Here is a 72,089-nt window from a genome sequence, read left to right on the forward strand (position 1 = left end):
ATGAATATCTGAGTTGCTCTGATTAAATGCTGATTTCAGCTCACCATTTTCTTTCACCAAGTTTATCGTGGGCCAGTCTATAAAATTTAGAGAATATTCCTCAAAGCATTCAGGGGAATATAAGACTATTTCTAGTCTACCATTTGTAACTTTGTCAGCTGTTCTTCGTGTCTCGCTGATTCTATGGATGGTCTTATGGCTTCATGTTATTGGCATTAAAACACATGGGCAACTGAGTCTCTCAGGGATTCACTTTGTTCATGCTCAACAGAATCACCATCCAACAGTGGCTACCAAATTAATCCAAAATAGAATTTATGTATTTGGAAGGAAGGGCCTAACTAATCTTGTGTTGAGCTTTTTCAATTTGAGTGTTGAATGCTCAATTTCTAGTAATTTCCTTTTAAAATTCATTTTCAAAATATTTTCTCATGTTATAAGATTTTTGGGGAGTTGAACTTTTCTATTAGATAAGGGGAACACCACTAGTTGCTCCCAGTTTCCCCAAACATATCTAACTGACATACTGATGACTATTTTTTTATAATTCTATTGTTTCCCTTACAGAGTATAGTTGTTTTGTTTTTCTAGTTTCGTTTGATGCTTTTATTAAAAGCAAAGTCAGTCTGAAACAAGGAGTCAGTGAAAAATTAATTTAATCTGAACAGTCTGAAAGAAGCTCATTTCTAACAGTTGTGGAAAGCACATTTAAAACATACTAGAATTTTTAGAAAGCTTATGTGTATTTTAATGAAAAAAGAAAACTCAAATCCAGACTTTCATTTATATGTATAATCCACTTGAGATAGAAGGAAAAATGTCAAGCAGACAAATTATACATTCCACAAGTAGGAGTAGAAATAGAAAACATTAGCACGGTCTTGATAGACAATGTAGTAAAAAATTGATGTATGTAGTATGAGGGATAAAGTGAAGGGTGCCGGAGGGGAACACAAGCAAAGAAAATAAAACACTATTGATGCAGAGGAACAACAGCACATTCACACACACAAAACAGGTAAAAACACAGGTCCAGGAGAAAAGGAAAAATAAGCTTATTGATAAGAATTCTATAAGAGACCCAAAATACAGTCAACCTGCAAATAAATAAGACAATTTAATTAAACTCAAGTTTGAGAGTGGACATTTAATTTCAGTTCATTTTTTTAATTTGTTGCTAATCAAGTCCAAGGACTTTTCCTATTTGGGAGACTCAAGAAAAAGAAAATCCTTGATTGAAACTGAACAAGTAGGAAAAGAGGATTAGATATTAAAAATAAATACCTAAAGGTGAAAAGAGAAGAATCTAAACAATAAAGAAGGCTGCAGCATAACCAAACATATCAATCAGCAGTATTTGTGATTAAGGAAAGATCAAAACTGTTTCTCCAAACCTTCCCTTAAGTTGTCCTTACTATCAACTATTATGGGTAATAATCAAAATAGACTCTTAAATAAAGAAATATTCTTCTATCTACTTTGTATGTCTGCTTATTGTTGAAATTTGCATAAGAACGTAAACCTCATATGCTCAGAATAGATAATTAATGACATATTTTTTGGCAGACATATTCAAATGCATTTAAAAATCTTGGAAAAGGCTGAAGATCTCAGCCAAGTTTAATCAACTCTGGTTGATTTAAAAGAGATGTACCTAAGTTTATCTCAGATTATCAGAGTCTAAAATATAAATTCAATAAATATAGAGTCTAGGTTAAACAGTTAACAAAAACAGAAAGAGATAAAGGAGGTGCTGCATGGACAAACCACTTACGGCACACTGAGAGACAGCTGAGGTTATGCCACCATTGTAAGAAAACATGCTGGGCAGAAAAGGAAAGATCTCAAGGGTGATGATAGAATAAGGTGATGGATGGAAAGGCTAACACCTGGTCTTTTGGACTGAATGATGTAAATACTAGGTAGTTCCTAATTAATTCATGAAATGAATATATAATTGATATGGCTATGGAATTATCATACTCAGCATCCAAAAGATTCGATGTAATGTCTATACTGATGGAAAAACCGAGACATGGCCAGAAAAAGTTTGCAAAAAGTGCATTGGGTTGGTGATCCCTTAAAGAAACAAACTCTGGCAACACGGAGAACTTCAGCTTGGAGAACTCTTCACCACATCCTTGACAATGTGCCATTTCCTTTAGGTCTCTGGAGCTGGGTCCACATTCTATCCCGTGAGAAGTACATTGAGGCATCTGCTTCAAAATATATTAAGTCTCTAAACTGAAGATATTAGAACGATTTTCACTTCCCTCCACCACTCTTTTGCCCTCCCACTTGGGGAAGACTATAATTTTATAAGCATTATTTTTTATTTTTATGTGCGTTTCTTAAGTGCCATCTTTTATTATTAATCTTATCTCCTATTGAAAACATTAACTCTGAATTGGAAAGTCCAGAGAAGAAATGCTCTAGCAGCAATTTAGTTCTGCCTCTTAATACTTATTCTTCATTGATTTATTATTAATAATATTTATTTAATGCTTTTAGTTAAATGACCAACTAAGACAAATAAAAATTTGTATTCCAAAACACCTTAAGCATGGCTATTCTGGGGCCATTGAACCTGAGATGAAGAAGAAAGAAAAGTTAACTCAGGAAATAATAAAAATGATAATTTTGCTATCTTCAGTTTCAATTTTGGGATCCACAAATGCATGATAGAGCTGTTCTTGTTTTTTTCCCCCAAACTATAGTAGCTCCCTAAATCCCACTGGAAGTGGAGACCATGAATACCAAGAAATATCAAGTGGACCATTTCCAAACCCAGTGTTGTTATTATTCAAAGAGGTAGCACTTCAGTTACCAATCCAGCAAGAAATGAATTGTCAATTAAGCTTCGAAATAAAGAGGCAGAGGAAGCAGGAATAAACCGCAACTAGGACAGCACTTAATTGCCCACCAGATCTAGGGAGAGAACACCATACCGCAGGTCTAGCTTACATGCACAAACCAAAGGTTTCTTCAAAGAGAAATTTCCCCACAACTAGAAATGTCCCTGGCGCTCCCTATCCCCAGACACGAAGTTTCTGCCTCCATCGCTCTTCTCTGGCAAGGAGCGGCTACACAGCCTTTTCACTTGCCCTGTTGATTTGCAGCTTGCCAGTCAGCATGACCCCAAGGTAAGCATCAACTACATGTTATTCTAACAGAGACCATGCCAAAGTGCATGGAAAGAAACAGAGCCAAAAATTCACATATAAAAAAAGCAAGCATTAAAACAAGAAAAACTTCCATGGTTCAGAAGAGCACGTCTTTGGGGAATACTTCCTAGAAATGGCATGCCTTCAAACTGCATTATGTAGAATCAGAGATTCGTGGAAGACCGTTTTTATCATCATCCATTTACCATTCTCAATGGCATTTACAAACTAGGCGCCCAGGAAGAAAACATATGTATGCAGTAGAGCTACTCTATGAGACATTCACATTTCACTTTTCCTTCTTCAGTATTAAGAAGGATATTATTTTTCTGGCTGATGGATTTAAAGAAATGTTTTCTCTAGGCAAATCTTCTCTCACCTATTAAATCCCAGTGGCACTTTGCATGTGAGAGCACATCTGATCAGCTTACAGATTCCTCCCTCCCTGGTAAATACAGACAAAAAATAAGAACAAAGAAAAGCAAGAACGAAATTGTAACTAAAAACATTTGAAATAATCCCCAAAATACTACAAGTTGCCAGCAAGTAATGGCTGGTGTATTAACTAACAGCTTGAAATAAACAGGGGACAGTTAATGCTGTAACGAACCGATGCGGTTTATTACACCAATAATTCTGCAAAACTACTAAGTTTCAAGAACCTATTGCTGAAATAAACCATCTTCTTTAGCACATACCAGCAGTGGCATTTATATACATACATATATATTTCCCTCCCTAAATAAATTGCTTGTGTGGGAAATTGATCATTTATATTTGCCCAGTCAGAAAACACAGCACGTAAAGGTTTATCACTTGATGATGTGATCATGCAAACTTTACAAGTCCTTTTTTTGTTTTTCTTTAATCTTTTCACCTCCCTCTCAGGAACAAGTGCCAGAACTGAGATGCAAAACAGCTCAGCACAGTACTGGAAAAGATAGTGCTAATCAAAGAGCACTGACTTGAACCAGGCCTTAGAAGGAGAAGGTATTAAGGACTAATGAATTAATCTGTTAAGCCTCTGTGTCAGCTAGCAGGAAAAAAAAAAAAAGAAAGAAAAGAAAAGTATTCTTTAGTAGAGTGCCCTTAATAGGATATACAGGGAACTGAACCTGGGAGGCAGTGCGGATGAAGAACCTCTTCTGAAGTGGTAGAGAACAGGAAAATGTAATCAGAACTGCAGTAGCCTTCACCATGGTATGGAATCCAGGCTTTTTGCATATTCAAAGAAGAGATATATAGTAACTGATCATTTTTGCTACATGTACGGAGAACCCTGGAAAGCATTGTAAAGTGCAAAAATAATGCCTAATTTTGAGTTACTCCTAAGTAGTAAAAGCCAACTCTCCTTGCCTCTCAGGCTTCTGTATCTCTTCTCTCCCTAAGGTCTGAGCAACGAAGTGTTTTGTGTAGGCTCAGATGTACCTGTGTTAAAGTGATGACTGCCGCTGTCTCCGTTTCAACCATTTACCAGGCACTGTCTAGGCTCCTGTCTCTATTCTTCACTCTAGCTCTGAAAGGTAAGGATCTTCATGTCCTCCCACCTGTTTCACAAGTTAACTTGAATCTATCACACAGCTAGTAGAGTATAGAGATTGGCTTTAAAACTAAGTAAGTGCAGGGGCACCTGGATGGCTCATTTGGCTAAGCAGCTGACTCTTAATTTTGGCTCAGGTCAGGATCTCACAGTTACTGAGACGTAGCCTCCTGTTGGGCTCTGTGCTCTCAGCATGGAGCCTGCTTGGGATTCTCTCTCTCCCTTTCTCTCTGCCCCTTCCCCATGCATGGTCTCTCTCTCTCTCTCTCTCTCTCTCCCTCTCTCTCTCTCTCTCTCTAAAAATAAATAAACATAAATAATGGAGGAGGGCACTTGTTGGGATGAGCACAGGGTGTTATATGAAAACCAACTTGACAATAAACTATATTAAAAAACTCTTTTAAACATAAATTAATTAATGATCTAATGAAACCTAAGTCCAAACCATAAGTGCTTTTCATGACGGCTCACTGGCACTCAATTCTTCCCTAAAGAAGGATGTGTCAATGTCCCCAAACACATTGCCATGTACCAGCAACAAATTACACTAGCTGCTACCTTGCCCTTGGTTGGATGCCTGTGTAGAATAACTGAATTTCTGCCTACAATTCTGTGTTTTAGTTCTATCAGTTATGGAAAATTGGGCCTCTGCCTTGGTCATTATTCCTATAGCCACCAGAGTATCCAAGACAGATTTTCTCTATACCACTGCCTTCCATTTGTACCTACCCAAGGACTACAACTATTATGAAAGAGAGTACTGATTATTGTCTATTCAACTTGCACAAGGGACTCTGCTGAGTCTCTTAAAGACATTATCTCATTAGCTTTTCACAATCACCTTATAAGGTATGGACACATGTATGTATTATAATCATTTCAGGAAGCAGGAAATAGAGGCTCCAACAGATCAAATAATTGGCCCAAAGCCAAATAGTTGATGTAGCAATAAAGTGAGGGTATAAATTTAGGTCCACCTGACTCCAAATTCCAAGCTTCCAGTTACCATGCTACATTGCCTTCTTGTGTCTCCTCTTAGGGACTAGAAATTCTAAATTGTAACGTAGTAACTAGGGGTCCTTTTGCCTAGCCACCTGAGTATTACAAATTGTTGTGTTTCAATCACTTTCTGAAATTTGAGGTCACCTTCTAGAACCTAGAGCTCTGTGGTCAAGTGTGTGCCAGGATTTTAGTTCACTGACAGCCCACTCATGGCGCAGTAGGCTTCTCTACAGCAAACTAAGGGATCTTCAGGTGAAACTGAGCCCCAGGGTGCTGTCCCAGCAAACACAAACCATGGTGCCTCCCACGACATGCAGTTTTGTCCGCATGTACCCAGGTCATTCCTAATATATAGGACTTCTCGACCCTCACATCCCTCATTCTCACTTGCAAAAGAGCAGGGAAGGACAGAGCTAATAGAAGTGGTGAGCTGGCTCTGCCCCCCCGCAGTTCACAGAGGAATGGATCTGTCCATCTCCCTCCTCAGTCCAGGCTCTCCTCCTGCCCACATCCAAAGCACAGAGCCCTTCCTCCTGGAGCACCTGCACATATACATTTGACCCTTGAACAACACGTGGATTAAGGGTACCCACTTACCCACAGTTGAAAGTTCACATATAACTTTTGACTCACCAAAAACTTAACTACTATAGCCTATTGTCGACCAGAAGTCTTATTCATAACATGAACAATTAACACATATTTTGCATGTTAGATGTATGATATATTAGAGAAAAGAAAATGTTAAGAAAATCATACAGAAGACAAAATACACTTATGGTACTGTATTTATCACAAAAAATCCACATGTAAGTGGACCCTCACAGTTCAAGTCCAGGTTGTTCAAGGGTCAACTGTATGTTTTTAGACAGTAAACTTCCTTAGGACCAGGCCAAAGACCTTCCCATTCACATCTTGCACTTCTAGCTCTCCATCTCAGATTTGGGGTTCAACAAATTCCTATGAGAGACAGAAAATAAGGAATAAGGACAATATAAAATAGGGGCAAAAAAAACCCAGCAGGCACAAGGGCTATGATGTCTGTAGTTTTACAAACAGCTTCTTGTAGCAGCTATGTAAATCATGCCCTTCCAAAACCCAGCACGGACCTAACTCCAAGTATTGAGAGAGCATGGGAAAGAGAAAGGAAATTGGCAAAGAATGAGATTTTGGTTACTGTTAATCAATAAGGTCTATTATGCAACCTCTCCTTTCATAAACTTGCAAAGACTTCAGGATTAAAGTATACTCCTCAGCCAGGCCTTGCCCAATGCACTTAACATGACTTACAGTCTTTCTCCAACCATCCTCTTGCTTCTGTGTATTCCTTTCCATGTCTCTTTTGACTTCTCTCCATGTAGCATCTGGATTAGTGCCACAGGCAGCTTTTCTTACACAGTAGATACAATACCTGAAAAGATCACTAGACATCAGAGCTCCACCAATTGAACCATTTGTTGACTTATCATTTTAGAAAGTCTAATTTTCAAGTTTGGCTTTCTCCAGCCAGCATCATTTCTTATCATTTAAGTTGAAAGGTTCTCTGCTCCAGAGCATCCACATTTAATAAATAATGATCTGTAAACAACACTTGAAAGCAAGTATTGGAGTTCTCTACATAAGCAACTACAAGAGGAAACTACATATAAGGTTAAAAATAGAAAATTATCATCCTTCCCATCCTGAATGTTATGAGCAGAACTCAGAGGGACTTGACAGTTGGTGAAGAGGAACTGTGGGAAACAAAGTAGATGATTCTAAGGAAGGGCAGTTTGGTTTCAATAACTGATAAGTGTGAATTGGTGAGAAGAATTACCTAGAAAATTCTTTAGGGATGTAGATATCCAGGCACTTCCACCATGAGATTCTGACTTAGTAAACCTACGGCTTGGCCCTGAAACCTGCCTTTAGAAAACATTTCCAAGCAACTCTAATTATGAACAGAGCCAGAGGACCATCCTGTGAGAATCACTAGAGTAGGGTGTTCTAATGCAGTGTTTTTCAGCTTTAATCTTTCTAAGAATCCCTCCAGAGAGCTTGCTAAAACACAGATTCCAAGAGAATCTGATTCCACAAATCTGGACATATAAGAACTTGCTTTTCCAACAAGATCCACAGACCACACTTTTTAGAATATCACAAATATAGCGCACTGTTTTTCAAATTTGGCTGTAAAATGGAATCACCAAGAACATTAAAAAAAAGAAAAAGAGTGATGCCTGAATACTACCCAAAGGTTACTGTGATTAAATTGGTCTGTAACCTGGGCACTCAGGATCAAAAACAAAAAAACAAAAAACCAAAAAAAACTTCCCAAGAGATGTTAACGTGAAACACATGAATCTCTCTCACATAGCAAGTATTTATTCAGTATCTTCTGTATTGGTCATACAGGTTAGCTACTATGACAAACAACTCAAAATTTTAGTGTCCTAACACAATAAAAAGTTATTTTTTGCTTATACAAAGTCCAACGTGGATGTCCCTACTGAGATGGCTTTCCTGGAGCCCTTCCTCAAGCAGTGACTCAGAGGGACTCAGGCATCTTCCATCTTGTGACTCTGCTATCTTGTGGTTCTGGGTCATTCTGGCATCATCAGGCTAGCAACCAGGGAGAATAAAGAATGGGAAAGATATTTCATATTCTAAATTATCCCAGTTATGCCATTGGCCTGAATAGTCAGAAGTTGATCTAACTGCAAAGAAAAATGAAGAAAGTGAAGTAGCACTGGATACTAGTGAGAAGGAAAAGCTTCCATCTAGCTGGCCATGTATCAGATATTATGCTAAAAATGGGAGAGGGGTTTCAGAAAGAATGTAAGCCCTGGTATTGACATTTAAGGGTTTTTACAGGAGTGAGGCTTGCTGATCAATGTAGTAAGTAGTGAATGAAACTCATATCAGCTTTGCTTCTAGAAACTGAGAGGTTATCATTCTTACCTTCATTTGACCCAAAATATCCCAGCTAAAGAATCGTGTGGAAAGAGTCCATTTATACAGAGTAACTAGGGTGGCTGACATATGACACTATTAGATCTACTTCCTTTTGGCCCATGTTATATGATCTTGAGCTAGAGCCTTAATTTCCAGATCAGTAAAACAGAAATAATGATATTCTTATATATTATGTTCTTACATATTCTTATAGTATTACTGATAAACTCATATAAATGCTTTGTGGGTTTCCTCTAATAAGACTTCCAGTCCTCGAGAGTATAGACCATAGCTCACAATTTGTTGATATGATCCTGAGTACCTGGCAAGTGATGGATGCAAAAAAGTTCCTTGATAAGTATTTGTTGAACTGAGGTTCACTAGAGGTGAGTCTAGGAGTCTGAAGCAGGCAGCTGTCTCAAAATTTTCTGGGAGAATTGTTCCTAACATTGGCACATCGATGACAAGAAACACTATAAACATCCCCAAGAAACTAATATGATAAACTGAAACTTCTGCCAAATGAGAGCAGTTAAATTTCATGAAAATGTCTTCACTTAATCATCTTCAAAACGGTCTAGGATTCATACCTCCCCATCGGTTCTAATCAGCCCTCCCTCTCAACACAGAAAATTACTCAACAGAAAGGAATCTACAATTGCAGAATCAAATATCACCAGAGTCTGTTCTACAGATGAAGATCTACACTCTAAAAAGATAAGTAACTTGCCCAGGTTTAGGTGTCTGGATGTGACAGAATCAAGATTCAAATCCAGTTTCCCTGCTTCCAAATCTCAGACTGGAGATACAGCTAACCACTAACAGTGAACAATAACCACCAGAAGTATGCCAGGATAAAAGTGACACAGGTCAGTTAAAGCATTTAGACACTTTTGTATATAAAGAAACACAAATATACAATGATTTGAAATGCAAATTTTCCATAATATATGACCACAAAGATTTTTTTTAGTTTGTGGCGATCGGCTTCAGATTTTGCCACTAGGCCCTGGGGGGCCACTCATGTTTGCTTCTCAGGAAACATGCAAGAAGCACTGCCCTTCTCATGCCATTAAAGGGCCATTGAAATGCCAAATAGAGCCCATTATTTGAGCCCATTACTGGAAATCTGTCTGCAAAACTCTGTTCAGATGCAATAATGATTTAGGCAGGTCAGACTTCCCAGAAATGAAGAAAAGTGCTGAAAATAAATAGGAGACAATAAATCTCTTAATGGTGCAAAGGGGAAAAATAAAGCAAATTATGTTTTATCTGGCAAACATATCATGGCCATTTTTTTTGTAATCCTCATTTTTCCTTTCTGTAAAAACCAGTTAGTTCAAAATTGAAGAAAATTTAGATTACAATTTATAACACAGTGTCCCAATTGAGCTTAACTCAGGATGCAGAGCTTAACCCCATTTGCAGAAAACAGTGGGCCAGTGACCACTCTGGGAATTTATTTGTGAGTTCACAGATGTAAACTGTGTGAATTATTGATGGTATACAGGAATCTTGAGTTACACCTCCTCTCTGAGAGCTCTGGAGGAAATACCCACAAAAGCAATAGCAAAGAGCAAAAATGTTTCATTTTTTTGTATCTAATTTTAACTTTAGTCCAACATCCAATGCAGAGTTCCAGAAAGGCTGGGTTGAGATGGAGAGCTTGCCCTAACAGCTAATGAGGGTCTCTACCACCCCTTACTCATTCCAAATTTTGCAATCTGACCATTCTTGGGTTGTCTCCATAATACTGGAGACAAAAGAAAAAAATAATACACATGCTTAAAATAATATCTAAAAGAAGAAAAATGAAAAAGAAGGACCTCACATATGATATTTTTTAATAAACAATAACCCTATCTACTCTTAAGTGACCCTATCCTGAAAAGGGATGAGTCCAATAGCCAAGTCCTCTCCTAGATGGTGTGAGGAGTGAGGTGAGGTAAAGCAGTGGAGAAAGAAAACCTCATTAAAGAAGGGATTCAGGGCAGAGATCTGGATCCTATGAGGAGAGATGGGCAATATTTGTTTAGGGGCATTTGCATCCCATTTCCCACTTTTGTTCTGTCCTCTGGTATGAGTCAGACAAAATAAGGAATTGGACAAGAAAGTAAAGAAGGTGTTCATCGAAGTGTATGTGAAACTCTGAGCACAATCAGGATTGCTTTGAGGTCCCAGACCATGAGTTAACATAGAATTAATGAGAAGCAAAAGGAACATCCTCTCCCTGACTCCACCCTCAAACCGTCAAAATCCACAGCTCAGCTTTGAGACATTCAGGGTCTAGAACAGAGATCTGCAGAGAGTGGCTATGCCTGAAGGAGCAGCGCGTTTCCAGAGAAGACAGCTACAATGCAATGACTAGACCCTTTGGCAAGCAGGCCTACAGTGGAGACTTTGTGGACTGGTTTCTGAACACAACTGAAAAGTCTTCAAAGATCAGGAAAAACCATTGAGGGAACCTTTGAGATTTGGTGATAATAATGAGCATGTGTGTATTATTTTGTAGTTTACAAATTATTTCCACATATCTCATTTGTTTCTAACATTGACCCTAATAGGTAGAGATGACAAGCATTATTAGTATCTTTGTTTTGCAGATGAGAAAGCTGAATCTCAGAGTTTAAGCCACCTGCCCAAGGTCATTCATCTGTTAAGTATCAAGGTTAGGAATTCAAAAACAGGACTTCTGGCTCTAAATCTTGTGCTTTTTCCACTGAAACATATTACTACCAGTTGGGAGTTGTGACAGTTCAGTTAACCAGTCCTTAAGAAAAAACATTTAATAAAGATGACTTAACATGAAGGAGCTGAGAGGAATTCAGTACTGGGTCTATGGGGAAATGAAGTTGCAAAAATCACAGGACTGACGAGGACTTGAATCCAGACAAGGAGAAAGATGCTGTCTCAGGACTCCTATGGCCTGCTCAATGAGCGTCCAGGACGCACTGCCAAGACTAGGTGACTCAGTGAGGGGTGGGTGGCAGGAGGCTGAACCACCTGCTGAGCAGAGCAAAAGGAAGGAGCATGTTGCTGAAGCAAATAGAAAATCTCCTAATTCAGAATGCAGGATATCTTTGTGCTTTAAGGTTGTTTTCCCTTTGGACAATGAAGTTCCTGGGTACAAAGAATGTACAGGGTGAGATTACATTCTCTTCCTGAATAAGGACATTAACGAATCATCTTGGCAAAGTGCCTGACCTTGACCACCGTAACCATTACATCTTTGGCTTATACTCACGGATGCTATAAAAATGAGGGGTGGGATTTAAAAATATGCCTAGAGTAAATATAAAGCTAATAACTTAAGAAATGATAATTTGGAGCAGGGGATGGCAAACATTTTCTAGAAAGGGCCAGACAGTAAATACTTTCAGCTTTGCAAGCCATATGGTCTTTATCACAACTACTCAACTCTGCAACTGGTAGTAGGAAAGCAGCCACAGACAAATGAGTGTGGCTGTGTTCCAATAAAACTTTATTTGTAAAAACAGGTGGCAAGGGTGGATTGGACCCAAGAGCCTTAATGTGCCAACTACAAAGTTAGAGAAAAATCTACCTAAAGATCTCTCTATTCTCATTTCCATTTCTGAATGAAGCTGGACCATGGAAAGGGGTAGAATACATCACATTAGCTAGTTGCTATCAATTCTCTATAAAATTAGCATTTTATTCACTGCCACCATAAGAAATGAATTTCTGTACTTGTTAATAAATTATTATTGAGGACACTCTTTTTCACTATTCCTTATGAAATGCTTTTTGCAAGACTTTCTGACAGTGTTTTGTATTAGAATAAATTTTTTTCCACCATATGTGTGTGTGTTTCCTTCTATCAGAGGAGTCAAATATTTATCACACATCCCTCTTCATCCTCACTGGAAAGGTTTGAATATAGTTTTATGTTGAATCCAATAATTTATTACTTTTACAGTTGGTACACTCTTCTTGTTTCTACCCTCAAACATACACACACACACACACAATTATTTCTGTTGCACTGTAGTCTTTTTAAAAAAAAATCTATGCCAAATTTTTGTAAAAGAGAAATCAAGTTCAAATAAGCACACCTTTTTACAGAGAAATACTTCAGTGCCAAATAAAGAGGTAGAACTGACTGGAAAACATAAACCAAATTTTTCACCCAACTTGAGAAATTGAGCCCTGTCATAAGAAAAAAAAGAGATGAGTTTATTTTAAAGAAGAGGAATACAGTGGGAAAAACTCTCATATTTTCTAAACATTTCAAATTTCAAGTATTGGCTCTGCAATAGACAGAAGATTAATAGAATGCACAAAGGAGTTTAGGAACAAATGCAAAAAATGAATAGAAACTTGATTATGACAGAGAAAGTGACTGACTTCCCATGTGGGGATAAATTAACTTCCTACCTTATTCACTACATATAATTCACTTCAAATAAATTAAAAACTACATGTGAAAAGTGAAAAGTTTATAAAAAAATCTTTATAACATCAGAGTAGGAAATATATTATAAAAACACAAATCACAAAGGAAAATACTGACATTGACCCCATTAATATTTCAAACTTTTCTCCATCAAAAATGTTGTAAATGAAGGAGCGAAATCACAGAATAGAAGATTAAGGGAAGAGATTTGCAGCTCATTATCAAATAAAGGATTAGTACCCAGAAAATATGAAGAATTTCTACAAAGCAATAAATAAAGAAATAAACAAATCAGTCAACCTAAAGGGAGGGGGAGAAGGGAAAGGCAAAGGATATAGAATTCATAGAAAAGAAAAAGCAATGGACATTAAATGTAAGAAATTAAGCTCAATCTCACTATTAATCAGCAAAACATAAATAAAACAGAGATATCATTTGTATTAACAACAAATTTAAAGACTTATAACACCAAGTTTTGTCAAGATAATGAGGAGTAAGGATGCACAGATTGATAATGGAGGTATGTATTGATGCAAATACTGTATGTTTAGAAATCTCTAGCAGCTTGGAAATCTCAATGGTCAAAAATCTCACCTACAAGTCAACCCTAGAGCAGTGGTTCTCAAAGTTTGGGCCCAACACCAGCACCAATATTACTTGGAAATTTGTTAAAAATTCAAATTCTTGGGTTCACCTACACCTTTTGAATCAGGAACTCTGGGGGAAAAGACCGGACATCTGTGTTGTCACCACCATCTTAGCTAGTTCTAATGCACACTAGTGTATCAAAGTCACTGTGCTAGAAAAATCCCCACATCTGTACTCCTGAAGACTGTGCAAGAAGGTCCATTAAAGCATTGCATGTAATCAGAAAAATGTATACTTTACCCAATGGTCCACTGAGAGAAATAAATATGTAAACTCTGATTTATTCTTTCTATAAATGTTTTATAATCATTAAGACGAATTGGGGCGCCTGGATGACTCAGTCAGTTGAGCGGCCGGCTTCGGTCCAGGTCATAATCTCACAGTTTGTGGGTTCGAGCCCCATGTCAGACTCTGTGCTGACTGCTAGCCAGAGTCTGGAGGCTGTCTTCAGATTCTGTGTCTCCCTCTCTCTCTGACCCTCCCCTGCTCATGCTGTCTCTCTCTCTATCTCTCTCTCTCTCTCAAAAATAAATAAAACATTTAAAACTTGTTTTAAAAAGATGAATGAAGTAGTTCTGTATATCGCTATGAATAAAACTCAAAAACAAAGTTGAATGAAAAAATCAAGTCACAAAAGATTTCATACTATGATTGTATTCATGTAAATTTTTAAAACTCCAAAAAAGACAGATATATTATTTACGTCTTTAATCATTTATTGTGAAGTAACAAAACAGGTAAGAATGTCACACCAGCAGCAGGAGGACAGTTGTTTCTGGAAGGGAAATGGGAGAGATAGATGAGGCCAGGAGACTAACAATATCTAAAATATTTCTATTTCTTATGAAAATTCTGAAGAGAAAATGGTAAAATGATAATATAATTTAAAATTGGGTAAGGGTTGCCTACGTGTCTCCTGTATTATATAGTGTACCATTTGTGTTTTTAAAATATTTTCTAATTTTTACAAATATTTTTTAAAAAATAATAGGCCGGTGTGTTGGAGGGAGGATTCCTGTGACATAGGCAAGTGTTTTCTTAGGTCGTGCCAGTGCCTTGTTTTATGCATCTCATGGATCTTTAATATCAACAGAGAAAATTCTCTCAACCCCTAATTCCACAGCTCACAGAAATTGTAAATAAAAAGATAGATTCAGAGTTTATTCCATTTTCATTTCTTTCTCTTCTTGTTTCTTCATGAAAAATCTCAATCACATATAAATTCAGATATGTGTCTCAAGATTCAAGTTAGATGAGCTTCTAAATGGCTTACTTTAGAAAATTTAAATGTACCAACTATGGACTCAGATGCAACAGATACAATGAAAAGTGATAATTAAAATAAGTAAAAGAATCTGAAACTCTCTATGTGGAGTAGAAGGACCACTCATGTGCAGAATACCAGTCAATTGTCTTGTTGTTCTAAAGACATTCAATAGAAGTGAAGACCTCCACATACTGCTACTTGTAGGATATTCCCAATGAAATAGATGGTTTTCCATATGGGAAGCTCAATTCAAAGACTCCAAATCAACCAACCTCCTCAAAAATGAATCACAAATTTCCTTTTTGTCAAATCAGTTTTATTGTGATAGCATATAGTAAAATTCACCAACTTTATGTGTAAAATTTTATGAGTTTTGACTGCTCTGTATGGTAATACAACCACTACCACAATAAAAAATATAGAGCATTTCCATCACCCCCAAATTTCCTTCAAATTCCTTTGCAGTCAAATTTCTTCTCCAGTCTCTGGATCCTGGCAGCTGTTAACTGCTTTTGTCACTAGAGTTTTGCCTTTGCAAAAATTTCCTGTCAATGGAATTTCATGGTCTCACTTCTTTCACTTAACATAGTGCTCTTAAGAGTCATCACTGTTATTCTTTTTATTTCTGAGGGTTATTCCACTGTATGGATACACAATTCAACCACAATTTACAAGGCTTTAGTCTTAACATATGAAGGGATCAGATAACACTTAAGAAAAGACTCCCACACTAAATAAGGAACCATGGTGAATAGGTGAATAGAAGGGGGTGGGGCATAGAGGAAATAACTCAGGAGACAAAAAAAAACACTGCAAAAGGATTTTAATTAACATTATCAGAGATAGAAGGTTTTTTCTAACACAATAAGAGACTAGTATGAGAAACGAACAATTTAGAAAGAAACAGTTCTTAAAATGAAAAATACCATTAAAAATTGAAAAGCCAAAAGTAGATCAAGTGAAAAAATTTTCCAAAAGTTCAGATAAAATGAAAATCTAGGGGAAAATGAGTTTAAGGATTAATGGAAGGGATCTAATATCCAATTAATATGAATTCCAAGATAATGTGAAAAAAACAAAGAGGAAAATTATCACAGGAAAATTATATGGAAATGTCACAAAACTGAGGAATGCAAATGTCTAGACGAAAAAAAGATTTATGTGGATGCCCAGCACAATGAATGAAAAACATCTCTACCATTGCACATCACTATGAAATTTCAGCACACTGAGGCTTAAAAAGCATACCTTACAAGTTTCCAAAAAAGAAAGATTCAGATTTAATACAAAGGGTCAATAATAAGAAGGCCAACAGACTTTTCATCAGTAATGTTGCCTTCAAAATTCAAAGAGAAACAGAAACTATTAACCAAGCCGTTTAAGCCAATCAAGCCATCGGCCAATTGCAGATTAGAATTAATAAATGCAAGTAAACAGAAAATTATTCAAACATGTTCTCTTTTTTGGTAAGCTTATGAAGGAATGTACTTTAACAATGGAGTAAAGGGAAAGAAGGAGGTATGAATCCACAAAAGAGAAAGCAAAAATCCATTGCAGAAGAATCAGAACCGAATTCTCAGGGTAAAGCCATAAAACAGAAATAGCCCAAACTGAAGCAGAAAGACTAAGGAATCTGGGAGAGAAGACCCTAATAAAAGGGGAAATTTGATAGAACAATTGATATGATGAACATCTGAAAACGTGTGTCTGGCAAAATATGCAAGTAAAAAAAACTTGACCCAATTAGAAACTCCAAGAAAAACAAATGTCTTATAAGAAAAAGATGAAATCCTGATACACTATTTGGATCAGCAGTCAACAATATTTACAAATCCTGATGGATACTATCACCAATTGTGATTTAACTAAAAACAGATATATAATCACATTAGGGGGTACAAAACTAAAATGTCATCTATCTCAGGGTATCAATAACTACTGTGCGACATAGACAAAGACATCAAGCTATATAAATCAAGCCTTCTAAGTGCCTTCTGGTTACCTGATCCCCAAACTCTCCCATTTCTGATTCATTTTTCACAAAGTTACCTGATAACTTTCATAAAACATTACTTGGATTTTATTATATTCTTGCTCAAACATCTTCAGTGGCTTCACTTTGTCTAGTGAATAAAGCTCAACCTCTGTGATGGTTAATTTCATGTGTCAAGTGCACTAGGGCCACAGGTTGCCCAAATATCTGGGCTAAACATTATTTCTAGGTATATCTGTCACGATGTTCCCGGAAGACATTAGCAATTTAATCTACAGACTGAGTAAAGCAAATTGCTCTCCCATCTGTGGTTGAGTATCATCCAATCCATCAAGGGCCTGAAAAGAACAAAAAGGCAGAGAAAAAACAGCATTCTTTCTCCTTCTATCTGCCTAAGTATTTTGCTGGGACATCAGTCTTCTCCTGCCTTTGGACTCCTGGTATGAATAGCCTCTGGTTCTCAGTCCTTTGGGCTCAGACTAGCGCTTACAGTATTAAGTTCTGCTTGTCAGGCTTTCAGGCTCAGACTGAAACTATACCACCAGCTTTCTGAACTCCAGCTTGCAGACAGCGGATCATGGGACTTCTCAACCTCCACAACCATGTGAGCCAACTCCTTTCCATCAGCCCTTTTGTAAAAATGAACCAGATACACTTCCCCAACATGCTTTGTGCTTTACACTCTCTCTGGTTTTTTTTTTAATGTTTAATCGTTTTTGAGAAAGAGAGAGACAGAGTGTAAGTGGGGGGGGGGGGCAGAGAAAGAGGGAGACACAGAATCTGAAGCAGGGTCCAGGCTCTGAGCTGTTAGTACAGAGCCTAATGCAGGGCTTGAATTCACAAACCATGAGATCATGCCCTGAGCTGAAGTCGGACGCTCAACCAACTGCGCCACCCAGGTGCCCCAGCTTTGCACTCTCTTTATACCATGCCTTGTGTGTACAAATGCTTCCACCCCTACATCTCCAAATTGACTTATCAAAATCCTCCCCAGTCTTCAAAGATGCCTCAAGCTCTATCTACACTGTCATCTTCCATCACGGAGGCAGAAATTATTTCTCCTTATCTGAACATCAGCTTGGTTTTCGTTTTGCACCACATCACCCTTCCTAGCCAATTCTCTGCTTTTCTCCACCCCACTCAGCACCACTGACTGCATCCCAGTTTCCCTTGTAGTTCTTCCCTGTCCTTTTCAGCTCTAATGCTGTGTCTCTGACAGCAGTTGCAACCAGTCTGGCCACAGTCCCCAAATGGTGGCCTCTCTTCGTGGTTCCTACTCTCCCTGGGTTCTGTTAACTCCAGTTTCCCCTTGTATTTCAGCCCTACCCACTGTTTCTATAGTCTTTTCCTTGCATTTTTCCTTAACCCTATCTGTGTCACTGTAAATAGACTCATCATTAAATTCAGAAGCATGTGAGCTAGAAAGCAACAATCAAAATGCCAATAAGAAGGGAAGAGAGCTAGATGAACCATCTGGAGTGAATTCTGTGGCCCAGCAGGGCTCAGCCCATACAACATTCATCTCATTGCCTCCTATCATAATGAACGTCTGGTTTACTTGCAGATTATGGGTTTTCTGACTAGGGAGATCATACTTGATTTGTCTTTGTTCTGTAGGTGCCTAGAATGTAATAGATATTCAATAAATTGGGAAGTAAATGAATCATAATATGCCCATTCAATGCACTCTGCAAAGATCTGGTCATTAGCAGTTCCTACATGGGAGAAGATTTTTATATAAACTTTCTTTGTCATACAGATTAGGATTACTGAGAGGGACACAGTTCTGACAACAATGAACAAAGCAGGGATATAGAGGATTCTGAAGAAGAGAGCTCTCTGAACCAGAGATGTGTGGACCCAGAAGCATTTCAAGATTGGCATCACGTCTTGAACTAGTTTTCAAAGGAATCAGACTTGGCCAAACCCAAAGAGAATTTTGCCAAGCACTTTTCCCCTTAATTTTTAAACCCATGTGTATTTTAAGGGAAATTCAATCCATATGTTTCTGATTCATTTACACTTAACTCATCAAAATGTTTTGTAAGAGTTATTTTGATGTCCCAGTCTTTTGAGCTTTTGTGAAGAAATGCTTTCTCCCCTTAGAAATACTTTTCCAAAAGTCTCTCTCTCTCTCTCTCTCTCTCTTTCTCACACACACACACACACACACACACACACACACACACACACACAAACATACAATCCCCAAAAGGTTCAAAGTCCCTTCAAACCTCAAGGTCCACAAGGTTCCAGTGGTTCTTCACTGAACCTGATGTGACTTCCATTCTTGTAGAAATCTGAGAGCTTTTGTTGAAGAGTCACAAAGTTGCACAAAGATGAAGGTCTAACCAGCAAAAACTACAAGACAAAGATATTCAAAATCCCAGGAGAGAGGAGACATGTCAAGGTTGGTGAAAACATGAGAGGAAGCTATAAGTCACACAGCAAAAACAGAGACAAAAAGAGTAAAGGATCAATTTTCTGTACACAGAAGTTCAAAGATGAGGAAGGAAGAGAGGAAAATTTGTGCACATATATGTCACAGACCACATATATCAGCTCCCTCAGAATCCTGTGTTAGAAAACCAAATGTCTTGGTCATTTGGGGAGTGATCATGAGAATCTAATTATTTAGATGTGACTGTTTCCTTGAGCAATAATAGTCCTTGCTATGGAAACTGCCAGTTTGCCTGCCTTCCTACTATCGCCTGAGTTGGTGCTACTCATGCACATTGCATTAGGTCCTTCATTTTTCCTGTTGCATATCTACCGCTGGACTCCTATGGATGCATTGTCAAAAATGCCATGTTCCACAATGTCAAAGAGAAGTGGATATTTATAAACAGAGATAACCAGAAATTGGGGCAGGTCACTGAGGCTGTATATTTTGATCTTCTAATACATGACACTGTTGCCAGTGAAATAAAGCCAAGCTGTACAGTATCTTAGATCTCAAATGCTTCATTTGTAGCACAGCCTACCTAAGATGCCATAAAAGTGATAAAAACTCAGGAAAACAATAAGGCATCCTGCAAGAACAAGGCAGAATGAGGGTATTCTGATTGTTTAATGTGAACTGCAATCAGTAGGGCCTTAGCTTTAAGGAGTGTTGATTTTAAAACACCCAGAGAAAACTTGAGAATAATTTCCTGGGTTCACATTCTCAAAGGAAAGAAGGCTCAAGGGGAATAAATGAGAGAATCTTAAAAAAAGAGAAAAATCATGACAACATCATCATTTATGTTTTCAAGTGGAAATTAATGAAGCTGGAGACATCTAAATAAAACAATGTTTTTTTTCTAGTTTTCTTTAGCAAATTTAGGAATTTTTTTTAAAGGTTGGGAGTGATGGGAACAGGAGCCTATAAATAAGCACAAGGTGAAAAGAGCAGCTTAGACAGGGAAGAATAAAGGAATCCCACACTTGTAAAAACATGCTTATGAAAATATGAGAACAGCTATCCTGGAGAGTGGGGGACAAGGGAATCGGGAACACTCCTATCTGGAAGCAAATCAAGTAATGTTATCTGATGGCAGTCAGGAAACAGAATTATTCAATCCCATTATCTGCCCTGTAAGTTTGTTTGTATTCCCCAACTAGAATTTGACTTCCTTGATCACATGAGGTAATCACTGTTCACTCCTTTGGATCCAAAGCAACTAACATAGTGCTTGGCATCTAATACATGTTTACAAAATATTTTTGGAATAAGAAGGTGACAAGTCTAATTAAGAGAATGCTTAAACATGATGGTATCTGCTCTGCTCCAGCACCAGCCCTCTCCAAATATAGGTAATCTTCATCCAGCAACGTGAATACCATTCTACCTGCCCTCCCCCCCAAAACCAATAGGGCTATGTCTTCAGTCTGTGTGCCTGTTGTCATTTAGGGGGGAATCTATCACATACCTTCTCTAGGTACTGTACCTTCTTTCTTTCTAGCCCCATTTCCCTGAAGTGGGTGGACCATAAGTGAGTCTGCCTAGCCCTGACTATTCCGCCATCACTGTTGAGCACACTTCTCCATAACCATTTCTTACTTCCCATCTTGAATCATATACCACTCCAGGCTGAATCACAGTTATGCTTCCCCCACTGGGATATGTCTCATAATTGTATACCCTTCCATAATGCCACCTCTTCTAGGAGGGTAGGTTCTGCTTCCTGGTTATTACCAGGTACTGTTGCCCCAGTTCTCCCAGCACGCTGTGATCCTGACTGTCTCACAAGAGCCCATGCTAGAAGATGCCGATGAGGCAATGCCCTGCAGCAGCAGTAGTCATATGGCTGCTCTCTAGGGGAGAGTTGCCTCCTGGCCCAGAAAAATTATATCCAGGGCCATTGGGAAAGGGAAGGGACACTGTGCAATAGGTCAGGCCAGATCCACTTTTTTTTCCCCTTTTCTAATTAGGGATACCAGAAGGATCACATGGACAAATCTTGACTTAAGCAAGGTATTCAGAATTATAAAACTTTAGAATCAGCTGAGACCTTACAGAAGCAATGTTCAACATTCAGTTGGCCATGAACTCCAATGAGAAGCTGATGGAAGCCAAGAACCCTATTTGCACAAGTTTATCGCGCAATTTCAGAGGCAGTCGTGTAATACATATTAAGAACCTTGCTTTAGCAGTCAAGGACCCTAACTGTAACTCTCTGCAGGTGATGAAAAATTAAGCACGTTTGAGTAGATTGCATCTAAATTGCATTCAAATACTAAGATCTCAGGACTCTAATAAAATAATAATAATAATAATAATAAATACTTTCTTAATGCCTGTCATATGCCAGGTTCTATCCTAAGTACTTTATCTACACTGCTCTATTTAATCCTCAAAACAACCCTATGAATTTAGCTTTACTATAATCTCCCAATGAGATGATAATACAGATAAAGAAATGGAGCCTTAGAAAGGTTAAGTAATGTATCCAGAGACACACAGTGTGTGTCAGACGTAAGATCAAAACATGGATTTGTCTATCTCAGTGTCAGGCTAGGCAGGTTATGACTTCCCAATTCCCAGTAACTTAAAATTACAGAGATGTCTTTGCTCTTACATTAGATGTGTGTTACACCTCAGCAGGGGGGCTCTGCTTTTCTTGATCACTCAAGGTCCCAGCTAACAGAGCAACCAAAATGTCCGATGTTGCCCATCACTTTACATGAAAGAAAATGGAGATCTGAGGGTCTTCACTAGCAATTCAAACGGCTATAGCCCAGAAGTAACAGATGTCTCTTCTGCTCACATCTCATTGGCCAAAAGGAGTCACATGTGCAAATGCAAGGGAAGCAGGAATTGGAATCTTACCAGGTACCCAGGAGTTGGAATCCTGAAAATATTTGGCAAGTGTGACTACCTGACTTCCAAAGCCCATGTATTAACAACGAATTCTATATACCTTCAACCTAAGGAGTGAAATGTTAAGCAAAGAGGTGTATTTAGCTATGTTCTTCCATAATCATGATATAATCATAGAACAGGGAATAATCCATGCCAAATGTCATTCCTCACCGTCTGGTTCTGTGCACCTCAAGTTTTATGTTATGATCTAATTGGAATGTTGGAATTGTACTAAATTCCATACACCTGCCCAAGATCTTTCTTTAAAATGCAATATATTATAATACATATTTAGTTTTTAAGAAGCAATTTTAGACATAACCAAATTTGAATCTTAATTTTTTTCTGATTCTTGCACTTATTTTCTGGGGAAAACTTTCAAACAAACAAAACATTTGCTGTGCTACCACAACCTGCACTAAAACAATGTTGTTGATTTCGTCTTTTATTTCCAAAATCATTCTATTCTGGGAACTTAAAGTAATGGAAATAATTCCCTGATTTTCATGTCTCCAAATGACTTTGTATGGGGCTTTATAGTTTGCAAAACACAGGCACTTTTCACACCAGTGATCTCATTTGATCAGTCTTTCATAGAGGCATTATCTTCTCTATAGTTCTCCAGGAAGCCCCGGTAGTTTAAAAAAGAAGATGAAGAAGAAGCTAAACTGGCCTAAGGCTGATAGAGTTGGAAAGGGGTGTTTGGACTGGGATTCAAGCCCTCTCATCTGGTCCCACAGTCTGTGCTCCTTCCTGTCACACCTCCCAAATCTTTGTGACAGTTATCTTTAACTGCTGATAAAATCAGCCCTGGCCCATCCTCTCATTCTTGCAAGAATATCTGAGACAAAGGGTCCCTTATCCCAAAATGACTCTGACCTATGAGCCTCCCACAGACTAAGATTCACAAAGTTCAAAAAGAAAAGTACAAAGTTAACATCCATAAGAACATCCCTAGTCACAGAAGTTTTCATTAGCCAGCAATAAGGAAATAAATAAAGCCCTGAAGAGCAATATGCTAGAGACAGGAGAACTAAGATTTATGACACACCTATTATGAACCAAGCGCCTTAATATTATTTGTATTAACAATGGTTGATATTTATGGAGGGCTTTATAGGGAAAAGTTGCAGGGCTAAGAACTATCCATGAAGTATTCTATTTTATCCTCACAACAACCCCATGACATAAATATGGCAAGAGTGTTGGAGACTGACAGCCAACATCATACACAGTTGACAAGCAGCTGAGCTGGGATTTGAACATACAATGTTAAGTTCAAAGGCTTGCCATTTTGTGATTTAGTGACCACACCAAGCCAGCCTGGTACATGGAAATCATTATTTTCATGTCATGAATATAGGAACAATATAACAGAAAGGTTAAGTAACTCTTTCAAAGCTGCACAGGCAGCAAGTGGCAAAATGAGAGTTAAGCTCCGAGTCACGCCATATCAAAGGTTAGTTTCACAAGGTGCTAAAAAAGCAAGGGTCTTTGTCCGAAGAACTCTGTGCCTTTTAACAAATGGGCTCTCGGCAAAGAGAAAACTGCAGAGACAGTCCCCAGAGGATATAGCACAGTACCAGGACTGCATTTTCACTCTGGCTGTCCATCTTACTGATGCCATGCGTGGTGTCAATCTTTGAGCTTGATGATAGTGGGAATTTCTGCGGTTTCCTAAATGCCTTTGAGGCACTTTCCATTAGAGACTCAAGCAACATTGTTCCACTGAAAAAGGCTCCAAGGTCTGCAACTTCTCCTGAGTATTGTTTTTCTTCCCTAGGTTGGTTTGAGGCATTAATCTTCCAGCACTTCTTTCGACATCCTCAGACACTTCCCTCACTAGGGTCACCACAGGGCTAATATTCCCATCCATAAAGACAATGTGCACCCCACATCTTTAAAATTAGTGTGTCACCTTTGAAAGAATGTTCTGCCTACAGTTGTCCTTCTCTGTGCCTTCATTTCACATTAGACGAAGTGAATAAAGACAGTAAGTCATTACTTTAGACTGTTCAGAGTAATCATCTTTCTTAACAACTGGTGATGAGTTGAGCAAGAGTGTTGAGACATTTTTCTGACTTAAAAATACTGTCTTCAGTGTTGTGATGCTGCCCAATCTCCCTCTTAGAAATGAGCATAATCTGGGAGATCACGCCCTTACAGTAACATGCAGTTGCAGAAACACAACAAACAAAAGCAGTGTCCCACCAGGCGCACGTGACAGAAAGATGTGAAGAGCTACCTCAAGGCCCACAGAACTGGGCAAAGAGTAACAGCAGACAAACAACTCTGCTGCTTGGCTCACATCTTTGAGGAGGGAAAGGAAGGAAGTAGAACCAAGGATTGATTAAGAAACAAAAAAATTCACCATCATAAAAGTTAAGATGCTGTTTGCAGAATTAAAGTACTGAATTTAGGGGCTTCTTACGTAAGTGATTTAATATGTATTTAGGGGCCAATTTCTCATCATCCAAAGATTTGGCCCATGTAAATGTCTCCTCTTAAAAAACAAATGTTATGGACAGCAGCAGCCCAAGCAGCCTCTAATGGCTTCCTGCCTCTTCCTCCTGCTTCTCAAGGAGCTTCTCTCTCCTGATCTCCTCTAGACCAAGAGAAGAAAGAAGTGATGTTGGTCTTCTGCTCCCTGCTTCTGTTGGCCCTTGCTAAGGATCATTATCCCCAACTATGGATCTATAACTAAAAGATTAGAGAAATAAAGCAGAGTAATTCTTTGCTCAGGCTTCGTATTTAAGGGTGTTGACAAGAACAATCATCCAGCTATAAAATTATATAAACATCTCCTCCAGATTGGAATACAGCCACTGCTATTCCAACTCACCCAAGCACCCCATTCCTGCAGCTCAAACCACTAAGACCTTTCCTCAGGATCCTTAGGCCTTTCTAAGTAACTTCTAGTAACTGAATTTTTAATGCCTCCATTTGGGGAAGAAAGTGATGACTCCAGGACCCCACTGTAGCCTATGCTCAATATCATTACTAGCATATTTGCTTAGGTTTTTTTGTGTGTGAACTGTCACGTGAGTATCACTGATGTCCCATGATGCATTAAACACGTATTATACAGAAGAGCTCTCGGGGAATCCATTAAGTTTCCAAATCCTGAAGTTAACAAAACCAAATAGTTTTGCTAATAGAGAACATCTTGGAATTTTGAATATTCTTAATGGGTATTATGACTCTTCAGGAAGGATGCAGAATATACAGAATTTCCCCAAGTTATTTGAAAACAGAACTTTTTTTCTAGAAATGCTTAACACATGCACTCATTCAACAAACAGTTACTGAGTGCCTGTTGTATGATCCTCAGCACGATGTATACAACAGTGATAAGACCTGCTAAAGTCTGCATTCTTTGTGTCCTTCACAGAGCTCACACTCTAGCAAAAAAGCTAGATAATAAGCAAACAGTACATAGAATATAACTCCTAGGAAAAACTAAAGCAGAGTAAGGCAGTATTTATAACACAGCAATAGTTTGTAAGCATTCAGTTGGCAGTAAGATCAACTTGAGGGGATGCAGCCAGAATAATTTTTAATGAAATAATTAGAATGGAATGAGATGAAACGAAGTCAAATTGAACTGGAGCAGTACATAGTGGAGTGCATCTCCCACAATAAACATAGGTGTTCTGTTACGAATTTTTGTTGCACTCATCTGTATGCATCATATGGGGTCATGATACAAAATGTATTTCTTACTGTGGGTAACAGTCAAATGAGTTGGAAAACCACTGGGGTAAGAGAACAAAGAATAACAGGTGAGTCTTATTTTAGACACAATGGTTGGAAAAACCTTTCTGAGATGTCATTTGTGCAAAGACCTAGACCTGAGTGACCTGAGAGAACGTTGTGTTCCAGACCAAGCTAACGGCAGTTGCAAAGTCACTGTGCTGGAAGCATGCTTGCAAGTTTGAGTCCCAAGAGGCTGGAATTGAGTGAGCATACAGAAGAGTAGGGGAGACGGGTCACAGAGAAAGCCAGGAACCAGAGCACGAAGGTCTTTGTGGATATGGGAACAACTTTAGAATTACATCTGGGCAAGACATGATTTGACTGAAGTTATAAGTGGAACCACCCAGGCCTATGGTAAGATCAACTACAGATGGACAAGAGTAAAATCTGTAAGACCCATGTGGTAGAGATATTGTTGGTCCCATCTCATAGGTCACAGGCATTCCCTAAAATCTGATTTGGGACTCTTTGCCAAGATCATTTCCTTAGCACTTGGGTATCTGTCCCAGGGATGACTGAATGGCCAGAGGAGTTGTAAGGGAAGAGGAAGAAAAAGTATTCCTGCCAGGAAGTCGTTCGGGGGCATCTGTACCAGAAAGACCCTGAGGCCTCCAACCATACTGTAAACTCATAAATCCCCCAACCTACCCTCCTGCTATCAATATAAAGAGAGAAGTTTCCATGTGACCACCCTCCAGCCATGTCTTGATTCCTTCAGGCCCGTTTGTGGTGTTCTTTTTAACCTATTCCTTCCAGGGAAAGTGTTGGAGGAAGTGGGGGCAGGAGAACTCTCCATGGCAGTGTGACAGTAACAGACATTGCTGATGTGAACCTGATGCTCAGGTAGACTTTTGTTCTACCTCATCTCTGCACAAAAATACAGTATCTGGCATTGCTAAGTATGAAAACCTAAATTTAGAACCATTTCAAATTTGCCTCTGATTCCAGGAAGAATGCCAGAATGAACAAGAAATAAAGGGAGCTAGAGACATAGGATAAGAAGTTAAACAGAAAAAGAAGAAGAAGGAGGAGGAGGAGGAGGAGGAGGAGGAGGAGGAGAGGAGGAGGAAGAGGAAGGAAGGAAGGAAGGAAGGAAGGAAGGAAGGAGGAAAAGAACTTCTCTAACTTGATAAAATGCATCAACCAGTTTCCGTTTGTTTTTCTAAAAGTGAAGTGTATAGCAGCTCAATGAGGCATTTAAATTTGCAAGAGGGAAGTGAATATTCATGAAGTTTATTTTCCTGAAATGTCTGTGTTTTAACTGTGCAGTGCAAGCAGTCAAACAGAATCATTTAAAAATCGGTTTGAAAATCTGGGTTCCCTTCCAAGGCTTCAGCCTAGTGGGAATTTTTACTTCTGAGATACTGAGGAAAGCACTGGCAAATTGAGATGCTAGGAAAGTGAAGATAACATCTGCCGTTCCATAAACAAAGCAGCGACTGTACTGCAGGTAATGTAGCCGTCTGATGCAGGTGAGCACCGCATGCTGTGTGCTACCATCCCCCTGTGGGGTACCATCTAAACTGTTCCATGTCTCAACATTGCTGCTGGATCACACTGCCCATCAGACCAGGGAGAGAGAGAGAGAAGCCTCGTGTTCGTGATAGGAATCACGTTCAGAGAAGTAGCTGGCATCAAGCTTGAACATGAGTAAAAACAGGGAGAAGAAATGTCTACAGAGAGAAGGGGGGAGGGCTACTGTTAAAAGACTTTTAGGACAGCAGGGAGAGTCACAGAAAAGAAGGCAGTGGGGAAAGTGCACTCACTAGCTCTGCAGGGAGATCAAAGTCTCCCCAGGCTGATATGTACAAGCGTTCTAGAGTTCTGTAACTACACAGAGTAGCATCAGTCACGGGGTCTCTGCCATCACCACCATGTGCAGTTGCCGTCATGAAACCAGCTGAGCAAAGATCTGGGAACACAAGTCCAGGGTAAAGAACTGAAGGAGAGAAGCTGCAGGTTGAGGCTTCCAGGGGGAGGGCAGGAAATCCAAGGCAAGGATGAGTCTTTATTTCCACCTATAGATCTCATCTTGCGGATGGGTTGGGATGGGGAGCAGGGGGTTTGGAAGTAGCTTAAACAAAACTGTGAAGATCAGTATCTTTGGCACTTGTTATCCTGGGCTCTCACTTCACATCCTGCCAATGCTAAGCTGGAAGAAAGTTTGTAGAGACAACCCAGACTCGGCAACTACCTAGCTAAGTAACCTTGGACAGAATATTCAGATCTTCACTTTACCTTCTGAATAATGGGAGTATCAAGTATGCTTTATATTTCAAATATTAGTGAGGATTAAGAAGACAATAAGCATGAGGAACTTAGCATAGCAGTGGTGCACACTAAGTACTCAATGACTATTCATTTGTTGCTATTATCAAGATAATTCTTAACCAATAGCTAAAATGCAGTCTGACAAAGCTCTAAGAAATCATTTTTTACCCCAGAGTTGAGAGAAAGTGCTATTTGATAAAATGTTTGGTTGAGTTTGGGGGACAGGAAATCTTCCTAGTGCCTTTTAAATGCTGACACAAATGTGTGTTCACATAGAGAACAAACATTTATACCATGTCTATTTCGATCAAGGAATTGTGCTAGGCATCAGGAGGAAAAGAAGATAATATGATAGGATGACCCCTTCTCTTAAAAATGATCTTAGAAAAGAAACCAAATTAATGAGAATATGAAATACATAGCATATTTCTATCTGGAGAACTAAAATGTGTTTTAGAATTTAAGCCTAAGTTTTAACATAGCAGGCTTTTTTTTTTTTTTTTTTGGCTCAATTTCTTATTTTTGAAGTGATTTCTTAAAAAAGAAAATTCTATTTTCTCATTCCTGGTGTTTGATTGAATAGAAAAAATATGTATCTCTTTAAATGTCTGGTACAAAATAATTATTTCCTTCCTTTAAAGATAATAATATTTTGGATACATTCTATGTTGACTTCAAATACAAGCACAGATTCCACATAGAGTCTCTGCTTTGGATCTCGTGGGGTAAGTATAGGAGACTGTGTGACTAGGAAAGCAAATTCGAAAAATGAGACGCTTTATAGCCATGGCTGAAAAAATTTTAATGAAAAATTAGTCTTCTGAAGATGAGTGTTTGTGAGAATTTGAAATACTTTGAGTTGTTATTTATATGACATTATCCTTACCTATGGCCTGATTCTCTTGCTCCACTCTATTTATATGTTTTTTTGTCCTTATTTTACTCAAGTATGTACCCCTTGTTGCCATGGTGCCAAAGGATCCTTCTAGAAAAGCCCTTATTGATGGGGGTTAAAAGATAAACTTGTACTTTGACTTCTCACCCAAATTTGACCTGACATTTAATGTCAAAATTAATTATGGAAAAATTAAGAGAAAAAACTAAGGCTTTCAAAATTATATTTAACACTGTTAAAATCTTTTTGATATCATAAAGTGGCATCTGAAATTATTCATGGTTAAGCCTTTTACTTGAGAAGAAAATAAATCTCATAGTCTCCCCCTTCCCATTCACTGGATTTGGAAACTTTAATGTGATAGAGAAAGAAAGAAGAAGCAAAAAGCCAAATTAATCAGTCAATTCAACTTTACCCCACTTATTTAAAAAAATGTACTGGAAAAGAAAATTGAAATGTTTTAAAGATTTTTTTTATTGATTATAATTACTAATAATGTCACTTTACCATTATTTCACATGGAAAGTATTTTTCAAAAATAAGTGATAATTAATAAAAGTTAAGGTCATTACAATTTATCTTATTTATTATTTTTGAAGTCAGAATAAAAGGATAAATATGGCCAGTATTTTCATAAAAAATATTCATCTTTCTCATATAAGTATTTTCTTAATTCATATATTATAAGCATTGGTTCTTCAAAGTCTTGAGTATTGAAATGTCACTGATTTGAATTTACTTGTATAAAAGAAGTATGAGTAAGGATTCTGTATTTTAAAATATACCTTTATTACTTTTCAATGTCTTCTAGAAAAGACCAATATCCTGACAAGGCAATTTTTTAGAAGTTTGTCTTAAAGAATAATATTTACTTAAATAAACATAATTACTAGTAAGTAAGACCACCACAATATGAACCCCTTTTATTGTTTTTTTTAAATAGTTTATTGTCAAATTGGTTTCATATAACACCCAGTGCTCTTCCCCACAAGTGAACCTCTTTTAAAAATAAAACTTGTTCATAAAACAGAGTTCTTTAAAATAGCACAGAAATATGTATGTTTTTCGTGGGTTTTTTTAATGTTTTATTTATGTTTGAGACAGAGACAGACAGAGCATGAGCGGGGAAGAGCAGAGACAGAGGGAGGCACAGAATCAGAAGCAGGCTCCAGGCTCTGAGCTGTAAGCACAGAGCCTGGCATGGGGTTCAAACCCACAAACGTGAGATCATGACCTGAGCCGAAGTCAGAGGCTTAAATGACTGAGCCACCCAGGTGCCCCACAGAAATATGTATGTTTATCCATAACAACATATTTATAAAGCATTTCTGACATATTATTTAATTGTTATTGTAATCCTGTGTGGTAAGTTCATTTAATTATCATTTTAAAGATGAAAAAAAATGAAACTTCAAGCAAGCAAGTTGCTTAAGGTTTCACAAACAATGGTTGCAGAGCTATGACTTAAAATAGGTACTTACAGGGGTGCCTGGATAGCTCAGTCGGTTAGGCATCTGACTTCGGCTCAGGTCATGATCTCACACTCCACGGGTTTGAGCCCCGTGTCAGGCACTGTACTGACAGCTCAGAGGCTGGAACCTGCTTTGGATTCTGTGTCTCCCTCTCTCTCTCTGCCCCTGCCCTGCTTGCACTCTGTCTCTCTCTCTTTCTCTCAAAAATAAACATTAAAAAAATTTTTTAAATAGGTTCTTACATCCTGTTAAAAAGAAACAATAAATCCAAATGGAGTCACTTGTGCTCAGTCCACATCATCAAATCAAAGCTTAATATTTAACCTAAATGCAGTTTCAAACTTCTCCAGGTATGTAATCTTAACCAGTCATTTTGGAATTTTCTGGTCAGTACCAGTGAGGTAATCTGCCCCATAGACCCTCCCATCCCCAAAGGAAGATACAGTAATCCACTCCTTCCTTATCTCTTCCCCATCTGCCCAAAGAAGGCTTCCATTTTGTACAATTCTTTGGAGCTCCTTTCTATTTGCTAGATGGGATGCTGCCCAATTCATGAATCACTGAATAAAACCAATTAGATTTTTACATTTACTCAGTTGAAATTTTTTTTAACAAACCCAAAATTATTTCATCTATATTACAACAAATTCCTTGTCAATTGTAGCAATACTATTTCTGCTCAAAATATTAGTAGAATTTTGCTTTTGGAATTACCTTTGGAAGCCATTTAGGAAACACAGAGTGAAATCAACTTAATTATAATTACAGTTTCAACTTAGTTTTGATCAGTTAAAAAAAAAGAGTGGCCACAGATAACCATATAACTTCTCCAAATCAAAGTCACTCTCAGATTATGAAATTTTGCCATCCAGAGGATATTCAAAAGAATATAGTTTGGTCTTAGCAAAAAAAAATAAAAAATAACAAAATAAAAAATAAAAACGTGAAATTCCAGAACTATTTCAATCAATGCAGAATGTTTGAAACGAGTATATAGCCTCTGATAATTGATACATTTGAGTTACTTAGAACCTTTTTGTTTCTTCAATGAGAATAAATAATCCTCTATAATTTTGTCTGCCTTCTTCATATTTTTAGTGTAATGTGTAACACAGTTGGGCAGGAATAGATCTTGTTCAGCTAAATTCTACAAGAGTGCTACTTTCTTGTTCTGACCACTCTAAGACCTGGAACTCTGAAAAATAAAAATCAGTTAAGGACATTTGATTGGAATATGTTTTAACAACAATACTTGAGACACTTTTAAACTAGATCTCTAAAAAACAGAGTGGGCAAGATAAATGAAGAGTAACTAAACTAGGGGCACCCGGGTGGCACAGCTGGTTGAGCCTCTGACTTCAGCTCAGATCATGATCTCACAGTCTGTGAGTTCGAGCTCCATGTCAGACTCTGGGCTGACAGCTCTGAACCTGGAGCCTGCTTCAGATTCTGTGTCTCCCTCTCTCTCTGCCCCTCCCTTGCTCATGTTCTGTCTCTCTCTCTCTCCCAAAATTAAACGTTAAAAAAATTTTTTATTAAAAAAAATAATTGAACTAAAATGACAGTACCAGATCATTAGTTTAAGCGTAAGTATATGTAGTAAACTATAATTACCAAGCAACTTTTACTACAAAGTTCATCTGATCTTAATCACACTCCACTTTCCCGTTAGAGAATTGATTATATTCAGATTACTTTCTTTTAATTCATGTTCCTTTTTCATCACCTGAGATCCATACTAACTCAAGAGCTAAAATATTAAAGCAAAGAATCTGAGATCTTTCTGTATCCAGTTTTTTAAAGATGAACTGTTAGCACAGGAGAACTCACCACCTGAATTTCTATAGTTCTAACTTACATTTTGTTTCAATTTATGATTAGCAAGGCAAAATAAGGAGAGCATAAAGTGCTCAACACTTTCTGACCCATCCTAGCTAGTCTGTACTCTGTAAATAAACTTTATTCCAGTGTACCTATGAATCACCTAGGGATCCTGTTAAAAATCAGCTTTCTGGCCCCACCCAGAGAGGCCCTGCTACAGTGGGTTTAGAGTCAGGCCTAGGGAGTTAACATTTTAGTAGGCATTCCCCAGCCCATGGAGGCAGTCCCTATACCATCCCTTAAAAGGTAAGAAATATATGTTGAATTTAAGAAACAAAACAAAGGAGCATAAGGAAAACAAGAGCGAGACAAACCAACAAACAGACTCTTAACTACAGAGAACTGAGGGAAGGTACTAGAGAGGAGGTGAGGGGGGATGGGTGAAATAGGTGATGGGGATTAAAGAATGCATTTGATGAGCACCAAGTGTTGTCTGTAAGTGATGAATCACTGAATTGTACAACTGACACTAATATTACACTGTATGTTAGCTAACTGAAATTTAAATAAAAACTTCGAAAAAAAATACCCAGGGGCTCCTGGGTGGCTCAGTTGGTTGCGAATCTGACTCTTGATTTTGGCTCACAATATGATCCCAGGATCTTGTGATCAAGCCCCACATCAGACTCTGTGCTGAGTGTGGAGCCTGCTTAAGATTCTCCCACCCCTTTCACAAACTCACACTCTTTCCCTCTCTCTAAAACAAAAACAAGACAAACCACCAATATGAATTATTTACGTTGGTTAGTAAGCCAAATTGCTTTTTTACCAAGACTGGAGAAGTTCTGGGATAATGCAACCCAAGAGTTCTTTCCCAAACAATTTCTGACTTTCTGTTCACACAGCTGACTACTATATCCCTGTTGCCCAAACCTGAGATTTTGCTGTGCTTCATTCTACTGCTTTTGGACCAAAAATACTTTAGACCAGTCTCCTTCTGATTATTAACAAACATTATATTAATTAAAGGCCTCTGAGAGGTTCCTATGATGTTTTCCCTTGTAAATATCTTTGAAAAGTTTGCCATTGTCCACAGTTTACCACAGCAGTGGAGGAGTCAACAGTTATTCCAAGCCTACAGATAGATATACGGTGGTTTCACTGTCTTTTGTGGTTTGGTAAAAGCATGTATACATGCCTTACAGACTAAGAGAAATGTTAGAAAAACTGAATTTGACCCACAAGAATGTTACTGAATATGGCTTCACAGGTTTTAATAAAAATATCACATACTATATTATTTCACTTTTACAAAGTGAAGGTCATAGGACAGTTGGCTTAGAGACTTAACCTCTGAAAATCATTTATCTAATACTATGGGCAACTAACATCTGATCCAAAGCAACTTTGGACTTGCTTCTCTCTTTTCTGTTCATTACTGGGGTTAATTAAACTTCCTCCAACCTCAAACATAACTGGCTGAGACAACTGATAAGTATATTGTTTTCATTGATTTTTCAGACTGTCAGTGTTTGGTAAAAGCAGGGGTCAGAAGACAAAGAAAACATGAATGAGAACCACCTGTGGACCTTTCAATCTTGTACAAGCCTCAAGTAAAGAATTTCTACATCTTAAAGACAATGTATCATCACTGAAGGTCAAGTGCTTATTCCAATAAACTGTCCCTTTGGTGACATTCACAATGCTTCGCATCCTAGAGATTTGTCTTTCAGTGTCTTGGCCATCACTAGAAGGAAGGCCTCTCAAGATAAGAATGTGGGTTTGGTGTGCTCTTGTGTGGGCGCTGGATTTTGGCTGTGTTCCTTCTGATTATGCTAAAAGTGAAAATATTTGAAGGCCCATATAAAGAAGAATAAACTCCATACCATGCAAGATAAACTCCATTCTTTTTATAATTATGATTAAAAGCCCAGCACAATGCAGTTTCACATTCTTGTCAGCAAGTTTAATAATTCCCTATGTAACATTCACTTTAAAACATTAAATTCAAAACAACAATTCATGTTTATTTTTGAGAGAAAGAGAGAGCATGAGCATAGGAGGGGCGGAGAGAGAAAGAGACACAGAATCAGAAGCAGGCTCCAGGCTCTGAGCTGTCAGCACAGAGCCCAATGCAGAGCCCGATGCAGAGCCCAACGCAGAGCCCGATGCAGAGCCCGATGCAGGGCTCAAACGCACAAACCGCAAGATCATGACCTGAGCCTAATGAAGTCAGATGCTTAACCAAGTGAGCCACGCAGGCACCCCTCAAAATAAAGATTCAAAAGACATTTCCTTGTATATAATGTTGAACCTCAATTCCAGATGAAACACACACATACACACACACACACACACACACAGATAATCTATGAGAATTCTGTGCTTTCTGTTCAATTTTTTCGTAAAGTTAAAACTACCCTAGAAATCTACTTAACACTGCTTTAAAAATCTACTATGGAATTGACATGAAACTTATGAATATGCTAAACTATATATTGAAATTTTCTTGACTATGAATTACATAATCTCATCTGGATAGAAATGTTGCTCTTGAATCAAAATTTGCCAAGAAAAATCATTGCAAAAACCCGTAGTCATTTAAATAAAGTAGGTCTTCATTGGGTTGACAACTGCTATAAAAATGCATGAAAGGAAACAAAAGGGGGAAGGGAAACTCTGATTTACTTCATTCTCAAGCACATCGAAGGAGGTAGAGTGAGATACTTTAACATAAGAGTATCATTAAACTAAGAAGCCTGTCAGAAAACTGATATGTCAAGCATGTGATACAATTCCTCTAAAGGTTCTAGAAATTCTGGTCAAAAAAAAAAAAAAGAATGGTGACCTGGAAAAGTCTGAAGTTATCTGTATAAAGTATAAAGCACAGATAAATAGCAGTAGCAGAAAGCTGGGAGTCTATTAATGTTGGAGATACTCTGAGATATTAGTTGAGAAAAAGATGAATAATACAGTGTTGATTTATTCGTTCACCTGTCAAATGTTTACTAAGCACCTGTTGTTTAAGGCAGTGGTTCTCAAATTTTGCTGTGCATTAGAATCACCTAGGGAGCCTTAAAAAATTCTGATGAAGGGGCGCCTGGGTGGCTCAGTCGATTGGGCATCCGACTTCAGCTCAGGTCATGATCTCACAGTCTCTGGGCTCAAGCCCTGCATCGGACTCTGTGCTGACATCTCAGAGCCTGGAGCCTGCTTCTGATTCTGTGTGTACCTCTCTCTCTGCCCCTCCCCGGCTCATGATCTATCTCTCTCTGTCTCTAAAAATAAATAAATGTTTAAAAAAATTTTTTTTAATTTTGATGGCTAACTCACATCCCATACCAATTAAGTCAGAATACCTGGGGATGAGAGGCAGGCATTAGCATTTTTTATAGATCATCAGGTGATTCCAAAGTGCCTCTAAGGTGGACAGAACTTATCCACTCCAAACAAGAACGCTGTGTGTAGTTCTTCCTCTCAAGGAACTTGAAACCTAGGCAATGAGATCAGTCATGTGCACAAGCAAATGTAAAGTGAAATGCAACACCATCTCATTTCGGGATTGGCTCAACATGGTATCATTTCTCCCACCAAGCAGCTCTGTGACTCCACACAGCCCTGTGGGAAATATATGTGTTATGATGCAGTCATTTCTGCAAGCCTCATTTCCAGAAAGAAGCAGACAAACTGGAAAGGACTCAAAGAAGAGTAACAAAATGATTACAGGCCTGGGGGAATGGACTTATGGGGAAGATGAAAAGAGCTAAATCTGTAAAACCCGACTAAGTGACAATTAAAGGGGGGTCATGATAACAGTGCTCTAATACCTGAAGGGTCCAAACATCAAGGAAAGATGTGAATTACTTTGGATAACGCAAAAGGTGTTAGCTAAGAGTAACAGGACGGTATTATGAAAGAGAAAATGAAGGCACAGTGTCGGGTAATCTCTGCTGACTGTGTAAGCTACACAGAGCCATGCAGCCAGCTTCCAAAAGAGAGGAAGCAGCCACATCACTTGAGTTCCCATAAAACAAGTTTGGACAAAGACTTAGGAAATTGCTCTTAGATGATTAAGAGCAATTTTCTATGACCTGGACAGTGGCAAGAGGTGGGGGAAAATGAAGAGAAGAGAGAGCATAATTCAAAGCTTTTTCAACTCTAATACCAAAACACTATAACAAGTTCAGAAACAAAACTGAAATTGAGAAGAATCTTTTTCTTTAAATGCGATTGCAAACGAGGCTGATCCATTGGCTGTTATTAATGTATTCATTATAAACTCAGAAATTACATTTTGAGCCATACTGCATGTGTTTTATGTGATATTTTATCAGCTTTTTCATTTCACTTTAATACAAATATAGTCATTACATGTATCACAAGCTTCTTCAAAGACATTTAAGTATAGAAATTTCTGCTATAGTTTTATAACATTCTTAAACTGGGACATCTCGTTCCCTTAAACCAAGGACACTGCACTTCCTTTTATATGCAGTGCTCTTAAATGCTACAAAATTGGGGATGATGATAACAGCTACTATTTTCAGAGCATTTTCTATACGCCAGACAGTGTGTTCCAGTAAGTTCCACCATCACCTCATCTAAAGTAGTATCACCACAACTCTGGGTAGGCACTAATGTTTTCCCATTATTTTTACAAATAAAGTAATTTTTAAGGAGGTTAAGAAATATATTTAAGGTCACATACATGTGCCATGGAATGAAAACCCAATCCTATGTGGCCCCAGAGCCGCAGACTCTCTTATTTCTATGGAGTGCTATTAAATAAGAAAACTGAAAACAATGAAAAGTTGTCATCTTACAAATCCCCCCTCATAAACCTTATCTGTATTATCAAATTAATAATGCTGAACACAGAAGGACAATACTTTTTAGAGTTATTGTGATGAGTAAATAAGATAATTTTTAATTTTTTTTTTTTTGAGAGACAGAGAGACAGCGCAAGCACGGGAGGGTCAGAGAGAGAGGGAGACACAGAATCCGAAGCAGGCTCCAGGCTCTGAGCTAGTGGTCAGCACAGAGCCCGACGCGGGGCTCGAACTCACAGACTGTGAGATCATGATCTGAGCCGAACTCTGACGCCCAACGGACTGAGCCACCCAGGCACCCCAATAAGATCATTTTTAAAACATAGTTGGCACAAACTGGTACTCAGTAAGTTCTTAAGAAATGATAGCTTAAAAAAATAAAACAAATTAAAACTTAAAACCCACAAATCATTCATCTGGACACAAATTTCTCCACACATATTTTATATAAATCTAGACATTATCCTTCTCTCTGCCCCCTTCTCCATGAGTTTGTTCCAACCAGGAGAAAACAGAGTGATAAGTGACTTTCACTAGGCTGTCATGTCTTAGGAGTTGTACCCTGAAGTTTAAAAGAATCATGAACTCATAGACTAGAATGGTGGTTTCCAAGAGGTGGGGGGTAGGAGAGATGGAGAGATGTTGGTCACAGGGTATCGACTTCCAGTAGTCAGATGAATGAGTTCTGGGGAGGTAATGAACAGCCTGGTGACTACAGTACCAGTACTGTATTGTATGTTTGAAAGCTGCTGAGAGCAAATCTTAAATGTTCTCAATACACACATCCATACAAATAGTATACACACACACAGAAATAGCGTATGTGAGGTGATGGGTGTATTAACTAACTTCACTGTGGCAACTGTCTCACAATATATACCTATATCAAGTCATCATGTTGTATATCTTAAATTCACACAGCATTATTTATGTCAATTATATGTCAACGAAGCTCAAAAAATTATGTGAAAATACATTGTCTAAATAATTCATTCACTTAAAAAATACTTATTGAGCACCTATTCTATGCAAGAAGCTACAATGGTGAGGAGGCAGGCGATGGCCAGAACTCCTGGAGCTTACACTCAGGCAGAGAAGATCCTCTAAGTGACAAACTAATGAAGACAAGATAACCAACCATCAGTATAAGAATATAAAATAAATAACTTGATGTTATATATGGTACGGACAGCAGTGGGGAGAGAGTTGCAGTTAGAGAGGGTGATCAGAGAAGTGTTCTTTAAAGAAGTAATTGTTGGGGCCCCTGGGTGGTACAGTAGGTTAAGTGTCTGACTCTTAATTTCAGCTCAGGTCATGATCTCACAGTTTGTGAGATGGAGTGCTGAGTCGGGCTCTGTGCTGACAGTATGGAACCTGCTTGGGACTCTCTCTCTCCCTCTCCCTTCGCCCCTCCCCAACTCATGCATGCACAGGCTCATGCTCGTGCTCTTGGCTCTCTCTCAAAACAAATAAATTAAGCATTAAAAAAGTAACTGTTAAGCTGATATGTTAGAAACAAGAAGAAGCCAGAGGCACATAAAGACTCGGAAAAAAACTTTCACATAGAGGTGACCAGCAACTGCCAAATTCTTGCAGCAGGAAAGTTTAGAATGTTCTTGAAACTCAAAAAAGCTATGAAACACAGTGAGTAAGGGTGAAGATGGCATGAAATGAAGCCAGAGTGCTAGACTGTGGTCGTATCATGAAGGATTTTCTAGCTCATGGCAAGAAAGTGGGTTGGATTCTTAGTATGTTTGAAGTCTTACAACTCGAAGGACTTTTACGTAAGGCAGTGATATGCTCTGCTTAATATTTTACTTATGCTCTACCACATATCAGGATTGTAGATCCTGTCCTGTGCTGCAGGGCAGTAATGATGGGGGACTGAGAAAATGGAAGAAGAGAAGAGGATTTATAATTTTATAGCTCCTATATGCATTTGTTGACTCTTTCTTTGGTTGTTAAACAATGGTTGTTTTGTTGTCTATCGTGTGTCCCCACACAGAGAAGACTGGAAGTTGGAAGATCAGATGAGAAGCAGATCTGGACTCACGCGGCAGCAGCGGCTAGAAGGAGAGGTGGATAAATGTAACATCTATTCTGGAGGAAGAACTAAAAGGAGCGGCAGATGGACTGAACATGGGAAACAAGGAAATGAAAGGTGCTGCCCAGGTTTCCAGCTTATTTTTGGAGGTAGTATTTACTGAGATGGGGAAAGGTGGAGGGCCAGTTTGGGGAGTAGATTGGCACTTCCCTTTAGGCAGTTAATTCTGAAATGGCCTGAGGCATCTAAGTGATGGTGCTGAGTAGCAGCTGGAGAGATGAATATGCATGAGAGGGAAGTCTGAGAAGCAGACATCAATTTGAGGGTTTGTATATTAACTATGTTTTTCTTACTTTCTGCATTCTTGATGCTGTGCCATCAGAAGCCTCAATGCCCTTCCCAGGGTTAGGCCATCCCTATAGATCAGATCGCAAAGGTCTCCTAAGAGCATGCCTTTCATATGCAAACCAACTAACCCAGTGCTCACACTGCAACTACCTCCTTCACCAGGCTCTATCAAACCAGCATGGCCCTGCCCTACCCATCCCACAGCCAGGCACCAGACAAGGCAGGGCCACCCCTCCAGCCCAGAGCCCACCTCGGGTTTTTACACTATGCCATCCCAAACCTCCTTAGCTTGCTGACCCTGCCCCTCCCTCCTCCCTCTGAAAATCACAATAGAGCCTCCTGTGCACGCCTTCCCCTTGCTCTTTCTGCTTCCTGGCAGACCCTGGGGCTTCCCCATGTGGCCCTGTGAAATGTGGCATGTCCTTCCTCTTGGGAACTAGGAGTACCAAACCACCTTTCAATGACATTTGTCTCCTGGTCTGTTCGCCTCGCCATACCTGAATAAAAACAAAGTCCTATTAGGCACATTTTACAAAGTTTTTAAGCCTTTAGGGAGATGGTGATGACTTAAGGGCAGAGTGTAAATAAAGAAGAGGACACAGAAGGGCCCTCAGGAAGCCCGAAGGAATAAATATCCACATTTTGATTTCCAGCTGTGTGGCAACTGAGTGGAAGAATTACTTTCAAGCTTTCTCAGCACCTCACAAATCACGCCACATAAGCCACTGCCTATTCTGCAGAAGGGTAAGGCTGATCCTGTCTCGGAATGAGTAATCTTCGCTAAGCCCACAGCAGAGCTGAGTTATCTTACCAGAGAAACAGCGTGAACAAAAAAGCCATCTATAAGAAGACATACCCATTAGGCAGAACTCTTGAGACATAAAGCAACCACCTCAGCATGCCAATAAGAAGGAAAAACACATAGGGAAAACTCCTACACCGGAAGGCATCTGTGGTCTGTATTGTCTAAATATTAGGCATCTAAACAAATGCTGACCTATGTTCCCAAAGCAGGGCCCGTGTTCAGCCCCAACACAGAGTTCTCACAGGGTCTGGTGTGAAATGAGAACAAGAGAGAGCATGTTTTCAATGAAACAATGGATTCACTCTTGTAATCTGAGATTATGACCTTTCCTTTTTTGGTATTTATATGGCCTGCCTTTCATGAAATGATGGCAAAAGGAAGTAGGACTTGTTACTTTTTTAATCTGATAAAAGTAAGGTTGTCCTAGGGAGACCCCTCAATATTTTTACTGGACCACAAATTTTAAAACGTGGAGTCTACTAATCTAAAAGATGTAAATATCCAGATATCTGAAAAACTCCCATCATTTATAACCATCCAGGTCACCACTTTCCATTTTCATACAGACTAGAGTCCCAGGGACACAGTTTGATCGAGATTTGCCAATCCTACCTGTGATACAGAGTTTCCATTCTGACAGGTTGGCCATGAGTAAGGAAACTCTTATCACAGTGTGGGAGAGAATGAGTAGACATTGTGAGCTAAAGTGTATGTTTTCTCAGATACTGACAAGTAAGGACAAAGGTTCAACAGTGACTAATGAACAAAATATGAAGGTGAGACAGGACCTAATTGTTTAAAAGCAGTCACTCGCGGCATGTAGCTGCATTCACTTTGAAACCAGATCAAGGTACCAATGATGTCCCAATGAAATATTTATTTGTTCATTTAAACAACAAAAAACCCTCAAGCTTAATCAAGGGCCACCACTCACTGCCTCTACTCTAAGGAGCTACTATAAGGAAGTATAGGATCAAATTACATGGTCAAATTTCTGGGCATGTTCTTCAATAAGTAGGTCAGACTCAAAATGTTTGGATACTATAGTGTAGGAGAAGCTGGTCCTGAGAAGGTGACTAAGAGAGAAAGGAGAGTGACAATCAAAAGCATAATAAGGGATGAATTATGCCTTAACTATGCCATTCCTTCCTCTTCCTATTGGGGTTTAAGAGATTAAACTATTTTTTTATGATTTTTTATTTATTTTTGAGAGACAGAGAGAGACAGTATGAGCAGGGGAGGGTCAGAGAGAGAGGGACACACAGAATCCGAAGCAGGCTCCAGGCTCTGAGCTAGCTGTCAGCACAGAACCCGACACGGGGCTCAAAGCCACGAACTGTGAGATCATGACCTGAGCCAAAGTTGGACACTTGACTGAGCCACCCAGGCGTCCCTAGAGATTAAACTATTGATCTAGCACTGGGCGTTTGATCAGATGAAAAGCAGTGAGAAAAAAAAAAAACTTACAGTTTTTCACAGAAAAAGTGATGCAAAGTTTGAGAAGCTGCTCCAGGACACCCTTCAGTCACTTCCACATTGACCTACAGTGATTACACTGAACCGAGTCTATCACAGTGAAAGGGAAGACATCTACCCCTGGAATGTAGACATCTGATTTTCCTAACGCCTTCACAAGCCAGATGGAGAACGCAGACAGAGCTACTGGAGGGTCTGCCCATTCTGTATAAAGAAAGAAAAGTGACCTCTCTTCCCAACTCTGTTGGGGCTTTTATTCAATTGTAGCTACAAAACATGGACATCATACCAAAGAAAAAAGTTAAATATTTTATTTATGTAAATATAAGCATATTTGTAATGGCCTGCATGAATCATGTTTACGTACGTGTGTGTACACATATTTAGAGAGGGGACTGAGGAGAAGGGAAAACATAATCCCATCTGAAATTCAGAGTAGGAATCATTCTTTTCTGGTACAAGAAATAAAAGGTTCATGCAAAAATTGGTTCATAGAATGAATGATCCTTCAGCCCGAAGCTTAACATATAATTCTGAAGATACCTTGCTTACCTATAGTAAAATTCAAATGAGAAACATTTAACTTTTAATGATATGAAAATCAGGTTGTTTGATCTCATCATATATTTTAAGCAAACATGTAGAGAAGAGAAACTCATTAAATGGGGTTTTGCCCCCAAAATCTCAATCCTAACTGAATCTTTCTTCATTTCTGAATCACCTCTCTTTTTAGTCAGACCTTCTCTCTCTCTCACTGACCCATATCTTACATAATTTCAAGAGTCACACTGGGGACAGAAAGAAAGAAATCACAATGGGGTTGCATTATTTCCCAGAGAGTTCTAAAGTTCTGGTAGTGGAATGTGGATTTGCCAAAGGAAAAAAAAAAAAAAAAAAAAAAGAAGTTGTCTCAGCCCCTATTTGAGCAGGTGGAAAACACGTAATTAAAGTGCAGGCTTCAAATTAAAACTGAAATCTCTATCAGGCACTCTCCTAATTTAGAAGTCCAACAAGCAGAATACACGCAAATGAAAGAACAAACCAAAGTACTCTCTCTCCTGGCAAACTGCTGAAAGCCCACAGGATTTATGATGACCAATTAAGGGTGTGGTAGCCTGGGAGAACAGAAGCAATAGTCTTTGTTACACGAAGATGGAAAGGAACATTACAAAAACACCCAATTTTAGAGCTCTCGTTTTCTCCCAGCAAAAACAACGTGTGCATGCATTTAAACATGTACCTGTATATGTGAAAGCTTTCGAGTCTCTGATGTTAGAATTAAAACTAAAAATAAAAAAGAGAGGGCTATCAGCATTTGGGATGATAAAGCAGGAACTCATTATGACAACACATAGAAAACAAAACTTTGAATGAAATTGTGGTTCTCAAAGAGATAAATGTTATTCTTCCTCATTAACAGTGACAAAATATGTTCCACAGAAGTAATTGAGAAGTCCAAAGAGATCTTAAGAGTTGTTAGTCACTGAAACAAGTTTCAATAGCAAATCACTTAAGGAATGTTCTGCTATGTAGAATCTATAACAATTAGACTCATCTCCTTCCTCATTGTAAATCTGCTTAAAATATTCTAAACTAGCTAGTTCTGATTATTTTAGAACAGCACTGGAGCACTGAAGACTTCCCCTGTTCTTGTATCATTAGGAAATGGGGGACCCCGTTCTCCCACCTCTTAAAACATGAGGGCACCACTGGGACACCTGGGTGGCACAGGTGGCTAAACGTCCAACTTCAGCTCAAGTTGTGATCTCAAGGTTCGTGAATTTAAGCCCTGTATCAGGCTCTGTGCTGACAGCTCAGGGCCTGGAGTCTGCCTCAGATTCTCTGTCCCCTTCTCTCTTCTCTGCCCCTCCCCTGCTCATTCTCTCTCTCTCTCTTTCTCTCTCTCTCTCTCTCTCTCTCTCTCTCTCTCTCTCTCACACACACACACACACACACACACACACACACACACACAAATAAGCATTAAAATAATAAAACAAACCACGAGGGTACCACCACCATCCCTACTGAAGCACGTACACTTTCTGTCCCACGTACAGGTTTCCCCACGCAGCTGCTGAAACTCCACAGGCTGATCAGCCGCAGGGCCCAGCTGTTTCCGAGCAGCCACTCCTAGTTATGGGCGCTGGCTCACTGAAAAGTGACAAGCAGGAATCAAAGAAGAGAGATTCTTCATCCACTGGAAAAAGATGGTAACCTACATCAGAGTGGGCTGACTCCCTCAGAGAGATTGGCAAGTGGACAGAAAAATAAATAACACCCAATTTAAAACAACAAAAACATGTGCACCTAAAGAATAAACCTCTTATCATCTGAATAATAGCAACACTTATAAGCACCCTGAACAATGTGCTGGACACCACATGAAGTATTTTGTTGGCATAACTAACTGAATCCTCAAAACCACCCTACGAAAACTGGAGCTTCAAATATGACAATGACAAAGGCACCTGATCCTAACATACCTAAATTCCATTCTAGTTAGTCAATTCCAAGTTGTAGGACTGTATAGGAATTACATTAATTACATTTTTTTTCTCAGTTTTAATTCACTCCCCCCTCAGAAATGGGCTCTAGCCCTTCAAAAGACAACTATATGAGAATTTATTTTATCTTCAAAATACATCCTAAATATCTCCACTTTTCTCCATTTGCTCAGCCACAACCCAAGTTGAAGGGCAGAACCAGGTTTGGTAAAACCTGAGGCTTGTTCAATTTGAGAAACCATTTTTAGCAGCTACACATACAAAATTAAGTTAAAAAAAAAAAGAAGAATATGGTTTTTTAAATAAGGAAAAGAAAATCACACGAACATACATATTTTTAAGCTGAAAAATACTACAAAGTTTACAAGTATCTGGAAAACAACATACAATTTTTATTAAAATATTCACACATCCTACACAATTGGCTGCATACTCTTTGATGACCTCTTCATACAACAGCAGCTTTATAAAATAGTTTTTGGTGAAGACAATAGATAATTCGACCTTTCCTCCAGCAAGTTGAGGACAGCTGCTGATAGCTTACCAGTTTTCCGTCAGCATCAGCACGTGTTAAGGTAGTGCCATGTACATCATTCAGACTTTTGTCAAACTTTTATGGTTTCTTTTGTAGATGAGCTCTAAAACGTCTGAGCATTTCAAGTTTTCTATATATTTAATGACTCATCTTAAATACTCTTAGAATCACCAAAACTCATTAAGCAATTTGTTGATGCTCTCATTGGGAATGGTATAACATTAGTTTTTTATGCTCTCTTCCTCTTATTAAAACAGCAAGAAATTTACATCTTTTCCCAATATGCCCACATGATTCACTCCTCTTCATTAATTGGGTTATCAAACAATCAGTGAGTTATCAATTACTTCTACTCAAAATTTGTCTCTTAGTGAATGCAATTTAAAAATTTGGGGGTTACACAATTTACTTCTACATGTCAGAATAATTTCCAGTGATTTTATGGTTCATCTTTATCACTTTTGTTTCTTATCATTAGCTTTTAGTCTGTATTTCTTTGGTTCTCCAATAAACATTAAGATTATCAAAGAAACATGCTTCATTTGTATGACGAGAACATTCCAAAACACCTTTCCAAATTGTAGTTAAACAATGTATGCCCAACTCAACTTCTCCTTGACAAGATCCTAAAAATGCCTACAGCCACTCTAATATCGCCCCAACCAAGTGAAACTATGGCGGAAGGAAGGTCAGAATGGAAAGAGACAGTTGTCTTAATAGTTAATAGCTAAAATGTCTTATTTTACTACTATAGCCAAGATACATGATGTCACAAATATGTTGCTCAGGCTCTTCCCCAGCCTAAGAAGTAGGTTTTGTCGCAAGGGGCCCTGAAGATAAAGCTTTATTAGCTTCAAGGTGAATAAACCCAGGCCACCACCACTTCTCCGAGAGGCTACTTTTGTATCTTCTTAACTGGTCTCTGTGCATTCTCCCTCCTCTACCCACAATCCATTTCCAGGCGGCAGTCTGGAAGACTTTCTATAATGTAAATTAATTCATGTCACTCTCTTGCTTAAAACCTTTCAGTGGCTCCTTTTGCATACATGATAAAGGGCAAACTCCTCATCACCAAATATTGCCCTGCAATGTAGACGCTGCACAGCTCACAGACCCAACCCACACCTCCCCGCCATTACTCGTAAGCTGGCGTTACACTGGCTTTGTTCCCACGGTTAGGTGCCCCACAGTCACAGTGAAAATTATGCATAAGCGTTTCATAAACTGTGAAGTGATATATCCATATTAACTATTATTATTATTAAGCACACTATGCATGTGCTTAGGATGGTTGAGGAAGAAAGTTTGCAGATTTTGATTTTTGTTAAAGACATTCCCGTTTTTCTCTCTCCTACTCCTATAAACACTGTTCTGAACCTCCACAAATGGAACTGCTACAAATACAGGTCCAAGTCTTAACAGCCATATAGCAAGTCACCATATGTGTGCATATGGTGCACATGTATACATACAATATGTATCAGCAAATGGCAAGGGTATTTAGCTATAGTAGCTTGCCTACATTACAGATATTTTATCAAATTACAGTCTACATTTAGAAACCTAGCTAGTAATTAAAACACAACGTATGGCACAGTGTTGCTTAAATTAAAATAGCAATGAAAAGTTTTAAGATTTTATTCAATGATTTCTAGCAATCCTCCTTTATCAGAATGAGTCAATGTTTTTCAACGTTATCTAGCAGCAATGTGGCTGCTCTCCCCAGGTCAGAGATGAAAAGATTGAAGAATAAAGAGCTGATTCAGGTCATGTGTAATCAATAGAGCAGCCAAAAAAAGGGCTTGTTATTCCAGGTCTTGAGAGGGTTTCTTCCCTCAGCACACTGGATTTATTTCCTGGATACAGCAACATCAAGCATTTTTCAGCAACATAAAACAACTCAAAGACACATGAAAATTTGGTGACCAGATGAATATAAAGAGAATTGATAAAAAGAAGAAGAAAAACACTGCAGAAGACCACACAGGCAGGAGATCGTTATAACAGTTCTGTTATCTGCCTAAAGATGAAGGCCATGGGGTTCACAGGACACAACTGACATGAAGTTTGGAAACATCCACAATAACTCTCATATATTATACATGACAGGCTTATCATCTTTCAAATGTGGCTTGTACAATATTAAACCACTTTTCATTGTCTATTCTGTCTTTTTCCCATTGCTCAGATGTCCACTTCAACTCTTCTACCACCTCTTGGTTGATCCAAATTCCACTCACCCTCTAACACAACCTCAAATCCCTTTCCTCTGTGGTCTGTCCCCATACTTCTACACAATGTCATCACTCAGAAATGTCTATAGCTCTGGAAACAAGATTTTGTGTTATAATGTATATATTTTTCATGCCCCTAAGACTTTTTATGTCCATAATACTGTAGACTCCATTAGAATGAAGACTTAAAATTCTCCGGCTAAGCTTATACTAGGCAGCCATTAGATATTAATCTATTATCCCCTTAGCAAAGTTACTCTTCACCCCTACATTTTTATTTTCTAACTTTAGACATCATTTTATTCCACTGCAGTGCCTAGAGTCAGGTTGCAAGGTTTAGCATTATAGGCCCATCATTTACTGGCTTTGCTACCCTAGACAAGTTACTTTACTTTTTGGGTGTCAATTTTTTCAACTACAAAAAGAATGATCATAAGAGTGGTTATGTTACAAGTTTAGTGTAAGTATAAAATGGCTGTGCTCAGCATAGGATCTGACATATTAGTCGTCAATAAATAATGTCTGCTATTATTAGTATTATTTTTATCATTACTATCTGTTCTTCATTCTAAACATTCATTATCCATGCTCATATGTACTCTACCAACTAAATGCATCATTCTTATTATATTCACACAAATTTATTTGCAAATTTGCATATTTTTCCACCTTATTATATTTTTTAAATTTTTTAATGTTTATTTATTATTGAGAGACAGAGCAAGAGCATGGGACGGGCAGAAAGAGGGGAAGACACAGATTCTGAAGCAGGCTCCAGACGCTGAGTTGTCAGCACAGAGCCCGACGAGGGGCTTGAATTCACACATTGTAAGATCAGGACCTGAGCCAAAATTGGATGCTTAACTGACAGCCACCCAAGCACCCCGGGTGTCACTTTATTCTTACTAAAATTACTTCTTTTAACTCATATCTCCCTCAAGTATCATGTGCTTTCTTTGTGTAGGACATATTTTAGACATCATCTCTCAAAAAGTTATGGGACAGAGATCTCTGTATGTGCCTGTGACCCTATCAATGACAATGAGGTTAGAAGTATTTTTATAAAAACACTAAAAATGATTTGCCATTTTCACTCTTCTCGTTCAATGGGATCTTTCAGGAGCTACATGGCATGAGAAGAAGATACAAGAATCTGTCTCCTATTAAGCCAGACATTAAAGAGAGATGGAAAAATAAACAATAATGCCATTCTTCTCATTTTTTAAAATATTGTATTATTTTCATAAAAAATAATTTATCTATAAGTTAACATATAGTAGCTTTTAAACTGTTACTGTTAAATGAATTGGTAAATACTATTTTTAATTTCTCCATATAAATCTTCCTATTATAAATATTGATAAATACAACCCACGTATACGAAAGCTCTTTGGGGCTCTCACAAATTTTCAAGGGAGTAAAAGGGTCCTAGAGACCAAAAAGTGTGGAAAGCACTGCTTTTAAAAGTTCCTTAAAGCAGGGATTTTGGTGAATTTCGGTAGTAAATTTTGTCTTCAGGTTCTATTTTTACGAAAGTGTCTTTACTGCACCCTCATTCTTAAAGAATAGTTTTGCTTAAGTATACAGATGAATGGTTCTTAAGTTACTTCCTTTCAACCCTTTGAGAACATGACTCCATTGTGCCGGAACTGCTTCTACTATTGCTGTTGAGAAAGACACTGTCACTCTACTTAGGGTTTCAGTTTAATTGTTCTTTCTCTCTGGTTGCTTTTAAGGTCTTTTTTGTCTTTGATGTTCTGCAATTTCACAACAATGTGTGAATTTCTTTTTGTTTATCCTGCTTAGGCTACATTACTCTTTCAAGATCTTGAGAATTCACATGTTTATTTCCTCAGGTCTGGAAAATTCACATCCAACTATCTCTCTTTAAAAATCACCTCTTTTCCATTCTCTGTGTCCAACCTTTTCATTCTAACCTTGGATCTAATATGCTACCTGTAATCGTTTTTTATCAACAGTGTTTTGCATACTTAGAGTTTTTCCTTTTCATTTTTCCTTGTTCTTTCATAATACATTTATGTTGATTGGTAAACTTCTACATCCTTTATGTCTTTAATTATTATATAGTTATTGCATGTAACATTTTATGTGATATTCTCTATGTATACTCTGTATCTGAAAAAATTCAAGTACCTCAAGGTTCTAAATCTATTGTCTGTTGATCTTAGAACTTTTAAGTCAAGTGTTTTCCTCAAACATGCAAAAATTTTTTATTAGGAGTTCGTTTCTTAGTCTTATTTGTAGGAGTCCTTTATTCCTTCATTTGGGAACTGGGGAAACTTTTCTGCAGAGCAGACTTTCTCCTGCAGATAGCCAGAGGATGCAACTGAACTGGGTCAGCTTCAGGCCTCCGAGTATCTCAGTTTATTATGGGAGATCTGGGCTCTCTCACTATCGACTATGATACCTGGAAATACACCATCAAAAAAAACTATACCACAGGATTGTGAAGTCATATATATTTTTAGTAAGTCTGTTTAAATGCAAATACCTCTGGCAGGGATAGTACCCTTGAGTTATGAGATGCTTTCTATAAAAGGACCAGTTGGCAGATTAATAAGAACAATGTCCTGTAAGGTTGCTTAAGGCTGGTTTTCAGAGGACTTTTCTTACAATCATAGAAAGATCTTTGTATCTCCACAGGATAATGATGACAAATTAATTTTACCTCATGTGCAACTCCAATCTAGAGAGAGTGGTTGTCTGGAGTATTATATTGAGAAGGAGTCTGTTACCTTCTCTGGCTCAGCAAAAACAAGTGTCATAAAAACTTGGTAATATAACAATAGCACTGCCTATATGTCAGGTGCTAATTGCTTTGCATGCATTTAATTAACTAAATCTACACAACAATCTTATTAGCAGGTGTTATTTTACATTTACCATCAAGAAAATGGGCACTAGTTAAATAAGTTGCCTGAAGTCACACAGATAGTAAATGATGGAACTAAGTGATAAACACAGAAAGCCTAGCTTCAAGGCTGCCTGCATAATCATGAAGCAATAATGCCCTATAAATAGAGCAGATAAAGACTGTGAAAAGGACAAAGTAACTTTTCTCTTCTCTGTGCCTACAACGGTGCATACTAGGACTTTCAAATGCTTTATCTTTAGATAACAAGAGAAATGGATTCAGTTTCTTACCCTATCTGGTGCTCTCTGCTAGTCCAAATCTACGTCAGAAGTAAAATGCTCTTTGATGACAAATGTCAGTTAGGACAGAAAGCCCCCATGGCTTCCAGTAGATTCATGAGTGGCTGAAACTGAGGTCAGAGCCATAAAACTCGGGTCATTTGCTGGTGCTATCTGCCTTCAACAGTTAAAAAATTATTACACAGCCAAGAATAGTATGGTACGCAGCAGTCTGTATCGGGTGATTCTTCTTGGGCAAATGTTTTAAGTATCTGCCATCTAGAATCCAAGGTTAAAATGGCACCGGATCTTCAAATAGAACATTTAAAAAATACATTTGTCACATTTTTGGTTTATAATTATGCCTATTCTTCCAGACTAAGTCCCCAAGACTGAGTCTATGGCACATTCTTTCCTGTACTCCAGCCTGAAAAGCTTTTGGTTCTCAGTTATTGTTTATGGAGTAAATGGATGGGTGGGTGGATGATATTCAGTCTAGAACCAGATAATAGTCTACACAAATGCGCCGCTTTGATATTCATATCCTAAGCTGCCAGTGGAGTTATCAACTACTTTTGGTTCTTAAATAACAAAGGGTAAGGACACACACACACACACACACACACACACACACACACTTAGTTTGATTTGGTTTAACAAAGTTACTAAAATACATGCCACTGGCTAAGAGGAAGAGGAAATTGCAGGGACACAATAACCCTCCAATAAATTTTTCTCCATTTCAAAACTATTTACAAGTTGGTCTGAGGGTTGTGAGTTATCATTAAGCTGATCAAAACTATTTACAATTCCAATTTATATTTAATATTGAGAAATATAAAACAAACCATTTATGTTTTAAGAAAAGTATAAATAGGTGGAGGGACTTATCTATCTTGTTTTAATTTTGTAAAGAGCTTGGTATCATCAAGGCACACACACAAAAACTTAGAAACAGAGAAATACTCATCTCTGGTTCCCCAGGACCACAAAAAGCAACCACGTGTGTCTCTGATGTTTCGCATTACGTCTCTAGGGCTATATGTGATGTGTTTCCCACACTTACAGCACCTTTATATGTCCCTTTTAAAGTTATTTATAAGGTGTTTTTCTATGTGTAGCATACATATTTATATCTCCTAACTCCCATTTATATCACTTATTCATAAATGCATTAAATAATAAATTGGCATGCATTTTGTTTTCCTCATTTTTATAGGGCATATATTTACCTTTGGCAGAAGTTTACAATTATGGGTCATCAAAGGTATAAAAATGAAAAAACTATGTGTGTGTGTGTGTGTGTGTGTGTGTGTGTGTAAACTATGTATACATTATATATATTACATATACATATATGCATATATACATACACTATATATGTGTGTGTGTGTTTCTACTATGTATAAAACACATAGTTTTTTCCAGTCTTATGTGACTTGAGGATATACAACAAAATTCAGTTATCCAGTCACAAGCAAATTAGTGACCTTGGTAATAACTGTCTGGACAGCTAATAAAAATTTTAGTTCATTAAAAACTGAAGAGATTCTTGAAAGTACTATGTTATTTTCTGCCTTCTAAAACCAACTCTAGCAAACATAATTAATCCTTTGTTGGTAACTTCAAGATGAAAATTGCTTACTCTCTAATTTTACAAGATATCTATGACCAGATTTACTCACTCATCAAATGTCTAACAGTATCTATTGTGTTCAATAAGCAAAATTAGATTCTGTTCTACAAACATTATAATTTAAAAAGTTATCTTACAATCTGGTGGGGAAAAGAGCTATATCTCCTAGTTACTTGTAATATGAATGCAACAGATTATGCATTAAAGAAAAATTTTCTAAAGGAGGTGGTATTTCATCATTTCACCGAGTCCTCAAAAAAATTCAAAGAAAGCACATTCAACACATTCCAGTAGATAGAAAAGAAGGTAAAGACATTCTAGGTGGGGAAAACACATATGGCAAGGATAAGTTTGAAGGGATGACAAGAGGGAGAGAAAACAAGGGGAAAGATCATAAAGAGGCAATGTGGATGCCGGCTAATATCATGAATTTGGAACCAGAACAACCTCATTTATAATCCCAACTATTCCCACTTTCTTAACTTCTTCCCTGAGTAGGTTTTACCCTTTCTGAGTCTGTTCATTCATCTGCAGTTGTTCTAAGAATTAAACAAGATAATGAATGTGAAACATACAGCCAACGTCCTGGACCCCAATAAAGAATACCTGAAGTTACTGTTATCGATTTATCGTTCATGTTGCTGTTACTAGAAATGACCCACCTCTGTGTCTCAAGGATAGGTCTCTAATGGCCATAGTCCAAAGGGCAAACTCTGCTTCCTCATGCAGCATGCTTGCCTCAATGGATTCTCGTCTCATGCCTCATGTTTTTCCAGCCTTGTCTACCCACTTCCACTACAACGGGCCCCATCAGTAATGTCCACTGTGCCTGGAATACTGCTGATTTCTTGCCTTGATCAAATATTCTCCTTCTATTTTGTCCGAGTTCTACTTTCTAAGAAAGAGGGATCAAATCAGGAAAAACCTATCTGTGCTTCAACTGACTCAATGTTCCTACCCTTCTAGGATATTTCTATGTATTTTAAAGGTGTTTTTACTGAAACGATGTCTTAGACAAAGAATTATATGCAATGGTAAGAATTTCAGATACGATAGCAGGCCTGAGGGAGAACTTTTCACACAGATACTTCCAGACCCCTCTAGTGAATTATGAGTAAGTGGTTTCCTCTACCAACATGAAGAGCCATTTCTGCAGAGGGCGTTGCAGTTGAGATATAGTTTTGCATTCCATGCATTTCCAGTTACGTGGGTGGAAGATTTCATGGCACCATCCAGTTTATTCTTAGCATGTGTAGGTCATGCGTTATTCAGCATGATGAGGCATCCATTTGAATAATAAGGTTAAGTTTTTTTTAAGGCGATGGCTAACGAAGCTGCAAATATTATTCAAAAGACAGAGCAGATGAAGCCATGAATCTTCACGAGACACAAGCAATAAAGTCAAGAAATTTTTATAAGGGAGTTAAGAAGAACCAAACTGGTTCCTCCAATCTGGGAAACTCCAAATCGCACTAGGCCTGAAGGCCTGGAAGAGTCCACATGTTGCCAGCTCATTCTTCTACAGAACCAGTGGATGCCCTACCCGCCAACATTTTATTCTTCAGTAGCAATATTTCTAAACAACCTAGGAGTTTTCTAGGGTCAGATAAGGGAAGTTACAAGTATCCAAAAATAAGCACTTCTTAATTTGATTATGGGTCTTGTTTTGGAGGAAGAAAGAGATGCAGTGGAATGATCCTCAGCCTAGAACAGTAAAGTCATTCGGCTGCAGGTTACTTAACTTAGGAGCTCTTTACTCCCACCACTTCTCCAAAATAAGACTGGGCAGCCAGACGGTACGGCTGAGTAATAACAGGACAGGTGTGGCAGAATGACTCTAGGTGCTTTGATAAAAATATGTTTGTGCTAAAGACACTATTCATTATAAGCAACTCAAGGGTGTGGTGTTTCCATGTTTCCATGTTTAGCAAGTATAAGCTGAAACTATTAAGTGTTTTGTAACCAAGCCAGAAAGCAGACAGACTGAAAGAAAGGAGCTAGGCTGCACCTCCCTTTATGCACATCATTCTTCTGATCTTGAGTTACAGCAAAATATCTTCAACTACTCTTACCATTGCCAAGATATCATCTTAACATGTGAACCTTAAGCAAAAATAAATATTAAGTTTGATAACCTCTGCTTCAAAGAAAAAGTGTGATATTAATGTAAAAGAAACAAACTATTAACACAAGTAAAACTAAATCTGTCCAGAAACCTTTATTTTAGAAAGGCTGGTATTCAAATTTTGATTCCTTGTGTCGAAACAGATGGGCATAGCAGGAATAATTCTTACCATATATCACTTAAAAATACACTATTTATATGAAGGATGTATGTTTTTAAAGTACCAGTAAAATGCCTTTACTCTTCTCTTCCCACATGTCCATGAACATTTCAACCACTTCTGTCATCTCCACTATCACCCCAAGGTGAATTACTTCTATATCCACATTTCCTCGTCCTCTTGCGTTAGTTTAAGGTTTCTGCCTCCTGGTTCTGCCAGCTGTATCTCTCACATTAACCTCAAGCTCAAGCTGGTTGGAATGATTCATCCCCTTATCCAATAATGTAGCAAACCTTCTGGGCTTCTAATTGCTCTGGATGAAATTTCCATGTCAGTTGTCACAGAGACTCAAAATTGCAACGTCACCTTTTTTCTTCCTTTCCCCCTGTGTTCTACAGCAGGGTTTCTTTGACCTTTGCACTGTTGACACTTTGAGCTTGAAAATTCTGTGCTGTGGGAGAGCGAGGCCAGAATTGTTCTGTGCACGGTACAATTTTTGGCAGTATCCCCCGCCTCTCTCCACTAGTTGCCAGTAACAGCTCCCGCTCCCCAAGTTGTAACAACCAAAATGTCCCCAGACATTGTCAAATATTCCCTGGGAGAAGGGGAGCAAACCATACACCTCCCCCCCTACCGCCACCCCCACAACCAATTAGTTGCCCTGCAGGCAGTTAGTTCTATCTGTTGTCTTACAGTTCCTCACGTCACTCCTGGGGCGACCCCTCACGTGGACAATCAGAGTGTGTGCTGTCTTTTTAGAGTAATTTTTTGAAATTTACTTGACATCGTAGCAAGCCTTGTCAAAGTCAACAACCAACAACCAATACAGGAGAAATGAAAATTTTATAAAAGAGATCTGAGAAATGCTTCTGGTCATTCCAAAAAGGTGGGGGTTTGATGGGCTTCAGTGTTGATTTCATCTCTAACATTTGAAAGTCATGTGTTAGAGTAGAAAGGATCAGATAAGAAGCTATCACTTAACTATTTAGACAATATTAAAATGTAGTGTTCTGAACATTGGGTTATAGCAAAGAATGTAAGTATGCACAGCAAAAAGGAAATAGGTTTTGGGTATTAGGTAGACTTGGTGTGAATTCTAGCTTTGCTGATCTAATATTGGGACATAAGTATATCTAATTCTGCAGACTTGTTATGGACTAGAATAATTAATTGTTATTGCTTCTATGTTATACCTTTTACTGGAATAGAGTTGAGATCATTACAATGTGAAACACCTAGCACATAGCAGGTGCTCACTAAACGTAAGATGATAATAACATGATTACTTTATACCGATTCTGCTGTAACAGCTTTAAGATGAAATTATGGGTGGTACTGTGAAGAATCCCGTTATAATAAAGATGAGAATCCTAATGAAGTATTCAGCACTTCCAGGGGAAAAAGAAGAGAAAGAATAGCTCTGGAGTCAAAAATAGACAATCTTAGCTGCTTATATCACTATAAAGTAATGGCAATAATACAATGACTTAAAAATGATGATCAAAAGTTAACTGGAATCCCATAGATATTAACTGAATTATATTAACCTTCTATTATAAAAATAAGATTAACATATTTACATTAGATCAGTGAGAATCAGCCTGAATTACCCTTCTGCATGCAACAAAGAGCCCTTTAAAAGGAAAAGCTTCTTGAGAGAAGCAGAAATCACCAAATAGAGTATGGTGTCACCAAAATGAAGGGATGAAATACCTCTAATGAAGCAAATAGTCAACATGATGAAGTAGTGCCAACTGATCAAATAAGCAAACAATTAAAATTAAAATTAACAAGTCAGATGGTGATGGTGGACGCCAGATTTCGGTGTGCTGAGGAGAGAATGGGAAGCAATGTAAAGACGACAGGTATAGATCCCACGCTAATGAGTTTGGCAGTGAAATGTTGAAAGGTACTGTAGAATTGAGGAAGGTTTTCCTAAAAGGGGAAAAGCACTAGATCACATTTAAATACTAAAAGGAGGAAGTTAGTTGAAGTTACCGGAAGAGAGATTTTCCTGAAGAGGTAAAAGGGTGCATGACAAGGAAGGTAAAAGGGTTGGGCTTAGATGGTAGAAGGAAGGGATAGACTCATCTCTCATAGCAGCAAGCAGGAGGAGGAAAAGCTGGCTCCCTGGGCATGGAGGCTGTCACAGGAGGCTGCAGTTGCCTTTCACTCATAAAGAAGTCATTAATTCATCCATCCCTCTGACTCTCTTACAAATTAGATAGTGTTTTTGCTTTTACCTATTTTTCATCTGGAAGAAGAGAGGAACAAAAGTGACCAATGGTTAAAGAACCTTGGTTCCTCCACTTTGAGGTATTCTTTGGAACCATGGTTCTTTTTTAAATCCATGAATCACCATAACACACATACATACCCGCACGCACACAAACAGGGGGATATGTACACAAAACAATTTCTAAGCTGTGCTCTGAAATCATTAGTATTTTCTTGAACTAGTAGGATTTCTATTTAAGTTACAAATCAGTGTAGGATCCACTCAAAGAACACATGATTTTAGAGTTGAAGTGTTGAGGTGAACGTCTCACGCAAAGATTGGGAGCTTCATCCCGACGCAGTGTACTGGAGAATCACTTGCTAAGAGCTTGACCATTACTGTACGGCTTTCTGGGCACAGCAAAGGCACTTGATACTGTACCTTGGTGAAGCTGCCTTACCTGCCTTTGTCACGGCCCAGGTGTTTCCCAGGCCTGTGGCAGCCTCAGGAGGTGGAGGAGCCTGCCAGACCAGTTGGAAAGTGCAGAACATGCCTCAGGGCCTCCATTCACAATCCAATTTGCCTTCAGTGATTGTGCCCAGCCTTAGCACCGCAAGGCTGACCTTTTGACACAGGTAAGTTCAGCAACAATCACTTGGCTGCAGCCATCAATTCTGCCTAGTGCCAGAAATTCTGCAGTCTCTTGGGCGGCGGCCACTTGGCAGCAGTTTTCAGGAGATCTGCTCTGGCACAGAATGTGTGTGTGTGTGTGTGTGTGTGTGTGTGTGTGTTCTCCACTGTTCCTGTGCAATGCTTGCTGAAAGAAAGAAGGAGGAAAGATACAGAGTTTGAATAGAAACAATACCTCTCTTCTCTCTTTCTGCTATTGTCACAGCGACTTCAACGGGAGTTTGTAACCACAGGGAAATGGGAGGAGGGGTAAGAAAAAGCAGAAAGAAGGAACAATGCAAAAACACACAGGCAAGGAAGGGCAGCAGATGAGAGGCTGAGTTAAAACATCCTCCTGGAATGTGCCGTTGGGTAGAATGCCATTTCATCTCTCCTGCCTCTACTCTTTTCCAGTTCAAACTTTGGACTCACTGAGGTGGATACAAAGAATACAAAGAAACCTTTTTTTTTCATAATTTTCAAACTTTCCATATTTATGATATTTGCATTCCTATAATAAATTTCTTTATTTCAGTGGAATAGCTACAGCTCTTTGTGGCACTTTTTACTCAGATCTACACAATACAAAGACAATTCCTTGACTAATAGTACCAATGGGACAGATAACTAGATAACTCTGGCCAAAGATATTCCCTTGTCAGATGTCCATCGGACACTGAGCTAGGAAAGAAACAAAGAGGCAAATGCTACTAATAGTCAAAGGCATCTCCTTTGTAAAGATGCTCCTTCCTTGTGTAATTTCCAAATTGGTTTTATAGTAAAGAAAAACTCTACTCAATTGACCTAATTTTTTTTGTGAAAGCAACCCCCTCTGTTCTTCTTCTTCTTCTTCTTCTTCTTCTTATTATTATTATGGAACTATACCTGGAATTTATTTCAAGGGCAAAGTGAATCAAGGTAACTACCCCAGCCCAACAGCAGAGGACCCCTTGCTCCAACCTGGACTGGAACAGAATTCAAAGTAGCACCTATTGAGACTCTTAGTACAATATCTGACACAGAGTAAATGGTCACTAAATGTTAGCCATTTTTATCCAATTGGAAGAAAAAGTCAACTGGTACAAAACAAAACCAAAGGTTTGTGCATATGGAAATATGCAGAGGGGAAAAGGAAAAGCCAATGGCTATTTGTAAGTAAGGGAAGATTTTAAAAAACACTACTGAAGTGGTGAAAATGGAATCCAAACTCGAAGGAGTTAAAGACAAATGCAAGGCGAGAAAATGGAGTCAAGTGTAGACTACTTTTGAGGGTGCCAGTACAAAGACATAAATAGGTAGTAGAATTTGATAAAACACTCATATCATCAGGGCATAGAGTCTACAATATGACCAAATGATTAACCTTCAGAATACAATATTTATCCTTAAATCCACTAACCCTTTTATTTCTACAAATAATTCCCTCTGTGTGCACACATAAAAATGTTTATTAATTACATACAGACACATTTGGTAGATAGATGAAAAGCTGGAAACTCCGGAACAAGTAACAATCACAGGAAGTCTCAAAAAGCACATGTTTTATGGCAACCCCTTGCTTTGTTTACTACCAACATCAAATCAAAGATAGCTTGCTATTTTTTGGACACTACTCCTCCTTCAAAGTTATCATGGTGGAATATGAATGTCCCATTCACAAGTGGCCACCACTTCAGCTCAAGAGTTTACAACTTGTTTAAATAGCCTTCTATCTTCAATTCTCTGAATAGGCTCCTGCTTAGCCAAGTTTCTTTGGGATAGCTTCTGGCTCGGACCCAAGTCTTTAGGGCTGATAACCTGCCTTGCTACTCAGCACTCAGCAAAATTCACAGATCAGGCTGGGAGGACTGTTCTAGAAGCTGGATGTGATTCAGGCAACGTATTATATCTCTCATGTCTCCATTTGCCATGTTGTCACACTATGCTTCCGTCATATATTTTAGCTACATTTTTTTTAAGAATTTCCCTATGCAACTGATCACCAAATTTCACTTGTGTACAGTGAATTCCAAGGCCATCTACATATCTGTTCATGTTTGTCTGGCCTCCTACAGGAATGCTACCCTCATGCTTATATATTTCTTTACTATTTTGTCATTAACTTTCAACTTGACCTCCTTTTCTTTTCTTCTTCTAGTTTCAAAATTAATCTAAATTTCTGTCTATGAGGTGGGGAATGAAGTTATCTATGCAGTAGGATTTTTTTTAATTATAATTTTTTATCATAAAAACAATTAAAACATATTACAAAAGAAGAAAAATAGAACAATAACCACCAAACACATAATTACATATATTTGCTTCACGCTTGTTTTCTCATACATAATTTTTTTACTTAGTTTTACTTAGTTTCAAATCTGTTTTAAACAAACACACATATAATTAACATACAAAATCTATAATAATAGTATGTATATAGTTTTCTATAAATTTTCACTTAACATTAGGATAGAAGCATTTTTCATGTTGTTAAATAGACCCTATAAGCATGATTTTAATAGCCACATAACATGCCGTAATATAAACTACCTTACTGTTGGACATTTAATTTATTTCCAATTACTTACTAGTATAAATAATGCCACTATGCATATATTAGTGGATAGAGCTTTTCCTCCCATATTTTGGACTATGTTCTTAAGATAATATTCCAGCAGCAGAATTACTTAGCAACACATATTTTCAAATTTCCTTCCAAAAGTTGTACCACCTTGCTACCTTCATGTGAAGATAGCAGTTTTGTTATATCCTTACAAGCACAGAATGAATCAGTTTCTCTTTTTTGAATGAATTAATTTCCAATATGAGTTCACTATATTAATATAGTTCATCATTTTCTGAGGTAAATTTATCAATCTGATGCATTTCAAACCTCTTCCATGTTATTTCTTCACATTACACACATATTTGAAATTTACCTTAACTGAGTAAAGTACGAATGTCAAAAAAAAAGATAAACCCAAATAAAGTTTTGCTACTTTATTAAAATTTTTAAAAATGTAAAGATACCAACTTGCTTATCATCTATACATAGAATAGAGATCTTGTTATTCATCTGTTCTCTTCTACCTGGCTATTATCAGGCATAAAAACCCCATTACGTCACCATTTCACATTTAAGTAACCTAACTAATTAAAGTTTTATCAGTTAGAAATGATCGATGTGGTATGTTTAGTATAAAGACACTATAAAACGCAATACCTCTAAGTCTGTCATAATGTTTTACTATATGAAGCACCTCATGAGATGGACTGCGTCTCTTAATTTTTCTTTAGGTATTTAAATGTGATTAAATCACATAAATGTGATCTTTAAATTGTGACTGTTCATTAATTCCTCCAGTGGTTGCTCACATGCCAGCAAAATGGTCAGTATCAGGAGGCACCAGCCCTCAATGGCCGTCATGTTGTATCTGTGACGTCACAGCAGTAACTGAATCAATATACAAAAACCCATTTCCCGGATGTCCCTGTGATCCTATCCCTCTTGGAAAGAGGGGCTTAGTGACCTATTGACTTAATAGAAGAATGTTGTGGAGGTTTCCATAAAAGTACCTGAGATGTTATGCAGACTTTTCAGGTATACTAACCAACCTGTTGAATCTCCTTAAATTGTGTCACAGATGTTTCAGAAGAGAAGTCAAAGTTCTGTGTTGCCTGTAATGTTGACAAATTTTTAGGAATATGTTGATGATGTTTATTGGTTCATTTCAAACTTATTCCATGTTATTTCTTCACATTATAAACATATTTGGAATGTTTACCTTAACTGAGTAAAGTACTAATTAATGTCAAAAAAAAGATAAACCCAAATAAAGTTTTGCTGAATTAAGAAAGGTACAAATAGTTGACAAAGTTATGACTATAGGTCAAAGGTTGTTTCAGCATGATACAGAGAGTCCAAAAACTGTACAACCCATGTTTTGTGCAAGAGAGACTACAAAATCATGTCTTTTCAGCTTTTCATAACTATGTTTCTTTCTGTGGCTAACATTGTATTTCTTACTGCTACTCCATGACCAGCAAATTTAGCCAAACTTCTTTTGCTAATCAGTCTCCTGTGACAAGATTTTGAACTTTGGCAAAATAATAAATCCATAAATCATAAACAAAGATAGACTTCTAAGTAATAGTTAGCTCCAGAACAGCTATGAAATCTTATCCTGAAATAAGTACACCTGATCTTATGGGTGCTTTACCCACAAGGTATAGGAAGCCATACCCTGTAACCAAGGGTTCACCTACACTTTCCTTGCGGCAATTTCTCCAGAGGACACTTTCAACTTTTTCTATTTTCTGGTCAAATTCCTAAGCACGGTAATAGAGATTCTCTGAAGATGTGTGGAGACAAAGAAAAGACTATCACAAAACTAAAGTGTTTTGTATCTACTCACCATCTGTGATGTTTCACAAAAATACAAAGGCTCTAGGTAGCTTAAAAAATTTATATATATATATATATATATATATACATATATATATATGTATATATATATATATTCCATTGCATCTAGACGTGATCCTACTTAAATCATTCTAGAAAGACTTATCCTATTCTCCAGGGGAGTGAATTTCACACTATACTTAAAAGAACAGGACCCTCACATAAGTAACAAGATGGATTTACAAAGACTGCTTTGGTGGTTATGAAATCTCTCACATTTCTTAAAGTTGACTCATTCTACGAAAACAATTTGAATGAATTCATTGACATCACCACTCTGAAGCACCTACACAATTTCAGTATTTGAATGACAACTACAGTTTAAGATTCCCGTAGTTTCCAAAAAGAAATAAACACTTTTTTTGAACTCAATGAACTCTTGACATGCTTATACACATAAGAGTCTTCGATTCAGCAAGTACACTGCAGTCTCAGCAAAGCATTGCTCCACTTCTCATGAAAGTCTGAGGCTGTTTTCTTTCTACACCTTGGGAAGGAGAAGATTTCTTGACAACATAAAACCCCTATCAAATGTCTCCCCTAATCAACTGGTCTGATACCAGAGACTCTTCCAGACCCTCTTTCTTTTGCTGGTCTCAGTGTCAAGGAAAAAATGTATACCTCTTCGCTGGTGTTTTGTTCTCTAGAAAACAGAGTTGCTACAGCAACGCATGATAAATAGAATTCTTAATCTCAGTTTAACTGAAATGTCCATTCTGACCTTGTCATTATCTCTGCCATATTTATTAGTAGTGTGTTTTGTTCTCCAGTAAGTCATTGGTCTTAGACAAAAAATAGGAATAGAAGAACAAATAGAGGAAACATTGTCATTGGTTTTGTTGGCCAATTTATTTCTACAGCAAAGCTGTCATCCAATATTTTAAAGTACTCAACACATTTTCACAAATTGACTAGTGCATGAAATAAGAAGAGGTGAAATCACTAACTTTGTGAAGAGTGTCAGCTCAGTAGATAATATTTCTTGGTGGTCAGGACAGGGAATTCTCTAAAAGAGTCTTTTCTCTTGGTAAAGAGATTTCGTTATTATATGCATATTCATTATATTCTCAAATCTTAGTAATAGAGCCAAGGATATCCCCATTTAAAAGCTATAAACTGAAACACAAAGGTATAGTACTTCATATCCTTCCTAAAGAAAACCATCAGAAGGAACACATGGACCATGATTTCTTATTTTGCAACTCACTAGATTATTTTCCTTCCCATATGGCTGACTTGGTTGCTATCCAAACGATGCAGGATCTTTTACCTAAAAAACAGCATTTTCCAATTAACCAAATACATAGTAGAGAGAAGAGATTCTTTTGAGGAGTCAAGGACTGATCTCTCCTGGAGGCAAGCTACTGGATTTGATGGACCAGAGGCCAAATGGGTAATGACAAATTCCAGGTTTTCATGTTTTGGTTCCTTGAGTGCCTGAAAGCATATGGAATGAGATTCTTTTCTGAGACACTGTAGTGATGACAGAGAACAGAAGTGTTCAAACTCACAGGATTTAAGGAATTAAATGTATTGGGAGCTTTGGGGAAGACAATGGTAGGAAAAAAGAAAGGAACATAAAATCTGTCAGAAAATATACTCAACTTCTACTATATAATTTCTTTCTAAGAAAAACAGTCTTCACTCAAAAGAGTTGGTTCATGGGAAAAGCGTAACTGGCATGTAGCAACAATAAAGGAAAATTTATAAACAAAGTAAACAAAAATGGAGGGATAAATTAAGAGAAATACAAAAACAAAGTGTTCAAGGAAGTTTATGGGTTTCTAAGTAGACAGATATGAGTGGACACCACCTCTTGGTTTTCTGTGTATAAATTTTGCACAAATAACTTAATTTTCATTAGTCTCCTTCTGCCCAGTATGAAAACTAGGTTATCTGAGGAGACAATGTTAGGTAAGTTTTAACAATCCCTTATCACAGTGCTTACCATATAGTGCCCAACAAATATTAACATTTTTTTAGGATGTGAGTCTTATCTATAAGAACATAGCTTATGTTCTTATTTAATGAAACATAGTTTATATAGCTAAAATATAAAATACACTAAGTAAGATAAGACAAGTAAATAGATAATAAGTTGATTCCAGATTCTAGTTTTTGCACTATAAGCCTTAAAACATAGGTAATATATTTATTTTAAATGAGAAAATATTTTTCGATACAACTTAGGACAACTCACAGGATATTCTTTACCTATATTACCACAGCTATAGGAATATATCTCCCTCAAAGATATTCTGTGAAAAGTATTCAGACTAATTAATTCATTCATTTAAAAACATAGAGATAACATAAATAATAGTACTTAGAATTAGCCAGATCTCAGTTCAAAACTACATTGGCCAACAGAGTGTGGGTCAACCATCTAGATTACTCAATATTTTTTTCAAGGTAAGACAAAAAAACATTGTTTTACCTAAAATCTACTGAGTTAAGGGTTTTCTTAAAAATGTTTAACATTTCATGGTCTGAAATACCCATATCACTGCACTGAATGCAGTTGATGGGTCCCTGCTTTGCAACCTATGGTGTGATGTTATTTGAGGAAAGATGAGTTATCTGGTGTTACAGTAAAAATCTAAGTAGCAGCCCTTGAAATGAAAGGTCAATACCACAAATTGTTTGGTTACTCTTGAAAGGAAATCTCAACAATTCAGTTTGCTTAGTAAATCAGTATTAGTTGATTATGTGAACCCTCTTGTTCCCAAGGACCCATCTAAGAACCTATAGTTTGTCCTAATTAGTTACTCTTAGAATTGTTAAACTAATAAACTATAGTTATTCCTCACAAAGAAATACCTTGTGTATTAATCAGATATACATATCAGATATTTTAAAAAGTATTTTATAATAGGAAATTGATATGAAAAACAGTTAAGTATTCTTACTGCTCTTTTACAGTTTTCTATGGTTGCTCAAAAAGAATTGTCCAAAGGATATCAGAGCATAGCTGAATTCTGATGACAAATCTTTCACCCAGTTTTCCCTATCCATTGATATATTAGTTCTAGGGTAACTCACCAAACATCAACTGGCCAAAAGCCTATTCACCTAAAATCATTGAGATGAATAAAAAACTTGCTAAATTTTCTATATCCTTATAATAATTATTAATACCTGATAGAGCAAATTTGCTTCTATAAAGATAGAGTAGGTAATTTTTTTCTAATCTTCCCACTAATGCAAATAACAATCATAGAACATTATATATGAAAATAATATATGAAAACAGTGAAAGAAAAAAGAAAGCAGACTGGCTAGGAACTTTGAAATTACATAGTGGTGAGTTTCCTGAACTTTTTTTTTGCTTCATGTATTCCATATTTGGAACTGAAGACAGTGCCAATCCAGAAACACCAATAATTTCAGATGGAAGAGAAGAGGAAAGGAGCGGAAAGGAGAGGAGAGGAGAGGAGAGGAGGAGAGGAGAGGAGCCATAACTAGCCAAAGGACCAGGAAGGGGCAGCCTAGAAAACAATATAAAACTTTTAGACTATAATCATTTTACTTTTGCCAAACACCATGGTGGGGGGAGGGCAACTATGGCCACATCCTCGATTCAAGTCAGCAACACCTTCGCAGAGATTTAGACTTCCATTCAGCTTGAGAGTAAGAAGGCACCCTACCTCTTTCCCACTGGAATGGTACCAGAGAAGGGATAGCAGAATCAGGACTTTCACCACCACCCAGTGGTAATGAGGCCACTGACACGCCCATAAGGTATCAGTGGAAACCACTGAACACTGAGCAAGAACAATGAATCACTCTTATCCCTGCCAGACAAGGAGTTAATGGAGGTCTAGCACAGAGCTGGAACTTGCAATCCCTTTTAATGGCATCTAGGAGATTCCCCCTCCCTCCTCAAGTGTTAATGAAGGTCGGTGGGGAACCTGATCTTTACCCTTGCATACCAGGAAAGAGGTGGCACCTCCTCTCCCTTCCCCTGCTGGAGCAGTGTCACAGGAGTCAGTTAAAATAGAAGGTTTAAATAAGATTCAGTCTCATATAACATAGTACCTAAAATTTAGGTTTCAGCCTAAGATCATAAATCATTAATCAGGATTATCTCAACTGGAATAAAAAAAAAAAAGACAATCAATAGATGCCAACACTGAGATGACAGGAATGTTAGAATTATCTGAAAAGCAGCCATCATAAAAATGCTTCAAAGCACAAGATTGAATATACACACTTAAACAAATGAAAAATAGAAAGTCTCAGTAAGGAAGTAGTTGATTTAATGAGAACCAAATCAAAATTTAAGAATTGAGAAATACAAGAACTAATACAAGAAATCTGAATCGATAAGGGAAGCATGGAAGAGACAAAGGAAAAAAAATCATTGAATTGGAAGATAGAACAAAAGAAATTACCTAATATGAAAAAATAAAGAGAAAACAGAATGAAAAAAAAATTAACAGAGTCTCAAGGAACTGCTTTAACATTTATGTCCTCAGAGTCCCAGAAAAAAAGGAGAAACGGGGTGTGGGGCTAAAAAAAGTACTCAAATAAATAATGGCTAAAACTTCCCCAAATTTGGCAAAAGACATAAATCCACGATTCAAGAAATTACTAAATCTTAACAGGATAAGTAATTTACATCAAGACACATCATAGTCAAATTTATGAAAACTAAAAACACAGAATAAATCTTAAATGTGTTGAGAGAGAAATACCTTACCAATAATGGGAGGTCTAATAATAGTATATTTCTCCTCAAAAACCATGGATATGAAAAGAAAATCACCAAAATTTTATTCAACTGCTGATTTAAAAGAACTGTTATCCCAGAATCATATATACAGTGAAGTATTTACTATAGAACATAATTTCTTTAAAAAATAAAACATGTAACTATAATATGACCCACCAACTACACTCCTTTAACATTTATCCCAGAAAAAATGAAACTTATGTCCACATAAAAACCTGTACACAAATTTTGTAGCAGCTTTATATGCAATAGCTAAAAATGAGAAACCACCCAGATACTCTTCAATGGATGAATAGTTAAACTGTATGTCCATATCACAGACTACTACACAGCAATAAAAAAGGAATAAAGTATTTATGCACACAACAACCTGCATGAGTCTCTTGAGAAGTGTGCTGAGTGAAACAGGCCAATCTCACAAGGTTATAGACTCTATGATTCCATTTATATGTCATTTATTATTTGAAAAAAACTACAGAAACAGACCACAGATTAATGGTTGCCAGGAGTTCAGGAGATGGTGGGAGTTGACAGGGGAGGTGAGGGGATATGGCTATAAAAGAGCAACAAGACAGATCTTTGTGGTGATAGAACTGTTCTGTCTCTTGACCATATCAAGATCACTATCAGTATCTTAGTTGTGATAATGTACCACAGTTGGCAAGAAGTTGCCATTGGGGGAAACTAGATAAAGGTCACACAAGAACTTGTGAAATTATTTCTTTTAAATACATGTGAATCATCTCAGAATAGTTTAATATTTAAAAATAAATCTGATCGAAAAGACTCATTCTTCTTCAAATGACTTTTCTTGATCTTTTCTTATAAACTTTACCGTAGCAATTCCATGACACTTGACACAAGGCCTTGGCAGACGGAAGTTGTGGATAAGTACAAGCCAGAACAAGGGAAAAAAGGAAGCCAAGTGATAACTACAGCTGACAGACTGGCTTTCTGCAGATATATGGGCCAGTTCTTTGGGTACTCCCCAAAATAACTGAGAAATGCTCTGATTGTGGACTCTTTGGACTAGTAAGGGCTCCTTTGATCATTAAAAGTAAGTATTTTTGTAATGTTTATTTATTTATTTTGAGAGATAGAGTGAGCATGGGGGAGGGGCAGAGGGAGAATGAGAGAGAATCCAAAGCAGGCTTCATGCTCAACACAGAGTCCAACATAGGGCTTGATCCTATGACTATGTCATGGCCTAAGCTGAAATCAGGCCACTTAACCAATGGAGCCACCCAGGAGCCCCAAGTGTGACTGTATTTTAAAACCATAGGCAAGTAAAAATTAAAACATTCATGTTTTAACTATTCTACAAGACTGACCAGTAGATTCATCTACCTAGCTAAACAAATAAAATTCTTCAAGGAGAATATTTTCCCAGAAAAGGATAATATAAATTCTCCATGGCACAGATTAACAATTTCATTATTATCCCAAGCATTCACTAGTTCTTCTCTGACTGTGGTATAAGGCCAGGTACTGTACAAAGGTAGTAAAGAAAAGGGGTTGATGCCTTTGAGAATTTATATCAAAAGCCAGAAAATATGCACATGAAGAGATACAGGGAAGAAATAATCAAGCAGAAAGACTGAACTGTGCTCTTACATACACAAAGCACTACCAAAGCCACCAATGGCCCATGAAACTATACTCCCTGCCTCCCCGTGTTCATCTTGGGCTTAGTTCCTTCCTTTCCTACATGAGCCACCTGGGCCTCACACCCCATTTCCATAGCGTATCTGTGGCAGTGGTAAGGAGTAGTCATTTGTCCACATGACAGTGGTTTACTAAGAGTTTACTGTGCATCACAGTCCATGGTAATATTAGGTTCATAAAGAATAAAACATGGCCTGAGCTCTCGAGCCTCCGTGTGGAGCAGACACGTCAACAAATAATGCAAATCAGAGTAATTAGTGCAGCAGTACACATCTGGACAGGATTTAAGAGGGGCATAAAAAAGAGACAGCACAAAACTGCAACATAAGAAGCAATCAATTAATGGGCATGATCATCTGTACTTATGTCCATCTCTTCCCTTGAATAAGACAAAATGGGACCGTCACTGGCATGACAGCAGAGTATCTGCCTATTTCCCAGGGAGAAGATGAAGTCCAAATGTGTAAACTACAATGGGGCTAAGATATGCCAATTGCCACAAATTTATCTGTAATGTTATGAAAACCCCATGGCTTTTGTGCCCCTCATTTCCTTCATATGTAAAACAGGCGGATGTCCCTGGCTCTTTAACAAAAACCATCCAACCCGGAATTCTTTGATTAATCATCATCTAGTATTTGTAAAAGGCAATCAAAACAAGCCCAATTTCTCCACTTCTTAGCTATGTGAACATGGGTAAGTCACTATCTCTCTATGCCTCAGTTTCCTCATCTGTAAAGTGGCCATAATAATAAGACATCTCATAGGATTGTCAGGAAGGTACAATGAGTTCGTATATGTAAAGTGCTTAGAAGAGAGCCTAGCACATTCTAAGTGTTGTATGAATATTACCTACTACTATTATTATTATCTTTATATTATTTTAGATTTCCAATGATATTAAGTATTTAATCTAAACAACTGATATTTGATTATAAATATATAAACTGTTTGCATATTCTATCCAAGAGACACCCTTAGGAATTCATAAATTAAAAAATTAGTCAGATCCTGCCAAAAGCATACTCCTAAGAAATAAAGCATGTTCTGTGGCGCCTGGGTGGCTCAGTCAGTAAGCATGTGACTCCTGATATCTGCTCAAGTCATGATCTCACTGCTCATGAGATGGAGCCCCGCGTACGGCTCCATGCTGACAGATGAGCCTGCTTGGGATTCTCTCTCTCCCTCTCTCCCTGCCTCTACCCTCCACACGTGTGCTCGTGCTCTCTCTCTCTCTTGTTCACTCTCTCTCTCAAAATAAATAAACATTAAAAAACAATAAAACAGGTTCTCTGGATTTTTTTAACATTTTTATTTATTTTTTTAAGAGACAGAAGGAGACACAGCACGAGTGGGGATGGGGCAGAGAAAGAGGGAGACAGAATCCAAAGCAGGCTCCAGGCTCTGAGCTGCCAGCACAGAGCCCAATGCTAGGCTTGAACCTGTGAACCACGAAATCATGACATGAGCCAAACTTAGACACTTAACCAACTGAGTCACCCAGGTGCCCCTAAAGCAGGTTCTCTGGGAAACCACATAACTTACAAGATGTTACCACATTATTCAATCATACATAAAATAATTCCTTCCTGACCACAATAAAAGGCATGCATACTCTTCTAAAGCTCTCTAAACTTCAAAATGACCTGAACACCTAATTTAGAATCTACTAGGTCCTTACTATTAAGTATCATTGGCAGACCAGAATCACTAGCGCTTGATCCAATAAGTCTTATTTGGGGCCTAAAATTCCACATTTGTGCAAGTTTCAAGTACTGCCAATCTGGTCCACAAACAATACTTTGAGCAGCAATACACTAAGCTATGGCAATCAGAAACAGACTTCAAAATAACTGAACTGATTGAATTAGTTGTGCCAAAGTCCCTGTAATTGATCAAATCTGGAAAATATCTTAATCAACACATCATACAATCACAGTTACATCTATAAAGTATTTCAGAACTTCTATGGAACTCTGTCATGGGTCTATATATAAACACAAGAGGTTCCATACTGGCAGACATGTTGCATGTTGCTTCTAATTTAATTTATAAAATAAAATTTTCACAGTTACAGAGATGAGCTGACATGGTCTTCATAAGTGGGCACACAGAAGAGAAATATCCCAATTTTCATTTGTACAACTCTGGGAAGGTCTTTATTTAAAGACATACTACAATCATTCTAGAAGTGGGATTTTAATCTAAATATAATATTAAATGTGACTATGGTATATAGATTCTGCTTTTTACAATCCTAGTAGGGTTTGTGTTTCCTAAGAATGGTGTGGATCCAACCCTCATGTCTGTATGTCAGAACAGCATTAGTTGCGTAGTATCTAAAGATTTAAGATTGGGGCACCTGGGTGGCTCAGCTGGTTAAATGGCCGACTTCAGCTCAGGTCATGATCTCGCAGTCTGTGAGTTCCAGCCCCATATCAGGCTCTGTGCTGAGAGCTCAGAGCCTGGAGCCTGCTTCAGATTCTGTGTCCCCCCGCTTCCCTTGCCCTTCCCCTGCTTGTTCTCTGTCTTTCTTTCTCTCAAAAATAATAAACATTTTTTAAAATCTTAAAAAAAAATTTAAGATTAAATTATATGTATCTGGACAAAATAATGGCCTAATTCTCAGGAGCTTCATCAACATAGTGCTAAGGGGCCTTACTCTTTAGGTGGACTTGAATTAGAATTTAGACCTTTTCTTAAAACAAATGGAGTAGAATTTTGTTGAAGTGAAGACATAATGTAATGTGTAAAAGGAGAGTTTAGGAAGATGCAGAAAACAAGCTATTTGATGGCTGCAGCTCTTTACAACGGCTTAAGAAAAAAGCCCAAGAGTTAGCTGCTTGCTACAAAAGATGCAGCAAAGTCCCTAACCCCCACACTGCTGAGCACAGGCGATGCTGGAAGAAACCCTCCTCCTAACCTTGGAAGATGTATGACTTTGGGATTTCAGATGTTTCCAAAAATATACGAAATGCAGAGAACACTTCCCTCCTTTGCCAAAACACGCCAGCTCTTTGTTTACATTACATTTTCCCTTCTATACGTTGGAAATAATAAGACCCCTCATAACATAGATAAGATTGAACATAGGGTAAGGCAAGTGGGAGGCAGCTCAGTCCATTCTGTCTTGAAATCTTCTTTCACACCTCTCTCCAAAATGTAAATATGGCCTCCGTCCAGCTTTCCCAGTCCGAATGACTTTGGCTGAGGGCGGTTGGTATGGAAGTCATTTCCCTTCTAGGTGCAGTAGCTGCTTTCCACAGACTCAACAAAGACACGAAATATCATTAACATCTGATTCTGAAAAGGTTGACAACCACTTCTTTGTTTTACCCAGCAGTCTGGGGAAAGCTGCTGCACATTACTCTATCATGAGCAAAATTATACCTATTAGACTCTGATAGGAATATTGGAATATTTCTCTCATTTGTGCACAGCACTGAAGCTTGAATATGCCTATTGTTTTCACAGTATCCATTACATATTTTAAATGGCATGGAATGATCATATATGTAAACATTACTTCAGCTGAGGCTGAGTGATGCTTGGCAAGGCAAGAGAGGCTGTCTGATCTCCTTGGGCCTTGGCTTCAAGGAAAAGGTTGCCAAGGGACTTTGGGGGGGATGGCTGATGGTTATGGAAAGGCGTGAGATGGATTGACCAATGGGCACTGTTACATTAAGCAGGTCTGGATCTCTTCCTCTGACACACACAAAAAGCTGCAGGCCTCCACCTAGCTCCTCTGTTTTGTACAGAAAAAGGATGAAAAGCTTGCCTGAGGGTCTGAAATAGCAAGAAGGAAGAGTAGAAGACAGGGGAGAAGGCTTACTGGTTGCAGCTTCAGGATTCATGAATAAGTAGGGGGGAAATGCCTCCAAATTTAAAAGCACTTCTAAAATAGCCATTAATAATCACATTCTTTAAGATAAAAGCAAGAATCCTAAACTGTTTTTTTTAAGCACTGATGTTTTTCTTTCAGTCT

This window comes from Suricata suricatta, chromosome 15 (genome assembly GCF_006229205.1).
Source record: "Suricata suricatta isolate VVHF042 chromosome 15, meerkat_22Aug2017_6uvM2_HiC, whole genome shotgun sequence".
Taxonomy (NCBI): Eukaryota; Metazoa; Chordata; class Mammalia; order Carnivora; family Herpestidae; genus Suricata; species Suricata suricatta.